Source organism: Spermophilus citellus (assembly GCF_964194105.1).
Source record: "Spermophilus citellus genome assembly, chromosome: 5".
In the NCBI taxonomy this organism is placed as follows: domain Eukaryota; kingdom Metazoa; phylum Chordata; class Mammalia; order Rodentia; family Sciuridae; genus Spermophilus; species Spermophilus citellus.
The window spans coordinates 30,580,233-30,652,321 of NC_138186.1; positions in this window are offsets into that span (position 1 = coordinate 30,580,233).

Sequence of the window (72,089 nt, forward strand, 5' to 3'; positions counted from 1 at the left end):
CAAGCTTCCAAAAATTACGTATCTCCAGAAATCTCAGCAAATATTTTTTCACCCAAACTTGATGATAGTTTCAGGTAATGATCAGTACACTAAGGCGACTTGGTTCCCGAAACTTCGTTCTTCTATGTTGAAGCGTTCATTTCCAGTAACAGTTTGAATTATTAGGTTTCATTCCGTTTTCTCCTATATTGATAGATGTATTTGGAACTCTAAATCCAACACGGTTTGTGCTAGCTTCTTGAAACTTGACGCAATAAAGTAGTTTCACGTTCTGTCTCTATGTTTTGTTTCCTCTTGATGTAGCCCTTAGCAGTGACTGGCGAGAAACACTTCCATATAAAGGGGTTGCCAAGCGTCCAAAAATTACGAATCTCCAGAAATCTCAGCAAATATTTTTTCACCCAAACTGGATGATACTTTCAGGTAATGATCAGTACTCTAAGCTGACTTGGTTCCCCAAATTTCATTCTTCTATGTTGAAGCGTTCGTTTCCAGTAACAGTTTGAATTTTTAGGTTTCACTCTGTTTTCTCCTATATTGATAGATGTATTTGGAACTCTAAATCCAACACGGTTTGTGCTAGCTTCTTGAAACTTGACACAATAAAGTAGTTTCACGTTCTGTCTCTATGTTTTGTTTCCTCTTGATGTAGCCCTAAGCACTGACTGGAGAGAAACACTTCCATATAAAGGGGTTGCCAAGCGTCCAAAAATTACGAATCTCCAGAAATCTCAGCAAATATTTTTTCACCCAAACTTGATGATAGTTTCAGGTAATGATCAGTACACTAAGGCGACTTGGTTCCCGAAACTTCGTTCTTCTATGTTGAAGCGTTCATTTCCAGTAACAGTTTGAATTTTTAGGTTTCATTCTGTTTTCTCCTATATTGATAGATGTATTTGGAACTCTAAATCCAACACGGTTTGTGCTAGCTTCTTGAAACTTGACACAATAAAGTAGTTTCATATTCTGTCTCTATATTTTGTTTCCTCTTGATGTAGCCCTTAGCAGTGACTGGGAGAAACACTTTCATGGAAACGGGTTGCCAAGCGTCCAAAAATTACGAATCTCCAGAAATCTCAGCAAATATTTTTTCACCCAAACTGGATGATACTTTCAGGTAATGATCAGTACACTAAGCTGACTTGGTTCCCCAAATTTCATTCTTCTATGTTGAAGCGTTCGTTTCCAGTAACAGTTTGAATTTTTAGGTTTCACTCTGTTTTCTCCTATATTGATAGATGTATTTGGAACTCTAAATCCAACACGGTTTGTGCTAGCTTCTTGAAACTTGACACAATAATGTAGTTTCACGTTCTCTCTCTATGTTTTGTTTCCTCTTGATGTAGCCCTAAGCAGTGACTGGCGAGAAACACTTCCATATAAAGGGGTTGCCAAGCGTCCAAAAATTACGAATCTCCAGAAATCTCAGCAAATATTTTTTCACCCAAACTGGATGATACTTTCAGGTAATGATCAGTACACTAAGGCGACTTGGTTCCCGCAACTTCGTCCTTCTATGTTGAAGCGTTCATTTTCAGTAACAGTTTGAATTTTTAGGTTTCACTCTATTTTCTCCTATATTGATAGATGTATTTGGAACTCTAAATCCAACACGGTTTGTGCTAGCTTCTTGAAACTTGACGCAATAAAGTAGTTTCACGTTCTGTCTCTATGTTTTGTTTCCTCTTTATGTAGCCCTTAGCAGTGACTGGCGAGAAACACTTTCATGGAAACGGGTTGCCAAGCGTCCAAAAATTATGAATCTCCAGAAATCTCAGCAAATATTTTTTCACCCAAACTGGATGAAACTTTCAGGTAATGATCAGTACACTAAGCCCACTTGGATCACCAAATTTCGTTCTTCTATGTTGAAGCGTACGTTTCCAGTAACAGTTTGAATTTTTAGGTTTCACTCTGTTTTCTCCTATATTGATAGATGTATTTGGAACTCTAAATACAACACGGTTTGTGCTAGCTTCTTGAAACTTGACACAATAATGTAGTTTCACGTTCTATCTCTATGTTTTGTTTCCTCTTGATGTAGCCCTAAGCAGTGACTGGCGAGAAACACTTCCATATAAAGGGGTTGCCAAGCGTCCAAAAATTACGAATCTCCAGAAATCTCAGCAAATATTTTTTCACCCAAACTGGATGATACTTTCAGGTAATGATCAGTACACTAAGGCGACTTGGTTCCCGCAACTTCGTCCTTCTATGTTGAAGCGTTCATTTCCAGTAACAGTTTGAATTTTTAGGTTTCATTCTGTTTTCTCCTATATTGATAGATGTATTTGGAACTCTAAATCCAACACGGTTTGTGCTAGCTTCTTGAAACTTGACACAATAAATTAGTTTCACGTTCTGTCTCTATGTTTTGTTTCCTCTTGATGTAGCCCTTAGCAGTGACTGGGAGAATCACTTTCATTGAAACGGGTTGCCAAGCATCCAAAAATTACGAATCTCCAGAAATCTCAGCAAATATTTTTTCACCCAAACTGGATGATACTTTCAGGTAATGATCAGTACACTAAGCTGACTTGGTTCCCCAAATTTCATTCTTCTATGTTGAAGCGTTCGTTTCCAGTAACAGTTTGAATTTTTAGGTTTCACTCTGTTTTCTCCTATATTGATAGATGTATTTGGAACTCTAAATCCAACACGGTTTGTGCTAGCTTCTTGAAACTTGACACAATAAAGTAGTTTCACGTTCTGTCTCTATGTTTTGTTTCCTCTTGATGTAGCCCTTAGCAGTGACTGGGAGAAACACTTTCATGGAAACGGGTTGCCAAGCGTCCAAAAATTACGAATCTCCAGAAATCTCAGCAAATATTTTTTCACCCAAACTGGATGATACTTTCAGGTAATGATCACTACACTAAGCTGACTTGGTTCCCCAAATTTCATTCTTCTATGTTGAAGCGTTTGTTTCCAGTAACAGTTTGAATTTTTAGGTTTCACTCTGTTTTCTGCTATATTGATAGATGTATTTGGAACTCTAAATCCAACACGGTTTGTGCTAGCTTCTTGAAACTTGACAGAATAATGTAGTTTCACGTTCTCTCTCTATGTTTTGTTTCCTCTTGATGTAGCCCTAAGCAGTGACTGGCGAGAAACACTTCCATATAAAGGGGTTGCCAAGCGTCCAAAAATTACGAATCTCCAGAAATCTCAGCAAATATTTTTTCACCCAAACTGGATGATACTTTCAGGTAATGATCAGTACACTAAGGCGACTTGGTTCCCGCAACTTCGTCCTTCTATGTTGAAGCGTTCATTTCCAGTAACAGTTTGAATTTTTAGGTTTCACTCTATTTTCTCCTATATTGATAGATGTATTTGGAACTCTAAATCCAACACGGTTTGTGCTAGCTTCTTGAAACTTGACACAATAAAGTAGTTTCACGTTCTGTCTCTATGTTTTGTTTCCTCTTGATGTAGCCCTTAGCAGTGACTGGCGAGAAACACTTTCATGGAAACGGGTTGCCAAGCGTCCAAATATTACGAATCTCCAGAAATCTCAGCAAATATTTTTTCACCCAAACTCGATGAAACTTTCAGGTAATGATCAGAACACTAAGCCCACTTGGTTCACCAAATTTCGTTCTTCTATGTTGAAGCGTTCGTTTCCAGTAACAGTTTGAATTTTTAGGTTTCACTCTGTTTTCTCCTATATTGATAGATGTATTTGGAACTCTAAATACAACACGGTTTGTGCTAACTTCTTGAAACTTGACACAATAAAGTAGTTTCAGGTTCTATCTCTATGTTTTGTTTCCTCTTGATGTAGCCCTAAGCAGTGACTGGCGAGAAACACTTTCATGGAAAGGGGTTGCCAAGCATCCAAAAATTACGAATCTCCAGAAATCTCAGCAAATATTTTTTCACCCAAAATGGATGATACTTTCACATAATGATCAGCACACTAAGCTGACTTGGTTCCCCAAATTTCATTCTTCTATGTTGAAGCGTTCGTTTCCAGTAACAGTTTGAATTTTTAGGTTTCACTCTGTTTTCTCCTATATTGATAGATGTATTTGGAACTCTAAATCCAACACGGTTTGTGCTAGCTTCTTGAAACTTGACACAATAAAGTAGTTTCACGTTCTGTCTCTATGTTTTGTTTCCTCTTGATGTAGCCCTAAGCACTGACTGGAGAGAAACACTTCCATATAAAGGGGTTGCCAAGCGTCCAAAAATTACGAATCTCCAGAAATCTCAGCAAATATTTTTTCACCCAAACTGGATGATACTTTCAGGTAATGATCAGTACACTAAGGCGACTTGGTTCCCGAAACTTCGTTCTTCTATGTTGAAGCGTTCGTTTCCAGTAACAGTTTGAATTTTTAGGTTTCACTCTGTTTTCTCCTATATTGATAGATGTATTTGGAACTCTAAATACAACACGGTTTGTGCTAGCTTCTTTAAACTTGACACAATAATGTAGTTTCATCTTCTATCTCTACGTTTTGTTTCCTCTTGATGTACCCCTAAGCAGTGACGGGCGATAAACACTTTCATGGAAAGGGGCTGCCAAGCTTCCAAAAATTACGTATCTCCAGAAATCTCAGCAAATATTTTTTCACCCAAACTTGATGATAGTTTCAGGTAATGATCAGTACACTAAGGCGACTTGGTTCCCGAAACTTCGTTCTTCTATGTTGAAGCGTTCATTTCCAGTAACAGTTTGAATTATTAGGTTTCATTCCGTTTTCTCCTATATTGATAGATGTATTTGGAACTCTAAATCCAACACGGTTTGTGCTAGCTTCTTGAAACTTGACGCAATAAATTAGTTTCACGTTCTGTCTCTATGTTTTGTTTCCTCTTGATGTAGCCCTTAGCAGTGACTGGCGAGAAACACTTCCATATAAAGGGGTTGCCAAGCGTCCAAAAATTACGAATCTCCAGAAATCTCAGCAAATATTTTTTCACCCAAACTGGATGATACTTTCAGGTAATGATCAGTACACTAAGGCGACTTGGTTCCCCAAATTTCATTCTTCTATGTTGAAGCGTTCGTTTCCAGTAACAGTTTGAATTTTTAGGTTTCACTCTGTTTTCTCCTATATTGATAGATGTATTTGGAACTCTAAATCCAACACGGTTTGTGCTAGCTTCTTGAAACTTGACACAATAAAGTAGTTTCACGTTCTATCTCTATGCTTTGTTTCCTCTTGATGTAGCCCTAAGCAGTGACTGGCGAGAAACACTTTCATGGAAAGGGGTTGCCAAGCATCCAAAAATTACGAATCTCCAGAAATCTCAGCAAATATTTTTTCACCCAAACTTGATGATAGTTTCAGGTAATGATCAGTAAACTAAGGCGACTTGGTTCCCGAAACTTCGTTCTTCTAGGTTGAAGCGTTCATTTCCAGTAACAGTTTGAATTTTTAGGTTTCATTCTGTTTTCTCCTATATTGATAGATGTATTTGGAACTCTAAATCCAACACGGTTTGTGCTAGCTTCTTGAAACTTGACACAATAAAGTAGTTTCACGTTCTGTCTCTATGTTTTTTTTCCTCTTGATGTAGCCCTTAGCAGTGACTGGGAGAAACACTTTCATGGAAACGGGTTGCCAAGCGTCCAAAAATTACGAATCTCCAGAAATCTCAGCAAATATTTTTTCACCCAAACTGGATGATACTTTCAGGTAATGATCAGTACACTAAGCTGACTTGGTTCCCCAAATTTCATTCTTCTATGTTGAAGCGTTCGTTTCCAGTAACAGTTTGAATTTTTACGTTTCACTCTGTTTTCTCCTATATTGATAGATGTATTTGGAACTCTAAATCCAACACGGTTTGTGCTAGCTTCTTGAAACTTGACACAATAATGTAGTTTCACGTTCTCTCTCTATGTTTTGTTTCCTCTTGATGTAGCCCTAAGCAGTGACTGGCGAGAAACACTTCCATATAAAGGGGTTGCCAAGCGTCCTAAAATTACGAATCTCCAGAAATCTCAGCAAATATTTTTTCACCCAAACTGGATGATACTTTCAGGTAATGATCAGTACACTAAGGCGACTTGGTTCCCGCAACTTCGTCCTTCTATGTTGAAGCGTTCATTTTCAGTAACAGTTTGAATTTTTAGGTTTCACTCTATTTTCTCCTATATTGATAAATGTATTTGGAACTCTAAATCCAACACGGTTTGTGCTAGCTTCTTGAAACTTGACGCAATAAAGTAGTTTCACGTTCTGTCTCTATGTTTTGTTTCCTCTTGATGTAGCCCTTAGCAGTGACTGGCGAGAAACACTTTCATGGAAACGGGTTGCCAAGCGTCCAAAAATTATGAATCTCCAGAAATCTCAGCAAATATTTTTTCACCCAAACTGGATGAAACTTTCAGGTAATGATCAGAACACTAAGCCCACTTGGTTCACCAAATTTCGTTCTTCTATGTTGAAGCGTTCGTTTCCAGTAACAGTTTGAATTTTTAGGTTTCACTCTGTTTTCTCCTATATTGATAGATGTATTTGGAACTCTAAATATAACACGGTTTGTGCTACCTTCTTGAAACTTGACGCAATAAAGTAGTTTCAGGTTCAATCTCTATGTTTTGTATCCTTTTGATGTAGCCCTAAGCAGTGACTGGCGAGAAACACTTTCATTGAAAGGGGTTGCCAAGCATCCAAAAATTACGAATCTCCAGAAATCTCAGCAAATATTTTTTCACCCAAACTGGATGATACTTTCACATAATGATCAGCACACTAAGCTGACTTGGTTCCCCAAATTTCATTCTTCTATGTTGAAGCGTTCGTTTCCAGTAACAGTTTGAATTTTTAGGTTTCACTCTGTTTTCTCCTATATTGATAGATGTATTTGGATCTCTAAATCCAACGCGGTTTGTGCTAGCTTCTTGAAACTTGACACAATAATGTAGTTTCACGTTCTATCTCTATGTTTTGTTTCCTCTTGATGTAGCCCTAAGCAGTGACTGGCGAGAAACACTTCCATATAAAGGGGTTGCCAAGCGTCCAAAAATTACGAATCTCCAGAAATCTCAGCAAATATTTTTTCACCCAAACTTGATGATCCTTTCAGGTAATGATCAGTACAATAAGCCCACTTGGATCACCAAATTTCGTTCTTCTATGTTGAAGCGTTCGTTTCCAGTAACAGTTTGAATTTTTAGGTTTCACTCTGTTTTCTCCTATATTGATAGATGTATTTGGAACTCTAAATACAACACGGTTTGTGCTAGCTTCTTGAAACTTGACACAATAATGTAGTTTCACGTTCTATCTCTATGTTTTGTTTCCTCTTGATGTAGCCCTAAGCAGTGACTGGCGAGAAACACTTCCATATAAAGGGGTTGCCAAGCGTCCAAAAATTACGAATCTCCAGAAATCTCAGCAAATATTTTTTCACCCAAACTGGATGATACTTTCAGGTAATGATCAGTACACTAAGGCGACTTGGTTCCCGCAACTTCGTCCTTCTATGTTGAAGCGTTCATTTCCAGTAACAGTTTGAATTTTTAGGTTTCATTCTGTTTTCTCCTATATTGATAGATGTATTTGGAACTCTAAATCCAACACGGTTTGTGCTAGCTTCTTGAAACTTGACACAATAAATTAGTTTCACGTTCTGTCTCTATGTTTTGTTTCCTCTTGATGTAGCCCTTAGCAGTGACTGGGAGAATCACTTTCATTGAAACGGGTTGCCAAGCGTCCAAAAATTACGAATCTCCAGAAATCTCAGCAAATATTTTTTCACCCAAACTGGATGATACTTTCAGGTAATGATCAGTACACTAAACTGACTTGGTTCCCCAAATTTCATTCTTCTATGTTGAAGCGTTCGTTTCCAGTAACAGTTTGAATTTTTAGGTTTCACTCTGTTTTCTCCTATATTGATAGATGTATTTGGAACTCTAAATCCAACACGGTTTGTGCTAGCTTCTTGAAACTTGACACAATAAAGTAGTTTCACGTTCTGTCTCTATGTTTTGTTTCCTCTTGATGTAGCCCTTAGCAGTGACTGGGAGAAACACTTTCATGGAAACGGGTTGCCAAGCGTCCAAAAATTACGAATCTCCAGAAATCTCAGCAAATATTTTTTCACCCAAACTGGATGATTCTTTCAGGTAATGATCAGTACACTAAGCTGACTTGGTTCCCCAAATTTCATTCTTCTATGTTGAAGCGTTCGTTTCCAGTAACAGTTTGAATTTTTAGGTTTCACTCTGTTTTCTCCTATATTGATAGATGTATTTGGAACTCTAAATCCAACACGGTTTGTGCTAGCTTCTTGAAACTTGACACAATAATGTAGTTTCACGTTCTATCTCTATGTTTTATTTCCTCTTGATGTAGCCCTAAGCAGTGACTGGCGAGAAACACTTCCATATAAAGGGGTTGCCAAGCGTCCAAAAATTACGAATCTCCAGAAATCTCAGCAAATATTTTTTCACCCAAACTGGATGATACTTTCAGGTAATGATCAGTACACTAAGGCGACTTGGTTCCCGCAACTTCGTTCTTCTATGTTGAAGCGTTCATTTTCAGTAACAGTTTGAATTTTTAGGTTTCACTCTATTTTCTCCTATATTGATAGATGTATTTGGAACTCTAAATCCAACACGGTTTGTGCTAGCTTCTTGAAACTTGACGCAATAAAGTAGTTTCACGTTCTGTCTCTATGTTTTGTTTCCTCTTGATGTAGCCCTTAGAAGTGACTGGCGAGAAACACTTTCATGGAAACGGGTTGCCAAGCGTCCAAAAATTACGAATCTCCAGAAATCTCAGCAAATATTTTTTCACCCAAACTGGATGAAACTTTCAGGTAATGATCAGAACACTAAGCCCACTTGGTTCACCAAATTTCGTTCTTCTATGTTGAAGCGTTCGTTTCCAGTAACAGTTTGAATTTTTAGGTTCCACTCTGCTTTCTCCTATATTGATAGATGTATTTGGATCTCTAAATCCAACGCGGTTTGTGCTAGCTTCTTGAAACGTGACACAATAATGTAGTTTCACGTTCTATCTCTATGTTTTGTTTCCTCTTGATGTAGCCCTAAGCAGTGACTGGCGAGAAACACTTCCATATAAAGGGGTTGCCAAGCGTCCAAAAATTACGAATCTCCAGAAATCTCAGCAAATATTTTTTCACCCAAACTTGATGATCCTTTCAGGTAATGATCAGTACACTAAGCCCACTTGGTTCACCAAATTTCGTTCTTCTATGTTGAAGCGTTCGTTTCCAGTAACAGTTTGAATTTTTCGGTTTCACTCTGTTTTCTCCTATATTGATAGATGTATTTGGAACTCTAAATACAACACGGTTTGTGCTAGCTTCTTGAAACTTGACACAATAATGTAGTTTCACGTTCTATCTCTATGTTTTGTTTCCTCTTGATGTAGCCCTAAGCACTGACTGGAGAGAAACACTTCCATATAAAGGGGTTGCCAAGCGTCCAAAAATTACTAATCTCCAGAAATCTCAGCAAATATTTTTTCACCCAAACTGGATGATACTTTCAGGTAATGATCAGTACACTAAGGCGACTTGGTTCCTGAAACTTCGTTCTTCTATGTTGAAGCGTTCGTTTCCAGTAACAGTTTGAATTTTTAGGTTTCACTCTGTTTTCTCCTATATTGATAGATGTATTTGGAACTCTAAATACAACACGGTTTGTGCTAGCTTCTTTAAACTTGACACAATAATGTAGTTTCATCTTCTATCTCTACGTTTTGTTTCCTCTTGATGTACCCCTAAGCAGTGACGGGCGATAAACACTTTCATGGAAAGGGGCTGCCAAGCTTCCAAAAATTACGTATCTCCAGAAATCTCAGCAAATATTTTTTCACCCAAACTTGATGATAGTTTCAGGTAATGATCAGTACACTAAGGCGACTTGGTTCCCGCAACTTCGTTCTTCTATGTTGAAGCGTTCATTTCCAGTAACAGTTTGAATTATTAGGTTTCATTCCGTTTTCTCCTATATTGATAGATGTATTTGGAACTCTAAATCCAACACGGTTTGTGCTAGCTTCTTGAAACTTGACGCAATAAAATAGTTTCACGTTCTGTCTCTATGTTTTGTTTCCTCTTGATGTAGCCCTTTGCAGTGACTGGCGAGAAACACTTCCATATAAAGGGGTTGCCAAGCGTCCAAAAATTACGAATCTCCAGAAATCTCAGCAAATATTTTTTCACCCAAACTGGATGATACTTTCAGGTAATGATCAGTACTCTAAGCTGACTTGGTTCCCCAAATTTCATTCTTCTATGTTGAAGCGTTCGTTTCCACTAACAGTTTGAATTTTTAGGTTTCACTCTGTTTTCTCCTATATTGATAGATGTATTTGGAACTCTAAATCCAACACGGTTTGTGCTAGCTTCTTGAAACTTGACACAATAAAGTAGTTTCACGTTCTATCTCTATGCTTTGTTTCCTCTTGATGTAGCCCTAAGCAGTGACTGGCGAGAAACACTTTCATGGAAAGGGGTTGCCAAGCATCCAAAAATTACGAATCTCCAGAAATCTCAGCAAATATTTTTTCACCCAAACTTGATGATAGTTTCAGGTAATGATCAGTACACTAAGGCGACTTGGTTCCCGAAACTTCGTTCTTCTATGTTGAAGCGTTCATTTCCAGTAACAGTTTGAATTTTTAGGTTTCATTCTGTTTTCTCCTATATTGATAGATGTATTTGGAACTCTAAATCCAACACGGTTTGTGCTAGCTTCTTGAAACTTGACAGAATAATGTAGTTTCACGTTCTCTCTCTATGTTTTGTTTCCTCTTGATGTAGCCCTAAGCAGTGACTGGCGAGAAACACTTCCATATAAAGGGGTTGCCAAGCGTCCAAAAATTACGAATCTCCAGAAATCTCAGCAAATATTTTTTCACCCAAACTGGATGATACTTTCAGGTAATGATCAGTACACAAAGGCGACTTGGTTCCCGTAACTTCGTCCTTCTATGTTGAAGCGTTCATTTCCAGAAAGAGTTTGAATTTTTAGGTTTCATTCTGTTTTCTCCTATATTGATAGATGTATTTGGAACTCTAAATCCAACACGGTTTGTGCTAGCTTCTTGAAACTTGACACAATAAAGTAGTTTCACGTTCTGTCTCTATGTTTTGTTTTCTCTTGATGTAGCCCTTAGCAGTGACTGGCGAGAAACACTTTCATGGAAACGGGTTGCCAAGCTTCCAAAAATTACGAATCTGCAGAAATCTCAGCAAATATTTTTTCACCCAAAATGGATGATACTTTCAGGTAATGATCAGAACACTAAGCCCACTTGGTTCACCAAATTTCGTTCTTCTATGTTGAAGCGTTCATTTCCAGTAACAGTTTGAATTTTTAGGTTTCACTCTGTTTTCTCCTATATTGATAGATGTATTTGGAACTCTAAATCCAACACGGTTTGTGCTAGCTTCTTGAAACTTGACACAATAATGTAGTTTCACGTTCTCTCTCTATGTTTTGTTTCCTCTTGATGTAGCCCTAAGCAGTGACTGGCGAGAAACACTTCCATATAAAGGGGTTGCCAAGCGTCCAAAAATTACGAATCTCCAGAAATCTCAGCAAATATTTTTTCACCCAAACTGGATGATACTTTCAGGTAATGATCAGTACACTAAGCCCACTTGGTTCACCAAATTTCGTTCTTCTATGTTGAAGCGTTCGTTTCCAGTAACAGTTTGAATTTTTCGGTTTCACTCTGTTTTCTCCTATATTGATAGATGTATTTGGAACTCTAAATACAACACGGTTTGTGCTAGCTTCTTGAAACTTGACACAATAATGTAGTTTCACGTTCTATCTCTATGTTTTGTTTCCTCTTGATGTAGCCCTAAGCACTGACTGGCGAGAAACACTTCCATATAAAGGGGTTGCCAAGCGCCCCAAAATTACGAATCTCCAGAAATCTCAGCAAATATTTTTTCACCCAAACTGGATGATACTTTCAGGTAATGATCAGTACACTAAGCTGACTTGGTTCCCCAAATTTCATTCTTCTATGTTGAAGCGTTCGTTTCCAGTAACAGTTTGAATTTTTAGGTTTCACTCTGTTTTCTCCTATATTGATAGATGTATTTGGAACTCTAAATCCAACACGGTTTGTGCTAGCTTCTTGAAACTTGACACAATAAAGTAGTTTCACGTTCTATCTCTATGTTTTGTTTCCTCTTGATGTAGCCCTAAGCAGTGACTGGCGAGAAACACTTTCATGGAAAGGGGTTGCCAAGCATCCAAAAATTACGAATCTCCAGAAATCTCAGCAAATATTTTTTCACCCAAACTTGATGATATTTTCAGGTAATGATCAGTACACTAAGGCGACTTGGTTCCCGAAACTTCGTTCTTCTATGTTGAAGCGTTCATTTCCAGTAACAGTTTGAATTTTTAGGTTTCATTCTGTTTTCTCCTATATTGATAGATGTATTTGGAACTCTAAATCCAACATGGTTTGTGCTAGCTTCTTGAAACTTGACACAATAAAGTAGTTTCACGTTCTGTCTCTATGTTTTGTTTCCTCTTGATGTAGCCCTTAGCAGTGACTGGGAGAAACACTTTCATGGAAACGGGTTGCCAAGCGTCCAAAAATTTCGAATCTCCAGAAATCTCAGCAAATATTTTTTCACCCAAACTGGATGATACTTTCAGGTAATGATCAGTACACTAAGCTGACTTGGTTCCCCAAATTTCATTCTTCTATGTTGAAGCGTTCGTTTCCAGTAACAGTTTGAATTTTTAGGTTTCACTCTGTTTTCTCCTATATTGATAGATGTATTTGGAACTCTAAATCCAACACGGTTTGTGCTAGCTTCTTGAAACTTGACACAATAAAGTAGTTTCACGTTCTGTCTCTATGTTTTGTTTTCTCTTGATGTAGCCCTTAGCAGTGACTGGCGAGAAACACTTTCATGGAAACGGGTTGCCAAGCTTCCAAAAATTACGAATCTCCAGAAATCTCAGCAAATATTTTTTCACCCAAAATGGATGATACTTTCAGGTAATGATCAGAACACTAAGCCCACTTGGTTCACCAAATTTCGTTCTTCTATGTTGAAGCGTTCATTTCCAGTAACAGTTTGAATTTTTAGGTTTCACTCTGTTTTCTCCTATATTGATAGATGTATTTGGAACTCTAAATCCAACACGGTTTGTGCTAGCTTCTTGAAACTTGACACAATAATGTAGTTTCACGTTCTCTCTCTATGTTTTGTTTCCTCTTGATGTAGCCCTAAGCAGTGACTGGCGAGAAACACTTCCATATAAAGGGGTTGCCAAGCGTCCAAAAATTACGAATCTCCAGAAATCTCAGCAAATATTTTTTCACCCAAACTGGATGATACTTTCAGGTAATGATCAGTACACTAAGCCCACTTGGTTCACCAAATTTCGTTCTTCTATGTTGAAGCGTTCGTTTCCAGTAACAGTTTGAATTTTTCGGTTTCACTCTGTTTTCTCCTATATTGATAGATGTATTTGGAACTCTAAATACAACACGGTTTGTGCTAGCTTCTTGAAACTTGACACAATAATGTAGTTTCACGTTCTATCTCTATGTTTTGTTTCCTCTTGATGTAGCCCTAAGCACTGACTGGCGAGAAACACTTCCATATAAAGGGGTTGCCAAGCGCCCCAAAATTACGAATCTCCAGAAATCTCAGCAAATATTTTTTCACCCAAACTGGATGATACTTTCAGGTAATGATCAGTACACTAAGCTGACTTGGTTCCCCAAATTTCATTCTTCTATGTTGAAGCGTTCGTTTCCAGTAACAGTTTGAATTTTTAGGTTTCACTCTGTTTTCTCCTATATTGATAGATGTATTTGGAACTCTAAATCCAACACGGTTTGTGCTAGCTTCTTGAAACTTGACACAATAAAGTAGTTTCACGTTCTATCTCTATGTTTTGTTTCCTCTTGATGTAGCCCTAAGCAGTGACTGGCGAGAAACACTTTCATGGAAAGGGGTTGCCAAGCATCCAAAAATTACGAATCTCCAGAAATCTCAGCAAATATTTTTTCACCCAAACTTGATGATATTTTCAGGTAATGATCAGTACACTAAGGCGACTTGGTTCCCGAAACTTCGTTCTTCTATGTTGAAGCGTTCATTTCCAGTAACAGTTTGAATTTTTAGGTTTCATTCTGTTTTCTCCTATATTGATAGATGTATTTGGAACTCTAAATCCAACATGGTTTGTGCTAGCTTCTTGAAACTTGACACAATAAAGTAGTTTCACGTTCTGTCTCTATGTTTTGTTTCCTCTTGATGTAGCCCTTAGCAGTGACTGGGAGAAACACTTTCATGGAAACGGGTTGCCAAGCGTCCAAAAATTTCGAATCTCCAGAAATCTCAGCAAATATTTTTTCACCCAAACTGGATGATACTTTCAGGTAATGATCAGTACACTAAGCTGACTTGGTTCCCCAAATTTCATTCTTCTATGTTGAAGCGTTCGTTTCCAGTAACAGTTTGAATTTTTAGGTTTCACTCTGTTTTCTCCTATATTGATAGATGTATTTGGAACTCTAAATCCAACACGGTTTGTGCTAGCTTCTTGAAACTTGACACAATAATGTAGTTTCATGTTCTATCTCTATGTTTTGTTTCCTCTTGATGTAGCCCTAAGCAGTGACTGGCGAGAAACATTTCCATATAAAGGGGTTGCCAAGCGTCCAAAAATTACGAATCTCCAGAAATCTCAGCAAATATTTTTTCACCCAAACTGGATGATACTTTCAGGTAATGATCAGTACACTAAGCTGACTTGGTTCCCCAAATTTCATTCTTCTATGTTGAAGCGTTCGTTTCCAGTAACAGTTTGAATTTTTAGGTTTCACTCTGTTTTCTCCTATATTGATAGATGTATTTGGAACTCTAAATCCAACACGGTTTGTGCTAGCTTCTTGAAACTTGACACAATAAAGTAGTTTCACGTTCTATCTCTATGTTTTGTTTCCTCTTGATGTAGCCCTAAGCAGTGACTGGCGAGAAACACTTTCATGGAAAGGGGTTGCCAAGCATCCAAAAATTACGAATCTCCAGAAATCTCAGCTAATATTTTTTCACCCAAACTTGATGATAGTTTCAGGTAATGATCAGTACACTAAGGCGACTTGGTTCCCGAAACTTCGTTCTTCTATGTTGAAGCGTTCGTTTCCAGTAACAGTTTGAATTTTTAGGTTTCACTCTGTTTTCTCCTATATTGATAGATGTATTTGGAACTCTAAATACAACACGGTTTGTGCTAGCTTCTTTAAACATGACACAATAATGTAGTTTCATCTTCTATCTCTACCTTTTGTTTCCTCTTGATGTACCCCTAAGCAGTGACGGGCGATAAACACTTTCATGGAAAGGGGCTGCCAAGCTTCCAAAAATTACGTATCTCCAGAAATCTCAGCAAATATTTTTTCACCCAAACTTGATGATAGTTTCAGGTAATGATCAGTACACTAAGGCGACTTGGTTCCCGCAACTTCGTCCTTCTATGTTGAAGCGTTCATTTCCAGTAACAGTTTGAATTTTTAGGTTTCACTCTATTTTCGCCTATATTGGTAGATGTATTTGGAACTCTTAATCCAACACGGTTTGTGCTAGCTTCTTGAAACTTGACACAATAAAGTAGTTTCACGTTCTGTCTCTATGTTTTGTTTCCTCTTGATGTAGCCCTTAGCAGTGACTGGGAGAAACACTTTCATGGAAACGGGTTGCCAAGCGTCCAAAAATTACGAATCTCCAGAAATCTCAGCAAATATTTTTTCACCCAAACTTGATGATCCTTTCAGGTAATGATCAGTACACTAAGCTGACTTGGTTCACCAAATTTCGTTCTTCTATGTTGAAGCGTTCGTTTCCAGTAACAGTTTGAATTTTTCGGTTTCACTCTGTTTTCTCCTATATTGATAGATGTATTTGGAACTCTAAATACAACACGGTTTGTGCTAGCTTCTTGAAACTTGACACAATAATGTAGTTTAACATTCTATCTCTATGTTTTGTTTCCTCTTGATGTAGCCCTAAGCAGTGACTGGCGAGAAACACTTCCATATAAAGGGGTTGCCAAGCGTCCAAAAATTACGAATCTCCAGAAATCTCAGCAAATATTTTTTCACCCAAACTTGATGATAGTTTCAGGTAATGATCAGTACACTAAGGCGACTTGGTTCCCGAAACTTCGTTTTTCTATGTTGAAGCGTTCATTTCCAGTAACAGTTTGAATTTTAGGTTTCATTCTGTTTTCTCCTATATTGATAGATGTATTTGGAACTCTAAATCCAACACGGTTTGTGCTAGCTTCTTGAAACTTGACACAATAAAGTAGTTTCACGTTCTCTCTCTATGTTTTGTTTCCTCTTGATGTAGCCCTAAGCAGTGACTGGCGAGAAACACTTCCATATAAAGGGGTTGCCAAGCGTCCAAAAATTACGAATCTCCAGAAATCTCAGCAAATATTTTTTCACCCAAACTGGATGATACTTTCAGGTAATGATCAGTACACTAAGCCCACTTGGTTCACCAAATTTCGTTCTTCTATGTTGAAGCGTTCGTTTCCAGTAACAGTTTGAATTTTTCGGTTTCACTCTGTTTTCTCCTATATTGATAGATGTATTTGGAACTCTAAATACAACACGGTTTGTGCTAGCTTCTTGAAACTTGACACAATAATGTAGTTTCACGTTCTATCTCTATGTTTTGTTTCCTCTTGATGTAGCCCTAAGCACTGACTGGCGAGAAACACTTCCATATAAAGGGGTTGCCAAGCGCCCCAAAATTACGAATCTCCAGAAATCTCAGCAAATATTTTTTCACCCAAACTGGATGATACTTTCAGGTAATGATCAGTACACTAAGCTGACTTGGTTCCCCAAATTTCATTCTTCTATGTTGAAGCGTTCGTTTCCAGTAACAGTTTGAATTTTTAGGTTTCACTCTGTTTTCTCCTATATTGATAGATGTATTTGGAACTCTAAATCCAACACGGTTTGTGCTAGCTTCTTGAAACTTGACACAATAAAGTAGTTTCACGTTCTATCTCTATGTTTTGTTTCCTCTTGATGTAGCCCTAAGCAGTGACTGGCGAGAAACACTTTCATGGAAAGGGGTTGCCAAGCATCCAAAAATTACGAATCTCCAGAAATCTCAGCAAATATTTTTTCACCCAAACTTGATGATATTTTCAGGTAATGATCAGTACACTAAGGCGACTTGGTTCCCGAAACTTCGTTCTTCTATGTTGAAGCGTTCATTTCCAGTAACAGTTTGAATTTTTAGGTTTCATTCTGTTTTCTCCTATATTGATAGATGTATTTGGAACTCTAAATCCAACATGGTTTGTGCTAGCTTCTTGAAACTTGACACAATAAAGTAGTTTCACGTTCTGTCTCTATGTTTTGTTTCCTCTTGATGTAGCCCTTAGCAGTGACTGGGAGAAACACTTTCATGGAAACGGGTTGCCAAGCGTCCAAAAATTTCGAATCTCCAGAAATCTCAGCAAATATTTTTTCACCCAAACTGGATGATACTTTCAGGTAATGATCAGTACACTAAGCTGACTTGGTTCCCCAAATTTCATTCTTCTATGTTGAAGCGTTCGTTTCCAGTAACAGTTTGAATTTTTAGGTTTCACTCTGTTTTCTCCTATATTGATAGATGTATTTGGAACTCTAAATCCAACACGGTTTGTGCTAGCTTCTTGAAACTTGACACAATAATGTAGTTTCATGTTCTATCTCTATGTTTTGTTTCCTCTTGATGTAGCCCTAAGCAGTGACTGGCGAGAAACATTTCCATATAAAGGGGTTGCCAAGCGTCCAAAAATTACGAATCTCTAGAAATCTCAGCAAATATTTTTTCACCCAAACTGGATGATACTTTCAGGTAATGATCAGTACACTAAGCTGACTTGGTTCCCCAAATTTCATTCTTCTATGTTGAAGCGTTCGTTTCCAGTAACAGTTTGAATTTTTAGGTTTCACTCTGTTTTCTCCTATATTGATAGATGTATTTGGAACTCTAAATCCAACACGGTTTGTGCTAGCTTCTTGAAACTTGACACAATAAAGTAGTTTCACGTTCTATCTCTATGTTTTGTTTCCTCTTGATGTAGCCCTAAGCAGTGACTGGCGAGAAACACTTTCATGGAAAGGGGTTGCCAAGCATCCAAAAATTACGAATCTCCAGAAATCTCAGCTAATATTTTTTCACCCAAACTTGATGATAGTTTCAGGTAATGATCAGTACACTAAGGCGACTTGGTTCCCGAAACTTCGTTCTTCTATGTTGAAGCGTTCGTTTCCAGTAACAGTTTGAATTTTTAGGTTTCACTCTGTTTTCTCCTATATTGATAGATGTATTTGGAACTCTAAATACAACACGGTTTGTGCTAGCTTCTTTAAACATGACACAATAATGTAGTTTCATCTTCTATCTCTACCTTTTGTTTCCTCTTGATGTACCCCTAAGCAGTGACGGGCGATAAACACTTTCATGGAAAGGGGCTGCCAAGCTTCCAAAAATTACGTATCTCCAGAAATCTCAGCAAATATTTTTTCACCCAAACTTGATGATAGTTTCAGGTAATGATCAGTACACTAAGGCGACTTGGTTCCCGCAACTTCGTCCTTCTATGTTGAAGCGTTCATTTCCAGTAACAGTTTGAATTTTTAGGTTTCACTCTATTTTCGCCTATATTGGTAGATGTATTTGGAACTCTAAATCCAACATGGTTTGTGCTAGCTTCTTGAAACTTGACACAATAAAGTAGTTTCACGTTCTGTCTCTATGTTTTGTTTCCTCTTGATGTAGCCCTTAGCAGTGACTGGGAGAAACACTTTCATGGAAACGGGTTGCCAAGCGTCCAAAAATTTCGAATCTCCAGAAATCTCAGCAAATATTTTTTCACCCAAACTGGATGATACTTTCAGGTAATGATCAGTACACTAAGCTGACTTGGTTCCCCAAATTTCATTCTTCTATGTTGAAGCGTTCGTTTCCAGTAACAGTTTGAATTTTTAGGTTTCACTCTGTTTTCTCCTATATTGATAGATGTATTTGGAACTCTAAATCCAACACGGTTTGTGCTAGCTTCTTGAAACTTGACACAATAAAGTAGTTTCACGTTCTGTCTCTATGTTTTGTTTTCTCTTGATGTAGCCCTTAGCAGTGACTGGCGAGAAACACTTTCATGGAAACGGGTTGCCAAGCTTCCAAAAATTACGAATCTCCAGAAATCTCAGCAAATATTTTTTCACCCAAAATGGATGATACTTTCAGGTAATGATCAGAACACTAAGCCCACTTGGTTCACCAAATTTCGTTCTTCTATGTTGAAGCGTTCATTTCCAGTAACAGTTTGAATTTTTAGGTTTCACTCTGTTTTCTCCTATATTGATAGATGTATTTGGAACTCTAAATCCAACACGGTTTGTGCTAGCTTCTTGAAACTTGACACAATAATGTAGTTTCACGTTCTCTCTCTATGTTTTGTTTCCTCTTGATGTAGCCCTAAGCAGTGACTGGCGAGAAACACTTCCATATAAAGGGGTTGCCAAGCGTCCAAAAATTACGAATCTCCAGAAATCTCAGCAAATATTTTTTCACCCAAACTGGATGATACTTTCAGGTAATGATCAGTACACTAAGCCCACTTGGTTCACCAAATTTCGTTCTTCTATGTTGAAGCGTTCGTTTCCAGTAACAGTTTGAATTTTTCGGTTTCACTCTGTTTTCTCCTATATTGATAGATGTATTTGGAACTCTAAATACAACACGGTTTGTGCTAGCTTCTTGAAACTTGACACAATAATGTAGTTTCACGTTCTATCTCTATGTTTTGTTTCCTCTTGATGTAGCCCTAAGCACTGACTGGCGAGAAACACTTCCATATAAAGGGGTTGCCAAGCGCCCCAAAATTACGAATCTCCAGAAATCTCAGCAAATATTTTTTCACCCAAACTGGATGATACTTTCAGGTAATGATCAGTACACTAAGCTGACTTGGTTCCCCAAATTTCATTCTTCTATGTTGAAGCGTTCGTTTCCAGTAACAGTTTGAATTTTTAGGTTTCACTCTGTTTTCTCCTATATTGATAGATGTATTTGGAACTCTAAATCCAACACGGTTTGTGCTAGCTTCTTGAAACTTGACACAATAAAGTAGTTTCACGTTCTATCTCTATGTTTTGTTTCCTCTTGATGTAGCCCTAAGCAGTGACTGGCGAGAAACACTTTCATGGAAAGGGGTTGCCAAGCATCCAAAAATTACGAATCTCCAGAAATCTCAGCAAATATTTTTTCACCCAAACTTGATGATATTTTCAGGTAATGATCAGTACACTAAGGCGACTTGGTTCCCGAAACTTCGTTCTTCTATGTTGAAGCGTTCATTTCCAGTAACAGTTTGAATTTTTAGGTTTCATTCTGTTTTCTCCTATATTGATAGATGTATTTGGAACTCTAAATCCAACATGGTTTGTGCTAGCTTCTTGAAACTTGACACAATAAAGTAGTTTCACGTTCTGTCTCTATGTTTTGTTTCCTCTTGATGTAGCCCTTAGCAGTGACTGGGAGAAACACTTTCATGGAAACGGGTTGCCAAGCGTCCAAAAATTTCGAATCTCCAGAAATCTCAGCAAATATTTTTTCACCCAAACTGGATGATACTTTCAGGTAATGATCAGTACACTAAGCTGACTTGGTTCCCCAAATTTCATTCTTCTATGTTGAAGCGTTCGTTTCCAGTAACAGTTTGAATTTTTAGGTTTCACTCTGTTTTCTCCTATATTGATAGATGTATTTGGAACTCTAAATCCAACACGGTTTGTGCTAGCTTCTTGAAACTTGACACAATAATGTAGTTTCATGTTCTATCTCTATGTTTTGTTTCCTCTTGATGTAGCCCTAAGCAGTGACTGGCGAGAAACATTTCCATATAAAGGGGTTGCCAAGCGTCCAAAAATTACGAATCTCCAGAAATCTCAGCAAATATTTTTTCACCCAAACTGGATGATACTTTCAGGTAATGATCAGTACACTAAGCTGACTTGGTTCCCCAAATTTCATTCTTCTATGTTGAAGCGTTCGTTTCCAGTAACAGTTTGAATTTTTAGGTTTCACTCTGTTTTCTCCTATATTGATAGATGTATTTGGAACTCTAAATCCAACACGGTTTGTGCTAGCTTCTTGAAACTTGACACAATAAAGTAGTTTCACGTTCTATCTCTATGTTTTGTTTCCTCTTGATGTAGCCCTAAGCAGTGACTGGCGAGAAACACTTTCATGGAAAGGGGTTGCCAAGCATCCAAAAATTACGAATCTCCAGAAATCTCAGCTAATATTTTTTCACCCAAACTTGATGATAGTTTCAGGTAATGATCAGTACACTAAGGCGACTTGGTTCCCGAAACTTCGTTCTTCTATGTTGAAGCGTTCGTTTCCAGTAACAGTTTGAATTTTTAGGTTTCACTCTGTTTTCTCCTATATTGATAGATGTATTTGGAACTCTAAATACAACACGGTTTGTGCTAGCTTCTTTAAACATGACACAATAATGTAGTTTCATCTTCTATCTCTACCTTTTGTTTCCTCTTGATGTACCCCTAAGCAGTGACGGGCGATAAACACTTTCATGGAAAGGGGCTGCCAAGCTTCCAAAAATTACGTATCTCCAGAAATCTCAGCAAATATTTTTTCACCCAAACTTGATGATAGTTTCAGGTAATGATCAGTACACTAAGGCGACTTGGTTCCCGCAACTTCGTCCTTCTATGTTGAAGCGTTCATTTCCAGTAACAGTTTGAATTTTTAGGTTTCACTCTATTTTCGCCTATATTGGTAGATGTATTTGGAACTCTTAATCCAACACGGTTTGTGCTAGCTTCTTGAAACTTGACACAATAAAGTAGTTTCACGTTCTGTCTCTATGTTTTGTTTCCTCTTGATGTAGCCCTTAGCAGTGACTGGGAGAAACACTTTCATGGAAACGGGTTGCCAAGCGTCCAAAAATTACGAATCTCCAGAAATCTCAGCAAATATTTTTTCACCCAAACTTGATGATCCTTTCAGGTAATGATCAGTACACTAAGCTGACTTGGTTCACCAAATTTCGTTCTTCTATGTTGAAGCGTTCGTTTCCAGTAACAGTTTGAATTTTTCGGTTTCACTCTGTTTTCTCCTATATTGATAGATGTATTTGGAACTCTAAATACAACACGGTTTGTGCTAGCTTCTTGAAACTTGACACAATAATGTAGTTTAACATTCTATCTCTATGTTTTGTTTCCTCTTGATGTAGCCCTAAGCAGTGACTGGCGAGAAACACTTCCATATAAAGGGGTTGCCAAGCGTCCAAAAATTACGAATCTCCAGAAATCTCAGCAAATATTTTTTCACCCAAACTTGATGATAGTTTCAGGTAATGATCAGTACACTAAGGCGACTTGGTTCCCGAAACTTCGTTTTTCTATGTTGAAGCGTTCATTTCCAGTAACAGTTTGAATTTTAGGTTTCATTCTGTTTTCTCCTATATTGATAGATGTATTTGGAACTCTAAATCCAACACGGTTTGTGCTAGCTTCTTGAAACTTGACACAATAAAGTAGTTTCACGTTCTCTCTCTATGTTTTGTTTCCTCTTGATGTAGCCCTAAGCAGTGACTGGCGAGAAACACTTCCATATAAAGGGGTTGCCAAGCGTCCAAAAATTACGAATCTCCAGAAATCTCAGCAAATATTTTTTCACCCAAACTGGATGATACTTTCAGGTAATGATCAGTACACTAAGCCCACTTGGTTCACCAAATTTCGTTCTTCTATGTTGAAGCGTTCGTTTCCAGTAACAGTTTGAATTTTTCGGTTTCACTCTGTTTTCTCCTATATTGATAGATGTATTTGGAACTCTAAATACAACACGGTTTGTGCTAGCTTCTTGAAACTTGACACAATAATGTAGTTTCACGTTCTATCTCTATGTTTTGTTTCCTCTTGATGTAGCCCTAAGCACTGACTGGCGAGAAACACTTCCATATAAAGGGGTTGCCAAGCGCCCCAAAATTACGAATCTCCAGAAATCTCAGCAAATATTTTTTCACCCAAACTGGATGATACTTTCAGGTAATGATCAGTACACTAAGCTGACTTGGTTCCCCAAATTTCATTCTTCTATGTTGAAGCGTTCGTTTCCAGTAACAGTTTGAATTTTTAGGTTTCACTCTGTTTTCTCCTATATTGATAGATGTATTTGGAACTCTAAATCCAACACGGTTTGTGCTAGCTTCTTGAAACTTGACACAATAAAGTAGTTTCACGTTCTATCTCTATGTTTTGTTTCCTCTTGATGTAGCCCTAAGCAGTGACTGGCGAGAAACACTTTCATGGAAAGGGGTTGCCAAGCATCCAAAAATTACGAATCTCCAGAAATCTCAGCAAATATTTTTTCACCCAAACTTGATGATATTTTCAGGTAATGATCAGTACACTAAGGCGACTTGGTTCCCGAAACTTCGTTCTTCTATGTTGAAGCGTTCATTTCCAGTAACAGTTTGAATTTTTAGGTTTCATTCTGTTTTCTCCTATATTGATAGATGTATTTGGAACTCTAAATCCAACATGGTTTGTGCTAGCTTCTTGAAACTTGACACAATAAAGTAGTTTCACGTTCTGTCTCTATGTTTTGTTTCCTCTTGATGTAGCCCTTAGCAGTGACTGGGAGAAACACTTTCATGGAAACGGGTTGCCAAGCGTCCAAAAATTTCGAATCTCCAGAAATCTCAGCAAATATTTTTTCACCCAAACTGGATGATACTTTCAGGTAATGATCAGTACACTAAGCTGACTTGGTTCCCCAAATTTCATTCTTCTATGTTGAAGCGTTCGTTTCCAGTAACAGTTTGAATTTTTAGGTTTCACTCTGTTTTCTCCTATATTGATAGATGTATTTGGAACTCTAAATCCAACACGGTTTGTGCTAGCTTCTTGAAACTTGACACAATAATGTAGTTTCATGTTCTATCTCTATGTTTTGTTTCCTCTTGATGTAGCCCTAAGCAGTGACTGGCGAGAAACATTTCCATATAAAGGGGTTGCCAAGCGTCCAAAAATTACGAATCTCTAGAAATCTCAGCAAATATTTTTTCACCCAAACTGGATGATACTTTCAGGTAATGATCAGTACACTAAGCTGACTTGGTTCCCCAAATTTCATTCTTCTATGTTGAAGCGTTCGTTTCCAGTAACAGTTTGAATTTTTAGGTTTCACTCTGTTTTCTCCTATATTGATAGATGTATTTGGAACTCTAAATCCAACAGGGTTTGTGCTAGCTTCTTGAAACTTGACACAATAAAGTAGTTTCACGTTCTATCTCTATGTTTTGTTTCCTCTTGATGTAGCCCTAAGCAGTGACTGGCGAGAAACACTTTCATGGAAAGGGGTTGCCAAGCATCCAAAAATTACGAATCTCCAGAAATCTCAGCTAATATTTTTTCACCCAAACTTGATGATAGTTTCAGGTAATGATCAGTACACTAAGGCGACTTGGTTCCCGAAACTTCGTTCTTCTATGTTGAAGCGTTCGTTTCCAGTAACAGTTTGAATTTTTAGGTTTCACTCTGTTTTCTCCTATATTGATAGATGTATTTGGAACTCTAAATACAACACGGTTTGTGCTAGCTTCTTTAAACATGACACAATAATGTAGTTTCATCTTCTATCTCTACCTTTTGTTTCCTCTTGATGTACCCCTAAGCAGTGACGGGCGATAAACACTTTCATGGAAAGGGGCTGCCAAGCTTCCAAAAATTACGTATCTCCAGAAATCTCAGCAAATATTTTTTCACCCAAACTTGATGATAGTTTCAGGTAATGATCAGTACACTAAGGCGACTTGGTTCCCGCAACTTCGTCCTTCTATGTTGAAGCGTTCATTTCCAGTAACAGTTTGAATTTTTAGGTTTCACTCTATTTTCGCCTATATTGGTAGATGTATTTGGAACTCTTAATCCAACACGGTTTGTGCTAGCTTCTTGAAACTTGACACAATAAAGTAGTTTCACGTTCTGTCTCTATGTTTTGTTTCCTCTTGATGTAGCCCTTAGCAGTGACTGGGAGAAACACTTTCATGGAAACGGGTTGCCAAGCGTCCAAAAATTACGAATCTCCAGAAATCTCAGCAAATATTTTTTCACCCAAACTTGATGATCCTTTCAGGTAATGATCAGTACACTAAGCTGACTTGGTTCACCAAATTTCGTTCTTCTATGTTGAAGCGTTCGTTTCCAGTAACAGTTTGAATTTTTCGGTTTCACTCTGTTTTCTCCTATATTGATAGATGTATTTGGAACTCTAAATACAACACGGTTTGTGCTAGCTTCTTGAAACTTGACACAATAATGTAGTTTAACATTCTATCTCTATGTTTTGTTTCCTCTTGATGTAGCCCTAAGCAGTGACTGGCGAGAAACACTTCCATATAAAGGGGTTGCCAAGCGTCCAAAAATTACGAATCTCCAGAAATCTCAGCAAATATTTTTTCACCCAAACTTGATGATAGTTTCAGGTAATGATCAGTACACTAAGGCGACTTGGTTCCCGAAACTTCGTTTTTCTATGTTGAAGCGTTCATTTCCAGTAACAGTTTGAATTTTAGGTTTCATTCTGTTTTCTCCTATATTGATAGATGTATTTGGAACTCTAAATCCAACACGGTTTGTGCTAGCTTCTTGAAACTTGACACAATAAAGTAGTTTCACGTTCTGTCTCTATGTTTTGTTTCCTCTTGATGTGTCCCTTAGCAGTGACTGGGAGAAACACTTTCATGGAAACGGGTTGCCAAGCGTCCAAAAATTACGAATCTCCAGAAATCTCAGCAAATATTTTTTCACCCAAACTGGATGATACTTTCAGGTAATGATCAGTACACTAAGCTGACTTGGTTCCCCAAATTTCATTCTTCTATGTTGAAGCGTTCGTTTCCAGTAACAGTTTGAATTTTTAGGTTTCATTCCGTTTTCTCCTATATTGATAGATGTATTTGGAACTCTAAATCCAACACGGTTTGTGCTAGCTTCTTGAAACTTGACAGAATAATGTAATTTCACGTTCTCTCTCTATGTTTTGTTTCCTCTTGATGTAGCCCTTAGCAGTGACTGGCGAGAAACACTTTCATGGAAACGGGTTGCCAAGCGTCCAAAAATTACGAATCTCCAGAAATCTCAGCAAATATTTTTTCACCCAAACTGGATGAAACTTTCAGGTAATGATCAGAACACTAAGCCCACTTGGTTCACCAAATTTCGTTCTTCTATGTTGAAGCGTTCATTTCCAGTAACAGTTTGAATTTTTAGGTTTCACTCTGTTTTCTCCTATATTGATAGATGTATTTGGAACTCTAAATACAACACGGTTTGTGCTAACTTCTTGAAACTTGACACAATAAAGTAGTTTCAGGTTCTATCTCTATGTTTTGTTTCCTCTTGATGTAGCCCTAAGCAGTGACTGGCGAGAAACACTTTCATGGAAAGGGGTTGCCAAGCATCCAAAAATTACGAATCTCCAGAAATCTCAGCAAATATTTTTTCACCCAAACTTGATGATAGTTTCAGGTAATGATCAGTACACTAAGGCGACTTGGTTCCCGAAACTTCGTTCTTCTATGTTGAAGCGTTCATTTCCAGTAACAGTTTGAATTTTTAGGTTTCATTCTGTTTTCTCCTATATTGATAGATGTATTTGGAACTCTAAATCCAACACGGTTTGTGCTAGCTTCTTGAAACTTGACACAATAAAGTAGTTTCACGTTATGTCTCTATGTTTTGTTTCCTCTTGATGTAGGCCTTAGCAGTGACTGGGAGAAACACTTTCATGGAAACGGGTTGCCAAGCGTCCAAAAATTACGAATCTCCAGAAATCTCAGCAAATATTTTTTCACCCAAACTGGATGATACTTTCAGGTAATGATCAGTACACTAAGCTGACTTGGTTCCCCAAATTTCATTCTTCTATGTTGAAGCGTTCGTTTCCAGTAACAGTTTGAATTTTTAGGTTTCACTCTGTTTTCTCCTATATTGATAGATGTATTTGGAACTCTAAATCCAACACGGTTTGTGCTAGCTTCTTGAAACTTGACAGAATAATGTAGTTTCACGTTCTCTCTCTATGTTTTGTTTCCTCTTGATGTAGCCCTAAGCAGTGACTGGCGAGAAACACTTCCATATAAAGGGGTTGCCAAGCGTCCAAAAATTACGAATCTCCAGAAATCTCAGCAAATATTTTTTCACCCAAACTGGATGATACTTTCAGGTAATGATCAGTACACGAAGGCGACTTGGTTCCCGCAACTTCAACCTTCTATGTTGAAGCGTTCATTTTCAGTAACAGTTTGAATTTTTAGGTTTCACTCTATTTTCTCCTATATTGATAGATGTATTTGGAACTCTAAATCCAACACGGTTTGTGCTAGCTTCTTGAAACTTGACACAATAAAGTAGTTTCACGTTCTATCTCTATGTTTTGTTTCCTCTTGATGTAGCCCTAAGCAGTGACTGGCGAGAAACACTTTCATGGAAAGGGGTTGCCAAGCATCCAAAAATTACGAATCTCCAGAAATCTCAGCTAATATTTTTTCACCCAAACTTGATGATAGTTTCAGGTAATGATCAGTACACTAAGGCGACTTGGTTCCCGAAACTTCGTTCTTCTATGTTGAAGCGTTCGTTTCCAGTAACAGTTTGAATTTTTAGGTTTCACTCTGTTTTCTCCTATATTGATAGATGTATTTGGAACTCTAAATCCAACACGGTTTGTGCTAGCTTCTTGAAACTTGACACAATAGTGTAGTTTCACGTTCTATCTCTATGTTTTGTTTCCTCTTGATGTAGCCCTAAGCAGTGACTGGCGAGAAACATTTCCATATAAAGGGGTTGCCAAGCGTCCAAAAATTACGAATCTCCAGAAATCTCAGCAAATATTTTTTCACCCAAACTGGATGATACTTTCAGGTAATGATCAGTACACTAAGCTGACTTGGTTCCCCAAATTTCATTCTTCTATGTTGAAGCGTTCGTTTCCAGTAACAGTTTGAATTTTTAGGTTTCACTCTGTTTTCTCCTATATTGATAGATGTATTTGGAACTCTAAATACAACACGGTTTGTGCTAGCTTCTTTAAACTTGACACAATAATGTAGTTTCATCTTCTATCTCTACGTTTTGTTTCCTCTTGATGTACCCCTAAGCAGTGACGGGCGATAAACACTTTCATGGAAAGGGGCTGCCAAGCTTCCAAAAATTACGTATCTCCAGAAATCTCAGCAAATATTTTTTCACCCAAACTTGATGATAGTTTCAGGTAATGATCAGTACACTAAGGCGACTTGGTTCCCGAAACTTCGTTCTTCTATGTTGAAGCGTTCATTTCCAGTAACAGTTTGAATTTTTAGGTTTCATTCCGTTTTCTCCTATATTGATAGATGTATTTGGAACTCTGAATCCAACACGGTTTGTGCTAGCTTCTTGAAACTTGACACAATAAAGTAGTTTCACGTTCTATCTCTATGCTTTGTTTCCTCTTGATGTAGCCCTAAGCAGTGACTGGCGAGAAACACTTTCATGGAAAGGGGTTGCCAAGCATCCAAAAATTACGAATCTCCAGAAATCTCAGCAAATATTTTTTCACCCAAACTTGATGATAGTTTCAGGTAATGATCAGTACACTAAGGCGACTTGGTTCCCGAATCTTCGTTCTTCTATGTTGAAGCGTTCATTTCCAGTAACAGTTTGAATTTTTAGGTTTCATTCTGTTTTCTCCTATATTGATAGATGTATTTGGAACTCTAAATCCAACACGGTTTGTGCTAGCTTCTTGAAACTTGACACAATAAAGTAGTTTCACGTTCTGTCTCTATGTTTTGTTTCCTCTTGATGTAGCCCTTAGCAGTGACTGGGAGAAACACTTTCATTGAAACGGGTTGCCAAGCGTCCAAAAATTACGAATCTCCAGAAATCTCAGCAAATATTTTTTCACCCAAACTGGATGATACTTTCAGGTAATGATCAGTACACTAAGGCAACTTGGTTCCCGCAACTTCGTCCTTCTATGTTGAAGCGTTCATTTCCAGTAACAGTTTGAATTTTTAGGTTTCACTCTGTTTTCTCCTATATTGATAGATGTATTTGGAACTCTAAATCCAACACGGTTTGTGCTAGCTTCTTGAAACATGACACAATAATGTAGTTTCACGTTCTATCTCTATGTTTTGTTTCCTCTTGATGTAGCCCTAAGCAGTGACTGGCGAGAAACACTTCCATATAAAGGGGTTGCCAAGCGTCCAAAAATTACGAATCTCCAGAAATCTCAGCAAATATTTTTTCACCCAAACTGGATGATACTTTCGGGTAATGATCAGTACACTAAGCTGACTTGGTTCCCCAAATTTCATTCTTCTATGTTGAAGCGTTCGTTTCCAGTAACAGTTTGAATTTTTAGGTTTCACTCTGTTTTCTCCTATATTGATAGATGTATTTGGAACTCTAAATCCAACACGGTTTGTGCTAGCTTCTTGAAACTTGACACAATAATGTAGTTTCACGTTCTATCTCTATGTTTTGTTTCCTCTTGATGTAGCCCTAAGCAGTGACTGGCGAGAAACACTTCCATATAAAGGGGTTGCCAAGCGTCCAAAAATTACGAATCTCCAGAAATCTCAGCAAATATTTTTTCACCCAAACTTGATGATAGTTTCAGGTAATGATCAGTACACTAAGGCGACTTGGTTCCCGAAACTTCGTTCTTCTATGTTGAAGCGTTCATTTCCAGTAACAGTTTGAATTTTAGGTTTCATTCTGTTTTCTCCTATATTGATAGATGTATTTGGAACTCTAAATCCAACACGGTTTGTGCTAGCTTCTTGAAACTTGACACAATAAAGTAGTTTCACGTTCTGTCTCTATGTTTTGTTTCCTCTTGATGTAGCCCTTAGCAGTGACTGGGAGAAACACTTTCATGGAAACGGGTTGCCAAGCGTCCAAAAATTACGAATCTCCAGAAATCTCAGCAAATATTTTTTCACCCAAAATGGATGATACTTTCAGGTAATGATCAGCACACTAAGGCGACTTGGTTCCCGCAACTTCGTCCTTCTATGTTGAAGCGTTCATTTCCAGTAACAGTTTGAATTTTTAGGTTTCACTCTGTTTTCTCCTATATTGATAGATGTATTTGGAACTCTAAATCCAACACGGTTTGTGCTAGCTTCTTGAAACTTGACACAATAATGTAGTTTCACGTTCTATCTCTATGTTTTGTTTCCTCTTGATGTAGCCCTAAGCAGTGACTGGCGAGAAACACTTCCATATAAAGGGGTTGCCAAGCGTCCAAAAATTACGAATCTCCAGAAATCTCAGCAAATATTTTTTCACCCAAACTGGATGATACTTTCGGGTAATGATCAGTACACTAAGCTGACTTGGTTCCCCAAATTTCATTCTTCTATGTTGAAGCGTTCGTTTCCAGTAACAGTTTGAATTTTTAGGTTTCACTCTGTTTTCTCCTATATTGATAGATGTATTTGGAACTCTAAATCCAACACGGTTTGTGCTAGCTTCTTGAAACTTGACAAAATAATGTAGTTTCATGTTCTATCTCTATGTTTTGTTTCCTCTTGATGTAGCCCTAAGCAGTGACTGGCGAGAAACACTTCCATATAAAGGGGTTGCCAAGCGTCCAAAAATTACGAATCTCCAGAAATCTCAGCAAATATTTTTTCACCCAAACTTGATGATAGTTTCAGGTAATGATCAGTACACTAAGGCGACTTGGTTCCCGAAACTTCGTTCTTCTATGTTGAAGCATTCATTTCCAGTAACAGTTTGAATTTTAGGTTTCATTCTGTTTTCTCCTATATTGATAGATGTATTTGGAACTCTAAATCCAACACGGTTTGTGCTAGCTTCTTGAAACTTGACACAATAAAGTAGTTTCACGTTCTGTCTCTATGTTTTGTTTCCTCTTGATGTAGCCCTTAGCAGTGACTGGGAGAAACACTTTCATGGAAACGGGTTGCCAAGCGTCCAAAAATTACGAATCTCCAGAAATCTCAGCAAATATTTTTTCACCCAAAATGGATGATACTTTCAGGTAATGATCAGTACACTAAGCTGACTTGGTTCCCCAAATTTCATTCTTCTATGTTGAAGCGTTCGTTTCCAGTAACAGTTTGAATTTTTAGGTTTCACTCTGTTTTCTCCTATATTGATAGATGTATTTGGAACTCTAAATCCAACACGGTTTGTGCTAGCTTCTTGAAACTTGACACAATAAAGTAGTTTCACGTTCTGTCTCTATGTTTTGTTTCCTCTTGATGTAGCCCTTAGCAGTGACTGGGAGAAACACTTTCATGGAAACGGGTTGCCAAGCGTCCAAAAATTACGAATCTCCAGAAATCTCAGCAAATATTTTTTCACCCAAACTGGATGATACTTTCAGGTAATGATCAGTACACTAAGCTGACTTGGTTCCCCAAATTTCATTCTTCTATGTTGAAGCGTTCGTTTCCAGTAACAGTTTGAATTTTTAGGTTTCATTCCGTTTTCTCCTATATTGATAGATGTATTTGGAACTCTAAATCCAACACGGTTTGTGCTAGCTTCTTGAAACTTGACAGAATAATGTAATTTCACGTTCTCTCTCTATGTTTTGTTTCCTCTTGATGTAGCCCTTAGCAGTGACTGGCGAGAAACACTTTCATGGAAACGGGTTGCCAAGCGTCCAAAAATTACGAATCTCCAGAAATCTCAGCAAATATTTTTTCACCCAAACTGGATGAAACTTTCAGGTAATGATCAGAACACTAAGCCCACTTGGTTCACCAAATTTCGTTCTTCTATGTTGAAGCGTTCATTTCCAGTAACAGTTTGAATTTTTAGGTTTCACTCTGTTTTCTCCTATATTGATAGATGTATTTGGAACTCTAAATACAACACGGTTTGTGCTAACTTCTTGAAACTTGACACAATAAAGTAGTTTCAGGTTCTATCTCTATGTTTTGTTTCCTCTTGATGTAGCCCTAAGCAGTGACTGGCGAGAAACACTTTCATGGAAAGGGGTTGCCAAGCATCCAAAAATTACGAATCTCCAGAAATCTCAGCAAATATTTTTTCACCCAAACTTGATGATAGTTTCAGGTAATGATCAGTACACTAAGGCGACTTGGTTCCCGAAACTTCGTTCTTCTATGTTGAAGCGTTCATTTCCAGTAACAGTTTGAATTTTTAGGTTTCATTCTGTTTTCTCCTATATTGATAGATGTATTTGGAACTCTAAATCCAACACGGTTTGTGCTAGCTTCTTGAAACTTGACACAATAAAGTAGTTTCACGTTATGTCTCTATGTTTTGTTTCCTCTTGATGTAGGCCTTAGCAGTGACTGGGAGAAACACTTTCATGGAAACGGGTTGCCAAGCGTCCAAAAATTACGAATCTCCAGAAATCTCAGCAAATATTTTTTCACCCAAACTGGATGATACTTTCAGGTAATGATCAGTACACTAAGCTGACTTGGTTCCCCAAATTTCATTCTTCTATGTTGAAGCGTTCGTTTCCAGTAACAGTTTGAATTTTTAGGTTTCACTCTGTTTTCTCCTATATTGATAGATGTATTTGGAACTCTAAATCCAACACGGTTTGTGCTAGCTTCTTGAAACTTGACAGAATAATGTAGTTTCACGTTCTCTCTCTATGTTTTGTTTCCTCTTGATGTAGCCCTAAGCAGTGACTGGCGAGAAACACTTCCATATAAGGGGTTGCCAAGCGTCCAAAAATTACGAATCTCCAGAAATCTCAGCAAATATTTTTTCACCCAAAATGGATGATACTTTCAGGTAATGATCAGTACACTAAGGCGACTTGGTTCCCGCAACTTCGTCCTTCTATGTTGAAGCGTTCATTTTCAGTAACAGTTTGAATTTTTAGGTTTCACTCTATTTTCTCCTATATTGATAGATGTATTTGGAACTCTAAATCCAACACGGTTTGTGCTAGCTTCTTGAAACTTGACGCAATAAAGTAGTTTCACGTTCTGTCTCTATGTTTTGTTTCCTCTTGATGTAGCCCTTAGCAGTGACTGGCGAGAAACACTTTCATGGAAACGGGTTGCCAAGCGTCCAAAAATTACGAATCTCCAGAAATCTCAGCAAATATTTTTCCACACAAACTGGATGATCCTTTCAGGTAATGATCAGAACACTAAGCCCACTTGGTTCACCAAATTTCGTTCTTCTATGTTGAAGCGTTCTTTTCCAGTAACAGTTTGAATTTTTAGGTTTCACTCTGTTTTCTCCTATATTGATAGATGTATTTGGAACTGTAAATCCAACACGGTTTGTGCTAGCTTCTTGAAACTTGACACAATAGTGTAGTTTCAGGTTCTATCTCTATGTTTTGTTTCCTCTTGATGTAGCCCTAAGCAGTGACTGGCGAGAAACATTTCCATATAAAGGGGTTGCCAAGAGTCCAAAAATTACGAATCTCCAGAAATCTCAGCAAATATTTTTTCACCCAAACTGGATGATACTTTCAGGTAATGATCAGTACACTAAGCTGACTTGGTTCCCCAAATTATATTGTTCTATGTTGAAGCGTTCGTTTCCAGTAACAGTTTGAATTTTTAGGTTTCACTCTGTTTTCTCCTATATTGATAGATGTATTTGGAACTCTAAATCCAACACGGTTTGTGCTAGCTTCTTGAAACTTGACACAATAAAGTAGTTTCACATTCTATCTCTATGTTTTGTTTCCTCTTGATGTAGCCCTAAGCAGTGACTGGCGAGAAACACTTTCATGGAAAGGGGTTGCCAAGCATCCAAAAATTACGAATCTCCAGAAATCTCAGCAAATATTTTTTCACCCAAACATGATGATAGTTTCAGGTAATGATCAGTACACTAAGGCGACTTGGTTCCCGAAACTTCGTTCTTCTATGTTGAAGCGTTCGTTTCCAGTAACAGTTTGAATTTTTAGGTTTCACTCTGTTTTCTCCTATATTGATAGATGTATTTGGAACTCTAAATACAACACGGTTTGTGCTAGCTTCTTTAAACTTGACACAATAATGTAGTTTCATCTTCTATCTCTAAGTTTTGTTTCCTCTTGATGTACCCCTAAGCAGTGACGGGCGATAAACACTTTCATGGAAAGGGGCTGCCAAGCTTCCAAAAATTACGTATCTCCAGAAATCTCAGCAAATATTTTTTCACCCAAACTTGATGATAGTTTCAGGTAATGATCAGTACACTAAGGCGACTTGGTTCCCGAAACTTCGTTCTTCTATGTTGAAGCGTTCATTTCCAGTAACAGTTTGAATTTTTAGGTTTCATTCCGTTTTCTCCTATATTGATAGATGTATTTGGAACTCTGAATCCAACACGGTTTGTGCTAGCTTCTTGAAACTTGACACAATAAAGTAGTTTCACGTTCTATCTCTATGCTTTGTTTCCTCTTGATGTAGCCCTAAGCAGTGACTGGCGAGAAACACTTTCATGGAAAGGGGTTGCCAAGCATCCAAAAATTACGAATCTCCAGAAATCTCAGCAAATATTTTTTCACCCAAACTTGATGATAGTTTCAGGTAATGATCAGTACACTAAGGCGACTTGGTTCCCGAAACTTCGTTCTTCTATGTTGAAGCGTTCATTTCCAGTAACAGTTTGAATTTTTAGGTTTCATTCTGTTTTCTCCTATATTGATAGATGTATTTGGAACTCTAAATCCAACACGGTTTGTGCTAGCTTCTTGAAACTTGACGCAATAAAGTAGTTTCACGTTCTGTCTCTATGTTTTGTTTCCTCTTGATGTAGCCCTTAGCAGTGACTGGGAGAAACACTTTCATGGAAACGGGTTGCCAAGCGTCCAAAAATTACGAATCTCCAGAAATCTCAGCAAATATTTTTTCACCCAAACTGGATGATACTTTCAGGTAATGATCAGTACACTAAGGCAACTTGGTTCCCGCAACTTCGTCCTTCTATGTTGAAGCGTTCATTTCCAGTAACAGTTTGAATTTTTAGGTTTCACTCTGTTTTCTCCTATATTGATAGATGTATTTGGAACTCTAAATCCAGCACGGTTTGTGCTAGCTTCTTGAAACTTGACACAATAATGTAGTTTCACGTTCTATCTCTATGTTTTGTTTCCTCTTGATGTAGCCCTAAGCAGTGACTGGCGAGAAACACTTCCATATAAAGGGGTTGCCAAGCGTCCAAAAATTACGAATCTCCAGAAATCTCAGCAAATATTTTTTCACCCAAACTGGATGATACTTTCAGGTAATGATCAGTACACTAAGCTGACTTGGTTCCCCAAATTTCATTCTTCTATGTTGAAGCGTTCGTTTCCAGTAACAGTTTGAATTTTTAGGTTTCACTCTGTTTTCTCCTATATTGATAGATGTATTTGGAACTCTAAATCCAACACGGTTTGTGCTAGCTTCTTGAAACTTGACACAATAATGTAGTTTCACGTTCTATCTCTATGTTTTGTTTCCTCTTGATATAGCCCTAAGCAGTGACTGGCGAGAAACACTTCCATATAAAGGGGTTGCCAAGCGTCCAAAAATTAAGAATCTCCAGAAATCTCAGAAAATATTTTTTCACCCAAACTGGATGATACTTTCAGGTAATGATCAGTACACTAAGGCGACTTGGTTCCCGAAACTTCGTTCTTCTATGTTGAAGCGTTCATTTCCAGTAACAGTTTGAATTTTAGGTTTCATTCTGTTTTCTCCTATATTGATAGATGTATTTGGAACTCTAAATCCAACACGGTTTGTGCTAGCTTCTTGAAACTTGACACAATAAAGTAGTTTCACGTTCTGTCTCTATGTTTTGTTTCCTCTTGATGTAGCCCTTAGCAGTGACTGGGAGAAACACTTTCATGGAAACGGGTTGCCAAGCGTCCAAAAATTACGAATCTCCAGAAATCTCAGCAAATATTTTTTCACCCAAACTGGATAATACTTTCAGGTAATGATCAGTACACTAAGCTGACTTGGTTCCCCAAATTTCATTCTTCTATGTTGAAGCGTTCGATCCAGTAACAGTTTGAATTTTTAGGTTTCATTCCGTTTTCTCCTATATTGATAGATGTATTTGGAACTCTAAATCCAACACGGTTTGTGCTAGCTTCTTGAAACTTGACAGAATAATGTAATTTCACGTTCTCTCTCTATGTTTTGTTTCCTCTTGATGTAGCCCTTAGCAGTGACTGGCGAGAAACACTTTCATGGAAACGGGTTGCCAAGCGTCCAAAAATTACGAATCTCCAGAAATCTCAGCAAATATTTTTTCACCCAAACTGGATGAAACTTTCAGGTAATGATCAGAACACTAAGCCCACTTGGTTCACCAAATTTCGTTCTTCTATGTTGAAGCGTTCATTTCCAGTAACAGTTTGAATTTTTAGGTTTCACTCTGTTTTCTCCTATATTGATAGATGTATTTGGAACTCTAAATACAACACGGTTTGTGCTAACTTCTTGAAACTTGACACAATAAAGTAGTTTCAGGTTCTATCTCTATGTTTTGTTTCCTCTTGATGTAGCCCTAAGCAGTGACTGGCGAGAAACACTTTCATGGAAAGGGGTTGCCAAGCATCCAAAAATTACGAATCTCCAGAAATCTCAGCAAATATTTTTTCACCCAAACTTGATGATAGTTTCAGGTAATGATCAGTACACTAAGGCGACTTGGTTCCCGAAACTTCGTTCTTCTATGTTGAAGCGTTCATTTCCAGTAACAGTTTGAATATTTAGGTTTCATTCTGTTTTCTCCTATATTGATAGATGTATTTGGAACTCTAAATCCAACACGGTTTGTGCTAGCTTCTTGAAACTTGACACAATAAAGTAGTTTCACGTTATGTCTCTATGTTTTGTTTCCTCTTGATGTAGGCCTTAGCAGTGACTGGGAGAAACACTTTCATGGAAACGGGTTGCCAAGCGTCCAAAAATTACGAATCTCCAGAAATCTCAGCAAATATTTTTTCACCCAAACTGGATGATACTTTCAGGTAATGATCAGTACACTAAGCTGACCTGGTTCCCCATATTTCATTCTTCTATGTTGAAGCGTTCGTTTCCAGTAACAGTTTGAATTTTTAGGTTTCACTCTGTTTTCTCCTATATTGATAGATGTATTTGGAACTCTAAATCCAACACGGTTTGTGCTAGCTTCTTGAAACTTGACAGAATAATGCAGTTTCACGTTCTCTCTCTATGTTTTGTTTCCTCTTGATGTAGCCCTAAGCAGTGACTGGCGAGAAACACTTCCATATAAAGGGGTTGCCAAGCGTCCAAAAATTACGAATCTCCAGAAATCTCAGCAAATATTTTTTCACCCAAACTGGATGATACTTTCAGGTAATGATCAGTACACTAAGGCGACTTGGTTCCCGCAACTTCGTCCTTCTATGTTGAAGCGTTCATTTTCAGTAACAGTTTGAATTTTTAGGTTTCACTCTGTTATCTCCTATATTGATAGATGTATTTGGAACTCTAAATCCAACACGGTTTGTGCTAGCTTCTTGAAACTTGACACAATAGTGTAGTTTCACGTTCTATCTCTATGTTTTATTTCCTCTTGATGTAGCCCTAAGCAGTGACTGGCGAGAAACATTTCCATATAAAGGGGTTGCCAAGCGTCCAAAAATTACGAATCTCCAGAAATCTCAGCAAATATTTTTTCACCCAAACTGGATGATACTTTCAGGTAATGATCAGTACACTAAGCTGACTTGGTTCCCCAAATTTCATTCTTCTATGTTGAAGCGTTCGTTTCCAGTAACAGTTTGAATTTTTAGGTTTCACTCTGTTTTCTCCTATATTGATAGATGTATTTGGAACTCTAAATCCAACACGGTTTGTCCTAGCTTCTTGAAACTTGACACAATAAAGTAGTTTCACGTTCTATCTCTATGTTTGTTTCCTCTTGATGTAGCCCTAAGCAGTGACTGGCGAGAAACACTTTCATGGAAAGGGGTTGCCAAGCATCCAAAAATTACGAATCTCCAGAAATCTCAGCAAATATTTTTTCACCCAAACATGATGATAGTTTCAGGTAATGATCAGTACACTAAGGCGACTTGGTTCCCGAAACTTCGTTCTTCTATGTTGAAGCGTCCGTTTCCAGTAACAGTTTGAATTTTTAGGTTTCACTCTGTTTTCTCCTATATTGATAGATGTATTTGGAACTCTAAATACAACACGGTTTGTGCTAGCTTCTTTAAACTTAACACAATAATGTAGTTTCATCTTCTATCTCTACGTTTTGTTTCCTCTTGATGTACCCCTAAGCAGTGACGGGCGATAAACACTTTCATGGAAAGGGGCTGCCAAGCTTCCAAAAATTACGTATCTCCAGAAATCTCAGCAAATATTTTTTCACCCAAACTTGATGATAGTTTCAGGTAATGATCAGTACACTAAGGCGAATTGGTTCCCGAAACTTCGTTCTTCTATGTTGAAGCGTTCATTTCCAGTAACAGTTTGAATTTTTAGGTTTCATTCCGTTTTCTCCTATATTGATAGATGTATTTGGAACTCTAAATCCAACACGGTTTGTGCTACCTTCTTGAAACTTGACGCAATAAAGTAGTTTCACGTTCTGTCTCTATGTTTTGTTTCCTCTTGATGTAGCCCTTAGCAGTGACTGGCGAGAAACACTTCCATATAAAGGGGTTGCCAAGCGTCCAAAAATTACGAATCTCCAGAAATCTCAGCAAATATTTTTTCACCCAAACTGGATGATACTTTCAGGTAATGATCAGTACTCTAAGCTGAGTTGGTTCCCCAAATTTCATTCTTCTATGTTGAAGCGTTCGTTTCCAGTAACAGTTTGAATTTTTAGGTTTCACTCTGTTTTCTCCTATATTGATAGATGTATTTGGAACTCTAAATCCAACACGGTTTGTGCTAGCTTCTTGAAACTTGACACAATAAAGTAGTTTCACGTTCTATCTCTATGCTTTGTTTCCCCTTGATGTAGCCCTAAGCAGTGACTGGCGAGAAACACTTTCATGGAAAGGGGTTGCCAAGCATCCAAAAATTACGAAACTCCAGAAATCTCAGCAAATATTTTTTCACCCAAACTGGATGAAACTTTCAGGTAATGATCAGTACACTAAGGCGACTTGGTTCCCGAAACTTCGTTCTTCTATGTTGAAGCGTTCATTTCCAGTAACAGTTTGAATTTTTAGGTTTCATTCTGTTTTCTCCTATATTGATAGATGTATTTGGAACTCTAAATCCAACACGGTTTGTGCTAGCTTCTTGAAACTTGACACAATAAAGTAGTTTCACGTTCTGTCTCTATGTTTTGTTTCCTCTTGATGTAGCCCTTAGCAGTGACTGGGAGAAACACTTTCATGGAAACGGGTTGCCAAGCGTCCAAAAATTACGAATCTCCAGAAATCTCAGCAAATATTTTTTCACCCAAACTGGATGATACTTTCAGGTAATGATCAGTACACTAAGCTGACTTGGTTCCCCAAATTTCATTCTTCTATGTTGAAGCGTTCGTTTCCAGTAACAGTTTGAATTTTTAGGTTTCACTCTGTTTTCTCCTATATTGATAGATGTATTTGGAACTCTAAATCCAACACGGTTTGTGCTAGCTTCTTGAAACTTGACACAATAAAGTAGTTTCACGTTCTGTCTCTATGTTTTGTTTCCTCTTGATGTAGCCCTTAGCAGTGACTGGGAGAAACACTTTCATGGAAACGGCTTGCCAAGCGTCCAAAAATTACGAATCTCCAGAAATCTCAGCAAATATTTTTTCACCCAAAATGGATGATACTTTCAGGTAATGATCAGTACACTAAGCTGACTTGGTTCCCCAAATTTCATTCTTCTATGTTGAAGCGTTCGTTTCCAGTAACAGTTTGAATTTTTAGGTTTCACTCTGTTTTCTCCTATATTGATAGATGTATTTGGTACTCTAAATCCAACACGGTTTGTGCTAGCTTCTTGAAACTTGACAGAATAATGTAGTTTCACGTTCTCTCTCTATGTTTTGTTTCCTCTTGATGTAGCCCTAAGCAGTGACTGGCGAGAAACACTTCCATATAAAGGGGTTGCCAAGCGTCCAAAAATTACGAATCTCCAGAAATCTCAGCAAATATTTTTTCACCCAAACTGGATGATACTTTCAGGTAATGATCAGTACACTAAGGCGACTTGGTTCCCGCAACTTCGTCCTTCTATGTTGAAGCGTTCATTTTCAGTAACAGTTTGAATTTTTAGGTTTCACTCTATTTTCTCCTATATTGATAGAGGTATTTGGAACTCTAAATCCAACACGGTTTGTGCTAGCTTCTTGAAACTTGACGCAATAAAGTAGTTTCACGTTCTGTCTCTATGTTTTGTTTCCTCTTGATGTAGCCCTTAGCAGTGACTGGCGAGAAACACTTTCATGGAAACGGGTTGCCAAGCATCCAAAAATTACGAATCTCCAGAAATCTCAGCAAATATTTTTTCACAAAACTGGATGAAACTTTCAGGTAATGATCAGAACACTAAGCCCACTTGGTTCACCAAATTTCGTTCTTCTATGTTGAAGCGTTCGTTTCCAGTAACAGTTTGAATTTTTAGGTTTCACTCTGTTTTCTCCTATATTGATAGATGTATTTGGATCTCTAAATCCAACGCGGTTTGTGCTAGCTTCTTGAAACTTGACACAATAAAGTAGTTTCAGGTTCTATCTCTATGTTTTGTTTCCTCTTGATGTAGCCCTAAGCAGTGACTGGCGAGAAACACTTTCATGGAAAGGGGTTGCCAAGCATCCAAAAATTACGAATCTCCAGAAATCTCAGCAAATATTTTTTCACCCAAACTGGATAATACTTTCACATAATGATCAGCACACTAAGCTGACTTGGTTCCCCAAATTTCATTCTTCTATGTTGAAGCGTTCGTTTCCAGTAACAGTTTGAATTTTTAGGTTTCACTCTGTTTTCTCCTATATTGATAGATGTATTTGGAACTCTAAATCCAACACGGTTTGTGCTAGCTTCTTGAAACTTGACACAATAATGTAGTTTCACGTTCTATCTCTATGTTTTCTTTCCTCTTGATGTAGCCCTAAGCAGTGACTGGCGAGAAACACTTCCATATAAAGGGGTTGCCAAGCGTCCAAAAATTACGAATCTCCAGAAATCTCAGCAAATATTTTTTCACCCAAACTGGATGATACTTTCAGGTAATGATCAGTACACCAAGCCCACTTGGTTCACCAAATTTCGTTCTTCTATGTTGAAGCGTTCGTTTCCAGTAACAGTTTGAATTTTTCGGTTTCACTCTGTTTTCTCCTATATTGATAGATGTATTTGGAACTCTAAATCCAACACGGTTTGTGCTAGCTTCTTGAAACTTGACACAATAAAGTAGTTTCACGTTCTGTCTCTATGTTTTTTTTCCTCTTGATGTAGCCCTAAGCACTGACTGGAGAGAAACACTTCCATATAAAGGGGTTGCCAAGCGTCCAAAAATTACGAATCTCCAAAAATCTCAGCAAATATTTTTTCACCCAAACTGGATGATACTTTCAGGTAATGATCAGTACACTAAGGCGACTTGGTTCCCGAAACTTCGTTCTTCTATGTTGAAGCGTTCGTTTCCAGTAACAGTTTGAATTTTTAGGTTTCACTCTGTTTTCTCCTATATTGATAGATGTATTTGGAACTCTAAATACAACACGGTTTGTGCTAGCTTCTTTAAACTTGACACAATAATGTAGTTTCATCTTCTATCTCTACGTTTTGTTTCCTCTTGATGTACCCCTAAGCAGTGACGGGCTATAAACACTTTCATGGAAAGGGGCTGCCAAGCTTCCAAAAATTACGTATCTCCAGAAATCTCAGCAAATATTTTTTCACCCAAACTTGATGATAGTTTCAGGTAATGATCAGTACACTAAGGCGACTTGGTTCCCGAAACTTCGTTCTTCTATGTTGAAGCGTTCATTTCCAGTAACAGTTTGAATTATTAGGTTTCATTCCGTTTTCTCCTATATTGATAGATGTATTTGGAACTCTAAATCCAACACGGTTTGTGCTAGCTTCTTGAAACTTGACGCAATAAAGTAGTTTCACGTTCTGTCTCTATGTTTTGTTTCCTCTTGATGTAGCCCTTAGCAGTGACTGGCGAGAAACACTTCCATATAAAGGGGTTGCCAAGCGTCCAAAAATTACGAATCTCCAGAAATCTCAGCAAATATTTTTTCACCCAAACTGGATGATACTTTCAGGTAATGATCAGTACTCTAAGCTGACTTGGTTCCCCAAATTTCATTCTTCTATGTTGAAGCGTTCGTTTCCAGTAACAGTTTGAATTTTTAGGTTTCACTCTGTTTTCTCCTATATTGATAGATGTATTTGGAACTCTAAATCCAACACGGTTTGTGCTAGCTTCTTGAAACTTGACACAATAAAGTAGTTTCAGGTTCTATCTCTATGTTTTGTTTCCTCTTGATGTAGCCCTAAGCAGTGACTGGCTAGAAACACTTTCATGGAAAGGGGTTGCCAAGCATCCAAAAATTACGAATCTCCAGAAATCTCAGCAAATATTTTTTCACCCAAACTTGATGATAGTTTCAGGTAATGATCAGTACACTAAGGCGACTTGGTTCCCGAAACTTCGTTCTTCTATGTTGAAGCGTTCATTTCCAGTAACAGTTTGAATTTTTAGGTTTCATTCTGTTTTCTCCTATATTGATAGATGTATTTGGAACTCTAAATCCAACACGGTTTGTGCTAGCTTCTTGAAACTTGACACAATAAAGTAGTTTCACGTTCTGTCTCTATATTTTGTTTCCTCTTGATGTAGCCCTTAGCAGTGACTGGGAGAAACACTTTCATGGAAACGGGTTGCCAAGCGTCCAAAAATTACGAATCTCCAGAAATCTCAGCAAATATTTTTTCACCCAAACTGGATGATACTTTCAGGTAATGATCAGTACACTAAGCTGACTTGGTTCCCCAAATTTCATTCTTCTATGTTGAAGCGTTCGTTTCCAGTAACAGTTTGAATTTTTAGGTTTCACTCTGTTTTCTCCTATATTGATAGATGTATTTGGAACTCTAAATCCAACACGGTTTGTGCTAGCTTCTTGAAACTTGACAGAATAATGTAGTTTCACGTTCTCTCTCTATGTTTTGTTTCCTCTTGATGTAGCCCTAAGCAGTGACTGGCGAGAAACACTTCCATATAAAGGGGTTGCCAAGCGTCCAAAAATTACGAATCTCCAGAAATCTCAGCAAATATTTTTTCACCCAAACTGGATGATACTTCCAGGTAATGATCAGTACACTAAGGCGACTTGGTTCCCGCAACTTCGTCCTTCTATGTTGAAGCGATCATTTTCAGTAACAGTTTGAATTTTTAGGTTTCACTCTATTTTCTCCTATATTGATAGATGTATTTGGAACTCTAAATCCAACACGGTTTGTGCTAGCTTCTTGAAACTTGACGCAATAAAGTAGTTTCACGTTCTGTCTCTATGTTTTGTTTCCTCTTGATGTAGCCCTTAGCAGTGACTGGCGAGAAACACTTTCATGGAAACGGGTTGCCAAGCGTCCAAAAATTACGAATCTCCAGAAATCTCAGCAAATATTTTTTCACCCAAACTGGATGAAACTTTCAGGTAATGATCAGAACACTAAGCCCACTTGGTTCACCAAATTTCGTTCTTCTATGTTGAAGCGTTCGTTTCCAGTAACAGTTTGAATTTTTCGGTTTCACTCTGTTTTCTCCTATATTGATAGATGTATTTGGAACTCTAAATACAACACGGTTTGTGCTAGCTTCTTGAAACTTGACAGAATAATGTAGTTTCACGTTCTATCTCTATGTTTTGTTTCCTCTTGATGTAGCCCTAAGCAGTGACTGGCGAGAAACACTTTCATGGAAAGGGGTTGCCAAGCGTCCAAAAATTACGAATCTCCAGAAATCTCAGCAAATATTTTTTCACCCAAACTTGATGATCCTTTCAGGTAATGATCAGTACACTAAGCCCACTTGGTTCACCAAATTTCGTTCTTCTATGTTGAAGCGTTCGTTTCCAGTAACAGTTTGAATTTTTCGGTTTCACTCTGTTTTCTCCTATATTGATAGATGTATTTGGAACTCTAAATACAACACGGTTTGTGCTAGCTTCTTGAAACTTGACACAATAATGTAGTTTCACGTTCTTTCTCTATGTTTTGTTTCCTCTTGATGTAGCCCTAAGCACTGACTGGAGAGAAACACTTCCATATAAAGGGGTTGCCAAGCGTCCAAAAATTACTAATCTCCAGAAATCTCAGCAAATATTTTTTCACCCAAACTGGATGATACTTTCAGGTAATGATCAGTACACTAAGGCGACTTGGTTCCTGAAACTTCGTACTTCTATTTTGAAGCGTTCGTTTCCAGTAACAGTTTGAATTTTTAGGTTTCACTCTGTTTTCTCCTATATTGATAGATGTATTTGGAACTCTAAATACAACACGGTTTGTGCTAGCTTCTTTAAACTTGACACAATAATGTAGTTTCATCTTCTATCTCTACGTTTTGTTTCCTCTTGATGTACCCCTAAGCAGTGACGGGCGATAAACACTTTCATGGAAAGGGGCTGCCAAGCTTCCAAAAATTACGTATCTCCAGAAATCTCAGCAAATATTTTTTCACCCATACTTGATGATAGTTTCAGGTAATGATCAGTACACTAAGGCGACTTGGTTCCCGAAACTTCGTTCTTCTATGTTGAAGCGTTCATTTCCAGTAACAGTTTGAATTATTAGGTTTCATTCCGTTTTCTCCTATATTGATAGATGTATTTGGAACTCTAAATCCAACACGGTTTGTGCTAGCTTCTTGAAACTTGACGCAATAAAATAGTTTCACGTTCTGTCTCTATGTTTTGTTTCCTCTTGATGTAGCCCTTAGCAGTGACTGGTGAGAAACACTTCCATATAAAGGGGTTGCCAAGCGTCCAAAAATTACGAATCTCCAGAAATCTCAGCAAATATTTTTTCACCCAAACTGGATGATACTTTCAGGTAATGATCAGTACTCTAAGCTGACTTGGTTCCCCAAATTTCATTCTTCTATGTTGAAGCGTTCGTTTCCAGTAACAGTTTGAATTTTTAGGTTTCACTCTGTTTTCTCCTATATTGATAGATGTATTTGGAACTCTAAATCCAACACGGTTTGTGCTAGCTTCTTGAAACTTGACACAATAAAGTAGTTTCACGTTCTATCTCTATGCGTTGTTTCCTCTTGATGTAGCCCTAAGCAGTGACTGGCGAGAAACACTTTCATGGAAAGGGGTTGCCAAGCATCCAAAAATTACGAATCTCCAGATATCTCAGCAAATATTTTTTCACCCAAACTTGATGATAGTTTCAGGTAATGATCAGTACACTAAGGCGACTTGGTTCCCGAAACTTCGTTCTTCTATGTTGATGCGTTCATTTCCAGTAACAGTTTGAATTTTTAGGTTTCATTCTGTTTTCTCCTATATTGATAGATGTATTTGGAACTCTAAATCCAACACGGTTTGTGCTAGCTTCTTGAAACTTGACACAATAAAGTAGTTTCACGTTCTGTCTCTATGTTTTGTTTCCTCTTGATGTAGACCTTAGCAGTGACTGGGAGAAACACTTTCATGGAAACGGGTTGCCAAGCGTCCAAAAATTACGAATCTCCAGAAATCTCAGCAAATATTTTTTCACCCAAACTGGATGATACTTTCAGGTAATGATCAGTACACTAAGCTGACTTGGTTCCCCAAATTTCATTCTTCTATGTTGAAGCGTTCGTTTCCAGTAACAGTTTGAATTTTTAGGTTTCACTCTGTTTTCTCCTATATTGATAGATGTATTTGGAACTCTAAATCCAACACGGTTTGTGCTAGCTTCTTGAAACTTGACAGAATAATGTAGTTTCACGTTCTCTCTCTATGTTTTGTTTCCTCTTGATGTAGCCCTAAGCAGTGACTGGCGAGAAACACTTCCATATAAAGGGGTTGCCAAGCGTCCAAAAATTACGAATCTCCAGAAATCTCAGCAAATATTTTTTCACCCAAACTGGATGATACTTTCAGGTAATGATCAGTACACTAAGGCGACTTGGTTCCCGCAACTTCGTCCTTCTATGTTGAAGCGTTCATTTCCAGTAACAGTTTGAATTTTTAGGTTTCATTCTGTTTTCTCCTATATTGATAGATGTATTTGGAACTCTAAATCCAACACGGTTTGTGCTAGCTTCTTGAAACTTGACACAATAAAGTAGTTTCACGTTCTGTCTCTATGTTTTGTTTTCTCTTGATGTAGCCCTTAGCAGTGACTGGCGAGAAACACTTTCATGGAAACGGGTTGCCAAGCTTCCAAAAATTACGAATCTCCAGAAATCTCAGCAAATATTTTTTCACCCAAAATGGATGATACTTTCAGGTAATGATCAGCACACTAAGCTGACTTGGTTCCCCAAATTTCATTCTTCTATGTTGAAGCGTTCGTTTCCAGTAACAGTTTGAATTTTTAGGTTTCACTCTGTTTTCTCCTATATTGATAGATGTATTTGGAACTCTAAATCCAACACGTTTTGTGCTAGCTTCTTGAAACTTGACACAATAATGTAGTTTCACGTTCTATCTCTATGTTTTGTTTCCTCTTGATGTAGCCCTAAGCAGTGACTGGCGAGAAACACTTCCATATAAAGGGGTTGCCAAGCGTCCAAAAATTACGAATCTCCAGAAATCTCAGCAAATATTTTTTTCACCCAAACTGGATGATACTTTCAGGTAATGATCAGTACACTAAGCTGACTTGGTTCCCCAAATTTCATTCTTCTATGTTGAAGCGTTCGTTTCCAGTAACAGTTTGAATTTTTAGGTTTCACTCTGTTTTCTCCTATATTGATAGATGTATTTGGAACTCTAAATCCAACACGGTTTGTGCTAGCTTCTTGAAACTTGACACAATAATGTAGTTTCATGTTCTAATGTTCTATCTCTATGTTTTGTTTCCTCTTGATGTAGCCCTAAGCAGTGACTGGCGAGAAACACTTCCATATAAAGGGGTTGCCAAGCGTCCAAAAATTACGAATCTCCAGAAATCTCAGCAAATATTTTTTCACCCAAACTGGATGATACTTTCAGGTAATGATCAGTACACTAAGCTGACTTGGTTCCCCAAATTTCATTCTTCTATGTTGAAGCGTTCATTTCCAGTAACAGTTTGAATTTTTAGGTTTCACTCTGTTTTCTCCTATATTGATAGATGTATTTGGAACTCTAAATCCAACACGGTTTGTGCTAGCTTCTTGAAACTTGACACAATAAAGTAGTTTCACGTTCTATCTCTATGTTTTGTTTCCTCTTGATGTAGCCCTAAGCAGTGACTGGCGAGAAACACTTCCATATAAAGGGGTTGCCAAGCGTCCAAAAATTACGAATCTCCAGAAATCTCAGCAAATATTTTTTCACCCAAACTTGATGATAGTTTCAGGTAATGATCAGTACACTAAGGCGACTTGGTTCCCGAAACTTCGTTCTTCTATGTTGAAGCGTTCATTTCCAGTAACAGTTTGAATTTTTCGGTTTCACTCTGTTTTCTCCTATATTGATAGATGTATTTGGAACTCTAAATCCAACACGGTTTGTGCTAGCTTCTTGAAACTTGACACAATAAAGTTGTTTCACGTTCTGTCTCTATGTTTTGTTTCCTCTTGATGTAGCCCTTAGCAGTGACTGGCGAGAAACACTTTCATGGAAACGGGTTGCCAAGCGTCCAAAAATTACGAATCTCCAGAAATCTCAGCAAATATTTTTTCATCCAAACTGGATGATACTTTCAGGTAATGATCAGTACACTAAGGCGACTTGGTTCCCGCAACTTCGTCCTTCTATCTTGAAGCGTTCATTTCCAGTAACAGTTTGAATTTTTAGGTTTCACTCTATTTTCACCTATATTGATAGATGTATTTGGAACTCTAAATCCAACACGGTTTGTGCTAGCTTCTTGAAACTTGACACTATAATGTAGTTTCACGTTCTATCTCTATGTTTTGTTTCCTCTTGATGTAGCCCTAAGCAGTGACTGGCGAGAAACACTTTCATGGAAAGGGGTTGCCAAGCATCCAAAAATTACGAATCTCCAGAAATCTCAGCAAATATTTTTTCACCCAAACTTGATGATAGTTTCAGGTAATGATCAGTACACTAAGGCGACTTGGTTCCTGAAACTTCGTTCTTCTATGTTGAAGCGTTCATTTCCAGTAACAGTTTGAATTTTTAGGTTTCATTCTGTTTTCTCCTATATTGATAGATGTATTTGGAACTCTAAATCCAACACGGTTTGTGCTAGCTTCTTGAAACTTGACACAATAAAGTAGTTTCACGTTCTGTCTCTATGTTTTGTTTCCTCTTGATGTAGCCCTTAGCAGTGACTGGGAGAAACAAGTTCATGGAAACGGGTTGCCAAGCCTCCAAAAATTTCGAATCTCCAGAAATCTCAGCAAATATTTTTTCACCCAAACTGGATGATACTTTCAGGTAATGATCAGTACACTAAGCTGACTTGGTTCCCCAAATTTCATTCTTCTATGTTGAAGCGTTCGTTTCCAGTAACAGTTTGAATTTTTAGGTTTCACTCTGTTTTCTCCTATATTGATAGATGTATTTGGAACTCTAAATCCAACACGGTTTGTGCTAGCTTCTTGAAACTTGACACAATAATGTAGTTTCATGTTCTAATGTTCTATCTCTATGTTTTGTTTCCTCTTGATGTAGCCCTAAGCAGTGACTGGCGAGAAACACTTCCATATAAAGGGGTTGCCAAGCGTCCAAAAATTACGAATCTCCAGAAATCTCAGCAAATATTTTTTCACCCAAACTGGATGATACTTTCAGGTAATGATCAGTACACTAAGGCGACTTGGTTCCCGCAACTTCGTCCTTCTACGTTGAAGCGTTCATTTCCAGTAACAGTTTGAATTTTTAGGTTTCACTCTATTTTCTCCTATATTGATAGATGTATTTGGAACTCTAAATCCAACACGGTTTGTGCTAGCTTCTTGAAACTTGACACAATAAAGTAGTTTCACGTTTTGTCTCTATGTTTTGTTTCCTCTTGATGTAGCCCTTAGCAGTGACTGGCGAGAAACACTTTCATGGAAACGGGTTGCCAAGCGTCCAAAAATTACGAATCTCCAGAAATCTCAGCAAATATTTTTTCATCCAAACTGGATGATACTTTCATGTAATGATCAGTACACTAAGGCGACTTGGTTCCCGCAACTTCGTCCTTCTATCTTGAAGCGTTCATTTCCAGTAACAGTTTGAATTTTTAGGTTTCACTCTATTTTCACCTATATTGATAGATGTATTTGGAACTCTAAATCCAACACGGTTTGTGCTAGCTTCTTGAAACTTGTCACAATAATGTAGTTTCATGTTCTAATGTTCTATCTCTGTGTTTTGTTTCCTCTTGATGTAGCCCTAAGCAGTGACTGGCGAGAAACACTTTCATATAAAGGGGTTGCCAAGCGTCCAAAAATTACGAATCTCCAGAAATCTCAGCAAATATTTTTTCACCCAAACTGGATGATACTTTCAGGTAATGATCAGTACACTAAGCTGACTTGGTTCCCCAAATTTCATTCTTCTATGTTGAAGCGTTCGTTTCCAGTAACAGTTTGAATTTTTAGGTTTCACTCTGTTTTCTCCTATATTGATAGATGTATTTGGAACTCTAAATCAAACACGGTTTGTGCTAGCTTCTTGAAACTTGACACAATATTGTAGTTTCACGTTCTATCTCTATGTTTTGTTTCCTCTTGATGTAACCCTAAGCAGTGACTGGCGAGAAACACTTCCATATAAAGGGGTTGCCAAGCGTCCAAAAATTACGAATCTCCAGAAATCTCAGCAAATATTTTTTCACCCAAACTGGATGATACTTTCAGGTAATGATCAGTGCACTAAGCCCACTTGGTTCACCAAATTTCGTTCTTCTATGTTGAAGCGTTCGTTTCCAGTAACAGTTTGAATTTTTCGGTTTCACTCTGTTTTCTCCTATATTGATAGATGTATTTGGAACTCTAAATCCAACACGGTTTGTGCTAGCTTCTTGAAACTTGACACAATAATGTAGTTTCACGTTCTATCTCTATGTTATGTTTCCTCTTGATGTAGCCCTAAGCAGTGACTGGCGAGAAACACTTCCATATAAAGGGGTTGCCAAGCGTCCAAAAATTACGAATCTCCAGAAATCTCAGCAAATATTTTTTCACCCAAACTGGATGATACTTTCAGGTAATGATCAGTACACTAAGCTGACTTGGTTCACCAAATTTCGTTCTTCTATGTTGAAGCGTTCGTTTCCAGTAACAGTTTGAATTTTTCGGTTTCACTCTGTTTTCTCCTATATTGATAGATGTATTTGGAACTCTAAATCCAACACGGTTTGTGCTAGCTTCTTGAAACTTGACACAATAAAGTTGTTTCATGTTCTGTCTCTATGTTTTGTTTCCTCTTGATGTAGCCCTTAGCAGTGACTGGCGAGAAACACTTTCATGGAAACGGGTTGCCAAGCGTCCAAAAATTACGAATCTCCAGAAATCTCAGCAAATATTTTTTCATCCAAACTGGATGATACTTTCAGGTAATGATCAGTACACTAAGGCGACTTGGTTCCCTCAACTTCGTCCTTCTATCTTGAAGCGTTCATTTCCAGTAACAGTTTGAATTTTTAGGTTTCACTCTATTTTCACCTATATTGATAGATGTATTTGGAACTCTAAATCCAACACGGTTTGTGCTAGCTTCTTGAAACTTGACACTATAATGTAGTTTCACGTTCTATCTCTATGTTTTGTTTCCTCTTGATGTAGCCCTAAGCAGTGACTGGCGAGAAACACTTCCATATAAAGGGATTGCCAAGCGTCCAAATATTACGAATCTCCAGAAATCTCAGCAAATATATTTTCACCCAAACTGGATGATACTTTCAGGTAATGATCAGTACACTAAGCTGACTTGGTTCCCCTAAATTTCATTCTTCTATGTTGAAGCGTTCGTTTCCAGTAACAGTTTGAATTTTTAGGTTTCACTCTGTTTTCTCCTATATTGATAGATGTATTTGGAACTCTAAATCCAACACGGTTTGTGCTAGCTTCTTCAAACTTGACACAATAAAGTAGTTTCACGTTCTATCTCTATGTTTTGTTTCCTCTTGATGTAGCCCTAAGCAGTGACTGGGGAGAAACACTTTCATAGAAAGGGGTTGCCAAGCGTCCAAAAATTACGAATCTCCAGAAATCTCAGCAAATATTTTTTCACCCAAACTTGATGATAGTTTCAGGTAATGATCAGTACACTAAGGCGACTTGGTTCCCGAAACTTCATTCTTCTATGTTGAAGCGTTCATTTCCAGTAAGAGTTTGAATTTTTAGGTTTCATTCTGTTTTCTCCTATATTGATAGATGTATTTGGAACTCTAAATCCAACACGGTTTGTGCTAGCTTCTTGAAACTTGACACAATAAAGTAGTTTCACGTTCTGTCTCTATGTTTTGTTTCCTCTTGATGTAGCCCTTAGCAGTGACTGGGAGAAACAAGTTCATGGAAACGGGTTGCCAAGCCTCCAAAAATTTCGAATCTCCAGAAATCTCAGCAAATATTTTTTCACCCAAACTGGATGATACTTTCAGGTAATGATCAGTACACTAAGCTGACTTGGTTCCCCAAATTTCATTCTTCTATGTTGAAGCGTTCGTTTCCAGTAACAGTTTGAATTTTTAGGTTTCACTCTGTTTTCTCCTATATTGATAGATGTATTTGGAACTCTAAATCCAACACTGTTTGTGCTAGCTTCTTGAAACTTGACACAATAATGTAGTTTCATGTTCTAATGTTCTATCTCTATGTTTTGTTTCCTCTTGATGTAGCCCTAAGCAGTGACAGGCGAGAAACTCTTCCATATAAAGGGGTTGCCAAGCGTCCAAAAATTACGAATCTCCAGAAATCTCAGCAAATATTTTTTCACCCAAACTGGATGATACTTTCAGGTAATGATCAGTACCCTAAGGCGACTTGGTTCCCGAAACTTCGTCCTTCTATGTTGAAGCGTTCATTTCAAGTAACAGTATGAATTTTTAGGTTTCACTCTATTTTCTCCTATATTGATAGATGTATTTGGAACTCTAAATCCAACACGGTTTGTGCTAGCTTCTTGAAACTTGACACAATAAAGTTGTTTCACGTTCTGTCTCTATGTTTTGTTTCCTCTTGATGTAGCCCTTAGCAGTGACTGGCGAGAAACACTTTCATGGAAACGGGTTGCCAAGCGTCCAAAAATTACGAATCTCCAGAAATCTCAGCAAATATTTTTTCACCCAAACTGGATGATACTTTCAGGTAATGATCAGTACACTAAGCTGACTTGGTTCCCCTAATTTCATTCTTCTATGTTGAAGCGTTCGTTTCCAGTAACAGTTTGAATTTTTAGGTTTCACTCTGTTTTCTCCTATATTGATAGATGTATTTGGAACTCTAAATCCAACACGGTTTGTGCTAGCTTCTTGAAACTTGACACAATAATGTAGTTTCACGTTCTGTCTCTATGTTTTGTTTCCTCTTGATGTAACCCTAAGCAGTGACTGGCGAGAAACACTTCCATATAAAGGGGTTGCCAAGCGTCCAAAAATTACGAATCTCCAGAAATCTCAGCAAATATTTTTTCACCCAAACTGGATGATACTTTCAGGTAATGATCAGTACACTAAGGCGACTTGGTTCCCGCAACTTCGTCCTTCTATGTTGAAGCGTTCATTTCCAGTAACAGTTTGAATTTTTAGGTTTCACTCTATTTTCACCTATATTGATAGATGTATTTGGAACTCTAAATCCAACACGGTTTGTGCTAGCTTCTTGAAACTTGACACAATAATGTAGTTTCATGTTCTAATGTTCTATCTCTATGTTTTGTTTCCTCTGGATGTAGCCCTAAGCAGTGACTGGCGAGAAACACTTCCATATAAAGGGGTTGCCAAGCGTCCAAAAATTACGAATCTCCAGAAATCTCAGCAAATATTTTTTCACCCAAACTGGATGATACTTTCAGGTAATGATCAGTACACTAAGGCGACTTGGTTCCCGCAACTTCGTCCTTCTATGTTGAAGCGTTCATTTCCAGTAACAGTTTGAATTTTTAGGTTTCACTCTATTTTCTCCTATATTGATAGATGTATTTGGAACTCTAAATCCAACACGGTTTGTGCTAGCTTCTTGAAACTTGACACAATAAAGTAGTTTCACGTTCTATCTCTATGTTTTGTTTCCTCTTGATGTAGCCCTTAGCAGTGACTGGCGAGAAACACTTTCATAGAAACGGGTTGCCAAGCGTCCAAAAATTACGAATCTCCAGAAATCTCAGCAAATATTTTTTCACCCAAACTGGATGATACTTTCAGGTAATGATCAGTACACTAAGCTGACTTGGTTCCCCAAATTTCATTCTTCTATGTTGAAGCGTTCGTTTCCAGTAACAGTTTGAATTTTTAGGTTTCACTCTGTTTTCTCCTATATTGATAGATGTATTTGGAACTCTAAATCCAACACGGTTTGTGCTAGCTTCTTGAAACTTGACACAATAATGTAGTTTCACGTTCTGTCTCTATGTTTTGTTTCCTCTTGATGTAACCCTAAGCAGTGACTGGCGAGAAACACTTCCATATAAAGGGGTTGCCAAGCGTCCAAAAATTACGAATCTCCAGAAATCTCAGCAAATATTTTTTCACCCAAACTGGATGATACTTTCAGGTAATGATCAGTACACTAAGCCCACTTGGTTCACCAAATTTCGTTCTTCTATGTTGAAGCGTTCGTTTCCAGTAACAGTTTGAATTTTTCGGTTTCACTCTGTTTTCTCCTATATTGATAGATGTATTTGGAACTCTAAATCCAACACGGTTTGTGCTAGCTTCTTGAAACTTGACACAATAATGTAGTTTCACGTTCTATCTCTATGTTTTGTTTCCTCTTGATGTAGCCCTAAGCAGTGACTGGCGAGAAACACTTCCATATAAAGGGGTTGCCAAGCGTCCAAAAATTACGAATCTCCAGAAATCTCAGCAAATATTTTTTCACCCAAACTGGATGATACTTTCAGGTAATGATCAGTACACTAAGCTGACTTGGTTCACCAAATTTCGTTCTTCTATGTTGTAGCGTTCGTTTCCAGGAACAGTTTGAATTTTTAGGTTTCACTCTGTTTTCTCCTATATTGATAGATGTATTTGGAACTCTAAATACAACACGGTTTGTGCTAGCTTCTTGAAACTTGACACAATAAAGTAGTTTCACGTTCTATCTCCATGTTTTGTTTCCTCTTGATGTAGCCCTAAGCAGTGACTGGCGAGAAACACTTTCATGGAAAGGGGTTGCCAAGCTTCCAAAAATTACGAATCTCCAGAAATGTCAGCAAATATTTTTTCATCCAAACTGGATGATACTTTCAGGTAATGATCAGTACACTAAGGTGACTTGGTTCCCGCAACTTCGTCCTTCTATGTTGAAGCGTTCATTTTCAGTAACAGTTTGAATTTTTAGGTTTCACTCTATTTTCACCTATATTGATAGATGTATTTGGAACTCTAAATCCAACACGGTTTGTGCTAGCTTCTTGAAACTTGACACTATAATGTAGTTTCACGTTCTATCTCTATGTTTTGTTTCCTCTTGATGTAGCCCTAAGCAGTGACTGGCGAGAAACACTTCCATATAAAGGGATTGCCAAGCGTCCAAATATTACGAATCTCCAGAAATCTCAGCAAATATATTTTCACCCAAACTGGATGATACTTTCAGGTAATGATCAGTACTCTAAGCTGACTTGGTTCCCCAAATTTCATTCTTCTATGTTGAAGCGTTCGTTTCCAGTAACAGTTTGAATTTTTAGGTTTCACTCTGTTTTCTCCTATATTGATAGATGTATTTGGAACTCTAAATCCAACACGGTTTGTGCTAGCTTCTTGAAACTTGACACAATAAAGTAGTTTCACGTTCTATCTCTATGTTTTGTTTCCTCTTTATGTAGCCCTAAGCAGTGACTGGCGAGAAACACTTTCATGGAAAGGGGTTGCCAAGCATCCAAAAATTACGAATCTCCAGAAATCTCAGCAAATATTTTTTCACCCAAACTTGATGATAGTTTCAGGTAATGATCAGTACACTAAGGCGACTTGGTTCCCGAAACTTCGTTCTTCTATGTTGAAGCGTTCATTTCCAGTAACAGTTTGAATTTTTAGGTTTCATTCTGTTTTCTCCTATATTGATAGATGTATTTGGAACTCTAAATCCAACACGGTTTGTGCTAGCTTCTTGAAACTTGACACAATAAAGTAGTTTCACGTTCTGTCTCTATGTTTTGTTTCCTCTTGATGTAGCCCTTAGCAGTGACTGGGAGAAACACTTTCATGGAAACGGGTTGCCAAGCGTCCAAAAATTTCGAATCTCCAGAAATCTCAGCAAATATTTTTTCACCCAAACTGGATGATACTTTCAGGTAATGATCAGTACACTAAGCTGACTTGGTTCCCCAAATTTCATTCTTCTATGTTGAAGCGTTCGTTTCCAGTAACAGTTTGAATTTTTAGGTTTCACTCTGTTTTCTCCTATATTGATAGATGTATTTGGAACTCTAAATCCAACACGGTTTGTGCTAGCTTCTTGAAACTTGACACAATAAAGTAGTTTCACGTTCTATCTCTATGTTTTGTTTCCTCTTGATGTAGCCCTAAGCAGTTACTGGCGAGAAACACTTTCATTGAAAGGGGTTGCCAAGCATCAAAAAATTACGAATCTCCAGAAATCTCAGCAAATATTTTTTCACCCAAACTTGATGATAGTTTCAGGTAATGATGAGTACACTAAGGCGACTTGGTTCCCGAAGCTTCGTTCTTCTATGTTGAAGCGTTCATTTCCAGTAACAGTTTGAATTTTTAGGTTTCATTCTGTTTTCTCCTATATTGATAGATGTATTTGGAACTCTAAATCCAACACGGTTTGTGCTAGCTTCTTGAAACTTGACACTATAATGTAGTTTCATGTTCTAATGTTCTATCTCTATGTTTTGTTTCCTCTTGATGTAGCCCTAAGCAGTGACTGGCGAGAAACCCTTCCATATAAAGGGGTTGCCAAGCGTCCAAAAATTACGAATCTCCAGAAATCTCAGCAAATATTTTTTCACCCAAACTGGATGATACTTTCAGGTAATGATCAGTACACTAAGCCCACTTGGTTCACCAAATTTCATTCTTCTATGTTGAAGCGTTCGTTTCCAGTAACAGTTTGAATTTTTCGGTTTCACTCTGTTTTCTCCTATATTGATAGATGTATTTGGAACTCTAAATCCAACACGGTTTGTGCTAGCTTCTTGAAACTTGACACAATAAAGTAGTTTCACGTTCTATCTCTATGTTTTGTTTCCTCTTGATGTAGCCCTAAGCAGTGACTGGCGAGAAACACTTCCATATAAAGGGGTTGCCAAGCGTCCAAAAATTACGAATCTCCAGAAATCTCAGCAAATATTTTTTCACCCAAACTGGATGATACTTTCAGGTAATGATCAGTACACTAAGCTGACTTGGTTCACCAAATTTCGTTCTTCTATGTTGCAGCGTTCGTTTCCAGTAACAGTTTGAATTTTTCGGTTTCACTCTGTTTTCTCCTATATTGATAGATGTATTTGGAACTCTAAATACAACACGGTTTGTGCTAGCTTCTTGAAACTTGACACAATAATGTAGTTTCACGTTCTATCTCTATGTTTTGTTTCCTCTTGATGTAGCCCTAAGCAGTGACTGGCGAGAAACACTTCCATATAAAGGGGTTGCCAAGCGTCCAAAAATTACGAATCTCCAGAAATCTCAGCAAATATTTTTTCACCCAAACTGGATGATACTTTCAGGTAATGATCAGTACACTAAGCCCACTTGGTTCACCAAATTTCGTTCTTCTATGTTGAAGCGTTCGTTTCCAGTAACAGTTTGAATATTTAGGTTTCACTCTGTTTTCACCTATATTGATAGATGTATTTGGAACTCTGAATCCAACACGGTTTGTCCTAGCTTCTTGAAACTTGACACAATAATGTAGTTTCACGTTCTATCTCTATGTTTTGTTTCCTCTTGATGTAGCCCTAAGCAGTGACTGGCGAGAAACACTTCCATATAAAGGGGTTGCCAAGCGTCCAAAAATTACGAATCTCCAGAAATCTCAGCAAATATTTTTTCACCCAAACTGGATGATACTTTCAGGTAATGATCAGTACACTAAGCCCACTTGGTTCACCAAATTTCGTTCTTCTATGTTGAAGCGTTCGTTTCCAGTAACAGTTTGAATTTTTCGGTTTCACTCTGTTTTCTCCTATATTGATAGATGTATTTGGAACTCTAAATACAACACGGTTTGTGCTAGCTTTTTGAAACTTGACACAATAATGTAGTTTCACGTTCTATCTCTATGTTTTGTTTCCTCTTGATGTAGACCTAGGCACTGACTGGCGAGAAACACTTCCATATAAAGGGGTTGCCAAGCGTCCAAAAATTACGAATCTCCAGAAATCTCAGCAAATATTTTTTCACCCAACCTGGATGATACTTTCATGTAATGATCAGTACACTAAGGCGACTTGGTTCCCGCAACTTCGTCCTTCAATTTTGAAGCGTTCATTTCCAGTAACAGTTTGAATTTTTAGGTTTCACTCTATTTTCTCCTATATTGATAGATGTATTTGGAACTCTAAATCCAACACGGTTTGTGCTAGCTTCTTGAAACTTGACACAATAAAGTAGTTTCACGTTCTGTCTCTATGTTTTGTTTCCTCTTGATGTAGCCCTTAGCAGTGACTGGCGAGAAACACTTTCATGGAAACGGGTTGCCAAGCGTCCAAAAATTACGAATCTCCAGAGATCTCAGCAAATATTTTTTCACCCAAACTGGATGATACTTTCAGGTAATGATCAGTACACTAAGCTGACTTGGTTCCCCAAATTTCATTCTTCTATGTTGAAGCGTTCGTTTCCAGTAACAGTTTGAATTTTTAGGTTTCACTCTGTTTTCTCCTATATTGATAGATGTATTTGGAACTCTAAATCCAACACGGTTTGTGCTAGCTTCTTGAAACTTGACACAATAATGTAGTTTCACGTTCTATCTCTATGTTTTGTTTCCTCTTGATGTAGCCCTAAGCAGTGACTGGCGAGAAACACTTCCATATAAAGGGGTTGCCAAGCGTCCAAAAATTACGAATCTCCAGAAATCTCAGCAAATATTTTTTCACCCAAACTGGATGATACTTTCAGGTAATGATCAGTACACTAAGCCCACTTGGTTCACCAAATTTCGTTCTTCTATGTTGAAGCGTTCGTTTCCAGTAACAGTTTGAATTTTTCGGTTTCACTCTGTTTTCTCCTATATTGATAGATGTATTTGGAACTCTAAATACAACACGGTTTGTGCTAGCTTTTTGAAACTTGACACAATAATGTAGTTTCACGTTCTATCTCTATGTTTTGTTTCCTCTTGATGTAGCCCTAGGCACTGACTGGCGAGAAACACTTATATATAAAGGGGTTGCCAAGCGTCCAAAAATTACGAATCTCCAGAAATCTCAGCAAATATTTTTTCACCCAAACTGGATGATACTTTCAGGTAATGATCAGTACACTAAGCTGACTTGGTTCACCTAATTTCGTTCTTCTATGTTGAAGCGTTCATTTCCAGTAACAGTTTGAATTTTTAGGTTTCACTCTGTTTTCTCCTATATTGATAGATGTATTTGGAACTCTAAATCCAACACGGTTTCTGCTAGCTTCTTGAAACTTGACACAATAATGTAGTTTCACGTTCTATCTCTATGTTTTGTTTCCTCTTGATGTAGCCCTAAGCAGTGACTGGCGAGAAACACTTTCATGGAAACGGGTTGCCAAGCGTCCAAAAATTACGAATCTCCAGAAATCTCAGCAAATATTTTTTCACCCAAACTTGATGATAGTTTCAGGTAATGATCAGTACACTAAGGCGACTTGGTTCCCGAAACTTCGTTCTTCTATGTTGAAGCGTTCATTTCCAGTAACAGTTTGAATTTTTAGGTTTCATTCTGTTTTCTCGTATATTGATAGATGTATTTGGAACTCTAAATCCAACACGGTTTGTGCTAGCTTCTTGAAACTTGACACAATAAAGTAGTTTCACGTTCTGTCTCTATGTTTTGTTTCCTCTTGATGTAGCCCTTAGCAGTGACTGGGAGAAACACTTTCATGGAAACGGGTTGCCAAGCGTCCAAAAATTACGAATCTCCAGAAATCTCAGCAAATATTTTTTCACCCAAACTGGATGATACTTTCAGGTAATGATCAGTACACTAAGCTGACTTGGTTCCCCAAATTTCATTCTTCTATGTTGAAGCGTTCGTTTCCAGTAACAGTTTGAATTTTTAGGTTTCACTCTGTTTTCTCCTATATTGATAGATGTATTTGGAACTCTAAATCCAACACGGTTTGTGCTAGCTTCTTGAAACTTGACAAAATAATGTAGTTTCATGTTCTATCTCTATGTTTTGTTTCCTCTTGATGTAGCCCTAAGCAGTGACTGGCGAGAAACACTTCCATATAAAGGGGTTGCCAAGCGTCCAAAAATTACGAATCTCCAGAAATCTCAGCAAATATTTTTTCACCCAAACTGGATGATACTTTCAGGTAATGATCAGTACACTAAGGCGACTTGGTTCCCGCAACTTCGTCCTTCTATTTTGAAGCGTGGATTTCCAGTAACAGTTTGAATTTTTAGATTTCACTCTATTTTCTCCTATATTGATAGATGTATTTGGAACTCTAAATCCAACACGGTTTGTGCTAGCTTCTTGAAACTTGACACAATAAAGTAGTTTCACGTTCTGTCTCTATGTTTTGTTTCCTCTTGATGTAGCCCTTAGCAGTGACTGGCGAGAAACACTTTCATGGAAACGGGTTGCCAAGCGTCCAAAAATTACGAATCTCCAGAAATCTCAGCAAATATTTTTTCACCCAAACTGGATGATACTTTCAGGTAATGATGAGTACACGAAGCCCACTTGGTTCACCAAATTTCGTTCTTCTATGTTGAAGCGTTCGTTTCCAGTAACAGTTTGAATTTTTAGGTTTCACTCTGTTTTCTCCTATATTGATAGATGTATTTGGAACTCTAAATCCAACACGGTTTGTGCTAGCTTCTTGAAACTTGACACAATAAAGTAGTTTCACGTTCTATCTCTATGTTTTGTTTCCTCTTGATGTAGCCCTAAGCAGTGACTGGCGAGAAACACTTTCATGGAAAGGGGTTGCCAAGCATCCAAAAATTACGAATCTCCAGAAATCTCAGCAAATATTTTTTCACCCAAACTGGATGATACTTTCAGGTAATGATCAGTACACTAAGGCGACTTGGTTCCCGCAACTTCGTCCTTCTATTTTGAAGCATTCATTTCCAGTAACAGTTTGAATTTTTAGGTTTCACTCTATTTTCTCCTATATTGATAGATGTATTTGGAACTCTAAATCCAACACGGTTTGTGCTAGCTTCTTGAAACTTGACACAATAAAGTAGTTTCACGTTCTGTCTCTATGTTTTGTTTCCTCTTGATGTAGCCCTTAGCAGTGACTGGCGAGAAACACTTTCATGGAAACGGGTTGCCAAGCGTCCAAAAATGACGAATCTCCAGAAATCTCAGCAAATATTTTTTCACCCAAACTGGATGATACTTTCAGGTAATGATCAGTACACTAAGCTGACTTGGTTCCCCAAATTTCATTCTTCTATGTTGAAGCGTTCGTTTCCAGTAACAGTTTGAATTTTTAGGTTTCACTCTGTTTTCTCCTATATTGATAGATGTATTTGGAACTCTAAATCCAACACGGTTTGTGCTAGCTTCTTGAAACTTGACACAATAATGTAGTTTCACGTTCTATCTCTATGTTTTGTTTCCTCTTGATGTAGCCCTAAGCAGTGACTGGCGAGAAACACTTCCATATAAAGGGGTTGCCAAGCATCCAAAAATTACGAATCTCCAGAAATCTCAGCAAATATTTTTTCACCCAAACTGGATGATACTTTCAGGTAATGATCAGTACACTAAGCTGACTTGGTTCACCAAATTTCGTTCTTCTATGTTGTAGCGTTCGTTTCCAGTAACAGTTTGAATTTTTCGGTTTCACTCTGTTTTCTCCTATATTGATAGATGTATTTGGAACTCTAAATCCAACACGGTTTGTGCTAGCTTCTTGAAACTTGACACAATAATGTAGTTTCACGTTCTATCTCTATGTTTTGTTTCCTCTTGATGTAGCCCTAAGCAGTGACTGGCGAGAAACACTTCCATATAAAGGGGTTGCCAAGCGTCCAAAAATTACGAATCTCCAGAAATCTCAGCAAATATTTTTTCACCCAAACTGGATGATACTTTCAGGTAATGATCAGTACACTAACCTGACTTGGTTCACCAAATTTCGTTCTTCTATGTTGCAGCGTTCGTTTCCAGTAACAGTTTGAATTTTTCGGTTTCACTCTGTTTTCTCCTATATTGATAGATGTATTTGGAACTCTAAATACAACACGGTTTGTGCTAGCTTCTTGAAACTTGACACAATAATGTAGTTTCACGTTCTATCTCTATGTTTTGTTTCCTCTTGATGTAGCCCTAAGCAGTGACTGGCGAGAAACACTTCCATATAAAGGGGTTGCCAAGCGTCCAAAAATTACGAATCTCCAGAAATCTCAGCAAATATTTTTTCACCCAAACTGGATGATACTTTCAGGTAATGATCAGTACACTAAGCTGACTTGGTTCACCAAATTTCGTTCTTCTATGTTTTAGCGTTCGTTTCCAGGAACAGTTTGAATTTTTAGGTTTCACTCTGTTTTCTCCTATATTGATAGATGTATTTGGAACTCTAAATACAACACGGTTTGTGCTAGCTTCTTGAAACTTGACACAATAAAGTAGTTTCACGTTCTATCTCCATGTTTTGTTTCCTCTTGATGTAGCCCTAAGCAGTGACTGGCGAGAAACACTTTCATGGAAAGGGGTTGCCAAGCTTCCAAAAAATACGAATCTCCAGAAATGTCAGCAAAAATTTTTTCATCCAAACTGGATGATACTTTCAGGTAATGATCAGTACACTAAGGCGACTTGGTTCCCGCAACTTCGTCCTTCTATGTTGAAGCGTTCATTTCCAGTAACAGTTTGAATTTTTAGGTTTCACTCTATTTTCACCTATATTGATAGATGTATTTGGAACTCTAAATCCAACACGGTTTGTGCTAGCTTCTTGAAACTTGACACTATAATGTAGTTTCACGTTCTATCTCTATGTTTTGTTTCCTCTTGATGTAGCCCTAAGCAGTGACTGGCGAGAAACACTTCCATATAAAGGGATTGCCAAGCGTCCAAATATTACGAATCTCCAGAAATCTCAGCAAATATATTTTCACCCAAACTGGATGATACTTTCAGGTAATGATCAGTACACTAAGCTGACTTGGTTCCCCAAATTTCATTCTTCTATGTTGAAGCGTTCGTTTCCAGTAACAGTTTGAATTTTTAGGTTTCACTCTGTTTTCTCCTATATTGATAGATGTATTTGGAACTCTAAATCCAACACGGTTTGTGCTAGCTTCTTGAAACTTGACACAATAAAGTAGTTTCACGTTCTATCTCTATGTTTTGTTTCCTCTTTATGTAGCCCTAAGCAGTGACTGGCGAGAAACACTTTCATGGAAAGGGGTTGCCAAGCATCCAAAAATTACGAATCTCCAGAAATCTCAGCAAATATTTTTTCACCCAAACTTGATGATAGTTTCAGGTAATGATCAGTACACTAAGGCGACTTGGTTCCCGAAACTTCGTTCTTCTATGTTGAAGCGTTCATTTCCAGTAACAGTTTGAATTTTTAGGTTTCATTCTGTTTTCTCCTATATTGATAGATGTATTTGGAACTCTAAATCCAACACGGTTTGTGCTAGCTTCTTGAAACTTGACACAATAAAGTAGTTTCACGTTCTGTCTCTATGTTTTGTTTCCTCTTGATGTAGCCCTTAGCAGTGACTGGGAGAAACACTTTCATGGAAACGGGTTGCCAAGCGTCCAAAAATTTCGAATCTCCAGAAATCTCAGCAAATATTTTTTCACCCAAACAGGATGATACTTTCAGGTAATGATCAGTACACTAAGCTGACTTGGTTCCCCAAATTTCATTCTTATATGTTGAAGCGTTCGTTTCCAGTAACTGTTTGAATTTTTAGGTTTCACTCTGTTTTCTCCTATATTGATAGATGTATTTGGAACTCTAAATCCAACACGGTTTGTGCTAGCTTCTTGATACTTGACACAATAAAGTAGTTTCACGTTCTATCTCTATGTTTTGTTTCCTCTTGATATAGCCCTAAGCAGTTACTGGCGAGAAACACTTTCATGGAAAGGGGTTGCCAAGCATCCAAAAATTACGAATCTCCAGAAATCTCAGCAAATATTTTTTCACCCAAACTTGATGATAGTTTCAGGTAATGATCAGTAAACTAAGGCGACTTGGTTCCCGAAACTTCGTTCTTCTATGTTGAAGCGTTCATTTCCAGTAACAGTTTGAATTTTTAGGTTTCATTCTGTTTTCTCCTATATTGATAGATGTATTTGGAACTCTAAATCCAACACGGTTTGTGCTAGCTTCTTGAAACTTGACACAATAAAGTCGTTTCACGTTCTGTCTCTACGTTTTGTTTCCTCTTGATGTAGCCTTTAGCAGTTACTGGGAGAAACACTTTCATGGAAACGGGTTGCCAAGCGTCCAAAAATTTCGAATCTCCAGAAATCTCAGCAAATATTTTTTCACCCAAACTGGATGATACTTCCAGGTAATGATCAGTACACTAAGGCGACTTGGTTCCCGCAACTTCGTCCTTCTATGTTGAAGCGTTCATTTCCAGTAACAGTTTGAATTTTTAGGTTTCACTCTATTTTCGCCTATATTGATAGATGTATTTGGAACTCTAAATCCAACACGGTTTGTGCTAGCTTCTTGAAACTTGACACAATAATGTAGTTTCACGTTCTATCTCTATGTTTTGTTTCCTCTTGATGTAGCCCTAAGCAGTGACTGGCGAGAAACACTTCCATATAAAGGGATTGCCAAGCGTCCAAATATTACGAATCTCCAGAAATCTCAGCAAATATTTTTTCACCCAAACTGGATGATACTTTCAGGTAATGATCAGTACACTAAGCTGACTTGGTTCCCCAAATTTCATTCTTCTATGTTGAAGCGTTCGTTTCCAGTAACAGTTTGAATTTTTAGGTTTCACTCTGTTTTCTCCTATATTGATAGATGTATTTGGAACTCTAAATCCAACACGGTTTGTGCTAGCTTCTTGAAACTTGACACAATAATGTAGTTTCATGTTCTAATGTTCTATCGCTATGTTTTGTTTCCTCTTGATGTAGCCCTAAGCAGTGACTTGCGAGAAACACTTCCATATAAAGGGTTGCCAAGCGTCCAAAAATTACGAATCTCCAGAAATCTCAGCAAATATTTTTTCACCCAAACTGGATGATACTTTCAGGTAATGATCAGTACACTAAGCTGACTTGGTTCACCAAATTTCGTTCTTCTATGTTGTAGCGTTCGTTTCCAGTAACAGTTTGAATTTTTCGGTTTCACTCTGTTTTCTCCTATATTGATAGATGTATTTGGAACTCTAAATACAACACGGTTTGTGCTAGCTTCTTGAAACTTGACACAAAATGTAGTTTCACGTTCTATCTCTATGTTTTGTTTCCTCTTGATGTAGCCCTAAGCACTGACTGGCGAGAAACACTTCCATATAAAGGGGTTGCCAAGTGTCCAAATATTACGAATCTCCAGAAATCTCAGCAAATATCTTTTCACCCAAACTGGATGATACTTTCAGGTAATGATCAGTACACTAAGCTGACTTGGTTCACCAAATTTCGTTCTTCTATGTTGTAGCGTTCGTTTCCAGGAACAGTTTGAATTTTTAGGTTTCACTCTGTTTTCTCCTATATTGATAGATGTATTTGGAACTCTAAATCCAACACGGTTTGTGCTAGCTTCTTGAAACTTGACACAATAATGTAGTTTCACGTTCTATCTCTATGTTTTGTTTCCTCTTGATGTAGCCCTAAGCAGTGACTGGCGAGAAACACTTCCATATAAAGGGGTTGCCAAGCGTCCAAAAATTACGAATCTCCAGAAATCTCAGCAAATATTTTTTCATCCAAACTGGATGATACTTTCAGGTAATGATCAGTACACTAAGGGGACTTGGTTCCCGCAACTTCGTCCTTCTATGTTGAAGCGTTCATTTCCAGTAACAGTTTGAATTTTTAGGTTTCACTCTATTTTCACCTATATTGATAGATGTATTTGGAACTCTAAATCCAACACGGATTGTGCTAGCTTCTTGAAACTTGACACTATAATATAGTTTCACGTTCTATCTCTCTGTTTTGTTTCCTCTTGATGTAGCCCTAAGCAGTGACTGGCGAGAAACACTTCCATATAAAGGGATTGCCAAGCGTCCAAATATTACGAATCTCCAGAAATCTCAGCAAATATATTTTCACCCAAACTGGATGATACTTTCAGGTAATGATCAGTACACTAAGCTGACTTGGTTCCCCAAATTTCATTCTTCTATGTTGAAGCGTTCGTTTCCAGTAACAGTTTGAATTTTTAGGTTTCACTCTGTTTTCTCCTATATTGATAGATGGATTTGGAACTCTAAATCCAACACGGTTTGTGCTAGCTTCTTGAAACTTGACACAATAAAGTAGTTTCACGTTCTATCTCTATGTTTTGTTTCCTCTTGATGTAGCCCTAAGCAGTGACTGGCGAGAAACACTTTCATGGAAAGGGGTTGCCAAGCATCCAAAAATTACGAATCTCCAGAAATCTCAGCAAATATTTTTTCACCCAAACTTGATGATAGTTTCAGGTAATGATCAGTACACTAAGGCGACTTGGTTCCCGAAACTACGTTCTTCTATGTTGAAGCGTTCATTTCCAGTAACAGTTTGAATTTTTAGGTTTCATTCTGTTTTCTCCTATATTGATAGATGTATTTGGAACTCTAAATCCAACACGGTTTGTGCTAGCTTCTTGAAACTTGACACAATAAAGTAGTTTCACGTTCTGTCTCTATGTTTTGTTTCCTCTTGATGTAGCCCTTAGCAGTGACTGGAAGAAACACTTTCATGGAAACGCGTTGCCAAGCGTCCAAAAATTTCGAATCTCCAGAAATCTCAGCAAATATTTTTTCACCCAAACTGGATGATACTTTCAGGTAATGATCAGTACACTAAGCTGACTTGGTTCCCCAAATTTCATTCGTCTATGTTGAAGCGTTCGTTTCCAGTAACAGTTTGAATTTTTAGGTTTCACTCTGTTTTCTCCTATATTGACAGATGTATTTGGAACTCTAAATCCAACACGGTTTGTGCTAGCTTCTTGAAACTTGACACAATAATGTAGTTTCATGTTCTAATGTTCTATCTCTATGTTTTGTTTCCTCTTGATGTAGCCCTAAGCAGTGACTGGCGAGAAACACTTCCATATAAAGGGTTGCCAAGCGTCCAAAAATTACGAATCTCCAGAAATCTCAGCAAATATTTTTTCACCCAAACTGGATGATACTTTCAGGTAATGATCAGTACACTAAGCTGACTTGGTTCCCCAAATTTCATTCTTCTATGTTGAAGCGTTCGTTTCCAGCAACAGTTTGAATTTTTAGGTTTCACTCTGTTTTCTCCTATATTGATAGATGTATTTGGAACTCTAAATCCAACACGGTTTGTGCTAGCTTCTTGAAACTTGACACAATAATGTAGTTTCACGTTCTATCTCTATGTTTTGTTTCCTCTTGATGTAGCCCTAAGCAGTGACTGGCGAGAAACACTTCCATATAAAGGGGTTGCCAAGCGTCCAAAAATTACGAATCTCCAGAAATCTCAGCAAATATTTTTTCACCCAAACTGGATGATACTTTCAGGTAATGATGAGTACACTAAGCCCACTTGGTTCACCAAATTTCATTCTTCTATGTTGAAGCGTTCGTTTCCAGTAACAGTTTGAATTTTTCGGTTTCACTCTGTTTTCTCCTATATTGATAGATGTATTTGGAACTCTAAATCCAACACGGTTTGTGCTAGCTTCTTGAAACTTGACACAATAATGTAGTTTCACGTTCTATCTCTATGTTTTGTTTCCTCTTGATGTAGCCCTAAGCAGTGACTGGCGAGAAACACTTCCATATAAAGGGGTTGCCAAGCGTCCAAAAATTACGAATCTCCAGAAATCTCAGCAAATATTTTTTCACCCAAACTGGATGATACTTTCAGGTAATGATCAGTACACTAAGCTGACTTGGTTCCCCAAATTTCATTCTTCTATGTTGTAGCGTTCGTTTCCAGTAACAGTTTGAATTTTTAGGTTTCACTCTGTTTTCTCCTATATTGATAGATGTATTTGGAACTCTAAATCCAACACGGTTTGTGCTAGCTTCTTGAAACTTGACACAATAATGTAGTTTCACGTTCTATCTCTATGTTTTGTTTCCTCTTGATGTAGCCCTAAGCACTGACTGGCGAGAAACACTTCCATATAAAGGGGTTGCCAAGCGTCCAAAAATTACGAATCTCCAGAAATCTCAGCAAATATTTTTTCACCCAAACTGGATGATACTTTCAGGTAATGATCAGTACACTAAGCTGACTTGGTTCACCAAATTTCGTTCTTCTATGTTGTAGCGTTCGTTTCCAGGAACAGTTTGAATTTTTAGGTTTCACTCTGTTTTCTCCTATATTGATAGATGTATTTGGAACTCTAAATACAACACGGTTTGTGCTAGCTTCTTGATACTTGACACAATAAAGTAGTTTCACGTTCTATCTCCATGTTTTGTTTCCTCTTGATGTAGCCCTAAGCAGTGACTGGCGAGAAACACTTTCATGGAAAGGGGTTGCCAAGCTTCCAAAAATTACGAATCTCCAGAAATGTCAGCAAATATTTTTTCATCCAAACTGGATGATACTTTCAGGTAATGATCAGTACACTAAGGCGACTTGGTTCCCGCAACTTCGACCTTCTATGTTGAAGCGTTCATTTCCAGTAACAGTTTGAATTTGTAGGTTTCACTCTATTTTCACCTATATTGATAGATGTATTTGGAACTCTAAATCCAACACGGTTTGTGCTAGCTTCTTGAAACTTGACACTATAATGTAGTTTCACGTTCTATCTCTATGTTTTGTTTCCTCTTGATGTAGCCCTAAGCAGTGACTGGCGAGAAACACTTCCATATAAAGGGATTGCCAAGCGTCCAAATATTACGAATCTCCAGAAATCTCAGCAAATATATTTTCACCCAAACTGGATGATACTTTCAGGTAATGATCAGTACACTAAGCTGACTTGGTTCCCCAAATTTCATTCTTCTATGTTGAAGCGTTCGTTTCCAGTAACAGTTTGAATTTTTAGGTTTCACTCTGTTTTCTCCTATATTGATAGATGTATTTGGAACTCTAAATCCAACACGGTTTGTGCTAGCTTCTTGAAACTAGACACAATAAAGTAGTTTCACGTTCTATCTCTATGTTTTGTTTCCTCTTGATGTAGCCCTAAGCAGTGACTGGCGAGAAACACTTTCATGGAAAGGGGTTGCCAAGCATCCAAAAATTACGAATCTCCAGAAATCTCAGCAAATATTTTTTCACCCAAACTTGATGATAGTTTCAGGTAATGATCAGTACACTAAGGCGACTTGGTTCCCGAAACTTCGTTCTTCTATGTTGAAGCGTTCATTTCCAGTAACAGTTTGAATTTTTAGGTTTCATTCTGTTTTCTCCTATATTGATAGATGTATTTGGAACTCTAAATCCAACACGGTTTGTGCTAGCTTCTTGAAACTTGACACAATAAAGTAGTTTCACGTTCTGTCTCTATGTTTTGTTTCCTCTTGATGTAGCCCTTAGCAGTGACTGGGAGAAACACTTTCATGGAAACGGGTTGCCAAGCGTCCAAAAATTTCGAATCTCCAGAAATCTCAGCAAATATTTTTTCACCCAAACTGGATGATACTTTCAGGTAATGATCAGTACACTAAGCTGACTTGGTTCCCCAAATTTCATTCTTATATGTTGAAGCGTTCGTTTCCAGTAACAGTTTGAATTTTTAGGTTTCACTCTGTTTTCTCCTATATTGATAGATGTATTTGGAACTCTAAATCCAACACGGTTTGTGCTAGCTTCTTGAAACTTGACACAATAAAGTAGTTTCACGTTCTATCTCTATGTTTTGTTTCCTCTTGATATAGCCCTAAGCAGTTACTGGCGAGAAACACTTTCATGGAAAGGGGTTGCCAAGCATCCAAAAATTACGAATCTCCAGAAATCTCAGCAAATATTTTTTCACCCAAACTTGATGATAGTTTCAGGTAATGATCAGTAAACTAAGGCGACTTGGTTCCCGAAACTTCGTTCTTCTATGTTGAAGCGTTCATTTCCAGTAACAGTTTGAATTTTTAGGTTTCATTCTGTTTTCTCCTATATTGATAGATGTATTTGGAACTCTAAATCCAACACGGTTTGTGCTAGCTTCTTGAAACTTGACACAATAAAGTCGTTTCACGTTCTGTCTCTACGTTTTGTTTCCTCTTGATGTAGCCTTTAGCAGTTACTGGGAGAAACACTTTCATGGAAACGGGTTGCCAAGCGTCCAAAAATTTCGAATCTCCAGAAATCTCAGCAAATATTTTTTCATCCAAACTGGATGATACTTTCAGGTAATGATCAGTACACTAAGGCGACTTGGTTCCCGCAACTTCGTCCTTCTATGTTGAAGCGTTCATTTCCAGTAACAGTTTGAATTTTTAGGTTTCACTCTATTTTCGCCTATATTGATAGATGTATTTGGAACTCTAAATCCAACACGGTTTGTGCTAGCTTCTTGAAACTTGACACAATAATGTAGTTTCACGTTCTATCTCTATGTTTTGTTTCCTCTTGATGTAGCCCTAAGCAGTGACTGGCGAGAAACACTTCCATATAAAGGGATTGCCAAGCGTCCAAATATTACGAATCTCCAGAAATCTCAGCAAATATTTTTTCACCCAAACTGGATGATACTTTCAGGTAATGATCAGTACACTAAGCTGACTTGGTTCCCCAAATTTCATTCTTCTATGTTGAAGCGTTCGTTTCCAGTAACAGTTTGAATTTTTAGGTTTCACTCTGTTTTCTCCTATATTGATAGATGTATTTGGAACTCTAAATCCAACACGGTTTGTGCTAGCTTCTTGAAACTTGACACAATAATGTAGTTTCATGTTCTAATGTTCTATCTCTATGTTTTGTTTCCTCTTGATGTAGCCCTAAGCAGTGACTTGCGAGAAACACTTCCATATAAAGGGTTACCAAGCGTCCAAAAATTACGAATCTCCAGAAATCTCAGCAAATATTTTTTCACCCAAACTGGATGATACTTTCAGGTAATGATCAGTACACTAAGCTGACTTGGTTCACCAAATTTCGTTCTTCTATGTTGTAGCGTTCGTTTCCAGTAACAGTTTGAATTTTTCGGTTTCACTCTGTTTTCTCCTATATTGATAGATGTATTTGGAACTCTAAATACAACACGGTTTGTGCTAGCTTCTTGAAACTTGACACAAAATGTAGTTTCACGTTCTATCTCTATGTTTTGTTTCCTCTTGATGTAGCCCTAAGCACTGACTGGCGAGAAACACTTCCATATAAAGGGGTTGCCAAGCGTCCAAATATTACGAATCTCCAGAAATCTCAGCAAATATCTTTTCACCCAAACTGGATGATACTTTCAGGTAATGATCAGTACACTAAGCTGACTTGGTTCACCAAATTTCGTTCTTCTATGTTGTAGCGTTCGTTTCCAGGAACAGTTTGAATTTTTAGGTTTCACTCTGTTTTCTCCTATATTGATAGATGTATTTGGAACTCTAAATACAACACGGTTTGTGCTAGCTTCTTGAAACTTGACACAATAATGTAGTTTCACGTTCTATCTCTATGTTTTGTTTCCTCTTGATGTAGCCCTAAGCAGTGACTGGCGAGAAACACTTCCATATAAAGGGGTTGCCAAGCGTCCAAAAATTACGAATCTCCAGAAATCTCAGCAAATATTTTTTCATCCAAACTGGATGATACTTTCAGGTAATGATCAGTACACTAAGGCGACTTGGTTCCCGCAACTTCGTCCTTCTATGTTGAAGCGTTCATTTCCAGTAACAGTTTGAATTTTTAGGTTTCACTCTATTTTCACCTATATTGATAGATGTATTTGGAACTCTAAATCCAACACGGATTGTGCTAGCTTCTTGAAACTTGACACTATAATATAGTTTCAAGTTCTATCTCTCTGTTTTGTTTCCTCTTGATGTAGCCCTAAGCAGTGACTGGCGAGAAACACTTCCATATAAAGGGATTGCCAAGCGTCCAAATATTACGAATCTCCAGAAATCTCAGCAAATATATTTTCACCCAAACTGGATGATACTTTCAGGTAATGATCAGTACACTAAGCTGACTTGGTTCCCCAAATTTCATTCTTCTATGTTGAAGCGTTCGTTTCCAGTAACAGTTTGAATTTTTAGGTTTCACTCTGTTTTCTCCTATATTGATAGATGGATTTGGAACTCTAAATCCAACACGGTTTGTGCTAGCTTCTTGAAACTTGACACAATAAAGTAGTTTCACGTTCTATCTCTATGTTTTGTTTCCTCTTGATGTAGCCCTAAGCAGTGACTGGCGAGAAACACTTTCATGGAAAGGGGTTGCCAAGCATCCAAAAATTACGAATCTCCAGAAATCTCAGCAAATATTTTTTCACCCAAACTTGATGATAGTTTCAGGTAATGATCAGTACACTAAGGCGACTTGGTTCCCGAAACTACGTTCTTCTATGTTGAAGCGTTCATTTCCAGTAACAGTTTGAATTTTTAGGTTTCATTC